We start from the raw sequence: 67,694 nt of genomic DNA, 5'->3' as shown, positions 1-67,694 counted from the left end.
AGAGCTGGAAGGTAATTTAATTTTTTAAAATTCAAATTAAAGATTGAAAACTCTTGGATGGTTTTGGCCTCCGGCTGCAAGGACGGCCTTTCCTTCCTCCATGCTCCCCCCCCCATTACAAAGAGGGACCCCCTCCTGCTGCCTTCCCGCTCCCTTCTTTCCCTGGCAACCTTTAGCCTAAAACAGGTGTGTCCAAACTTGGGAACTTTTAAGACTTGTGGACGTCAACTCCCAGAATTCCCCAGCCAGCCAAGGCTTCAACTTCCCCCATGGGGGCTCCGGGAGGGAATTAAAGCCCCTTCTGTCCCCCCCACCCCATCTTTTCCACCTGCACGGAACTGCCTGAAGCCTGGAACAATCTCCCGCAGCTTTACTCCAAGCTTGGGGGACAATAATTGCCCTCCAAATAAAGGCCGGCAAGGAAAGGACACTTCCGGTCCCCTCCCAGCCCCCAGCTGCCCCCCCCCCAGGGCCTGCCTGCTGCTGCGGCCTCTGTGCCCAGCGATGTCCATCTAGGGCAGTGTTTCTCAACCTTGGCGACTTTAAGTCCTGTGGACTTCAACTCCCAGAACCCCCCAGCCAGCAGAGCTGGCTGGGGAATTCTGGGAGTTGAAGTCCATAGGACTTAAAGTCGCTAAGGTCGAGAAACACTGATCTAGGGCAGCTTCGGAGGCGGCTGATGTCATCCAGCTCTCTGATCTAGGGCAGCTTCGGAGGTAGGATGATGTCATCCAGTTAATTGCAGGTTTTTCTCTCCTGGGAGGGGGGCGGGTGGGGGTAGCCACGGATGACCTCATGGGCAGCTGTTACATAAGGCAACTTGGCTCAGCGCATAAGATTCGGCCCTGGGGTTGCATTTTTCCCCGTTTTGATCACCGGAAAGGCAGGGCAAGGTGATGACGGCGGGGAAAGGAATCCGGACTCGGCTTGATCCATTTTGAGCAACTGGAGAAATTTGTTGGGATTTCTTCGGTTCTCAGGTGGGCATCCAAGGGCAGAGGGAGACCCCCCCTCCTGCCTTCAGCAGAAGGGAGGAAGCAGGAGGCGGGTCCCCCGCCCAACCGGTTCCTGCAGCCCCCCGAGGGAGCTCTGCCTTTTGCGCTCTGGGGAAGCCTCAGCGCCCCCCGAGGGGAGAGAGTCCTGCCACATGGGCTGGGGGTCCTCTGTTGTAAACCTTTGTAGACGGTCACGTGGCTGAAGGAGCTCCCTTCTCCTCCATGAGGTTCTCTCCCTGGATGGAAAAAGGAACACCAGCTATTTGACTTCAGTCCTTGGTGTGGATGCTGCCATGATAGCTTATAAACCAAGGATAATGGCTTCAGGTGATGCATGATGAGGCTTCTTCAATGCCCCGGGTTCAGAAGACAAATCCTGGCTTAGCGCGATGTGTGAATTCAGCCCGGACATGAGACGGGAAGACGCAGCTTCCACCCAACTTCCCTTGGCCGTATTCAGTGACTGCTTCCCCACAGTCAACGCAAAGAAGGACTTATCCAAAACAGCCAAGGTTCTGGGTTGGCATTGCAAGTGGAGCCTTAACTTGGTTGCACAAGTGGGTTTGCGCAGCACCCCAGGCTAAATCGTGGCTGTGGGTTGGCTTGCTTTCTGTGGGTCATCCGCAAGAGGCAAGGTGGGCTAATGCTCAGCTCCTGCTTCCCCCTGCAGAGCCGCTGCTGAATCCAGCCTCCACCAACAGCCTGGACAGCCTTAGCTATAAAAGGCAAACGGGGACATTTGTTTAGGAGTTGTGAAAAGTAGAGAATGTGCCAAGGGGGTGAAGAGGAGCTCCTAGGAGATGAGAATCCGCTCCCCTGTAGCCCTGAGCAGAGAGTGTGGAAGTCAATCAGAAGAGAGCTGGAAGGGACCTTGGAGGTCTTCTAGTCCATCCCCCGGCTCAAGAAGGAGACCCTAGACCATTTCAGACAAGCAGCTGTCCAGTCTCTTCTTGAAAACCTCCAATGATGGAACACCCACTTCGTCTGGAGGCAATTTCTGTTCCTCTGGGCAATTGTCCTCACTGTTAGGAAGAGAGTTAGGACGTTTCTCCTCCTAACTGTGAGTCCCAGGTGGGGAAGAGAAGCAACGGGGAGTGTTGTCCACCGCCGGCTCATCTCAGGTCTTACCTGTTGGGTCCCAGCCTCACCAACCTGTATCCCAGCTTTGGCTCCTTGGTGTTTGGTCAAACTGATGTGGTTAAACCTTCTCTAGCAAAGCAGGCTTGCTGTCAGCTTCTGCCTTGCTGTTGTTTCAGCTGCCATGAAACGGGGAGGGGGGGGCTGGTATTTGGGAGGGGTTAATTGATGTGCTGGAGGAATGTTCTAGGATGTACCAGACGTTGGGATTGCGCATGCGTGTGTGTTTCCTGCCTGCATCAACGGCCTCGACATTCCATCTTCGGCCTGTCTTTTTGAAGTTATCTCACACCTGACACTTGAAGGACTTATGATTGGCCTGGAGCTATGATCCTAAGGGGTGGGGAATGGGCTATTCTATATATCAATTGCTTTCGCGCCTAATTAAGCAGACTTTGCTTCGCAACTGCGTGCTTACCATTTATAATTAGTAAAAGTACTTTGGATTTCCTTCCCATGGAGTCTCTTAGTCTTTCTTTCCTAATTATGTAATGGAGTGATGCTGACACTTGCCTGGAAATAGCAATAGCAATAGCAGTTAGACTTATATACCGCTTCATGGGGCTTTCAGCCCTCTCTAAGCGGTTTACAGAGTCAGCATATTGCCCCCAACAACAATCCGGGTCCTCATTTCACCCACCTCGGAAGGATGGAAGGCTGAGTCAACCCTGAGCCAGTGAGATTAGAACCGCTGAACTGCAGATAGCAGTCAGCTGAAGTGGCCTGCAGTACTGCACTTTAACCACAGCGCCACCTCGGCTCTTAGCTGCAACCTAACCATGGTAGAGCACTAAGGACAGAGGGTGTAAAGGCATAGTGGGGACTATGGCGTGGCTGGGGAGCATGCCTTGTGCAAGAGTGTGTGGCTCCTATGGACCTCAGGGCGGCTGGGACACATGGTGGGGGGGGTCCCTTTGTGAGCCCAGGGAGGCCCGACCACAGGAAGATGCCAGAGCCCACTGCTTTCTGGGTCTTTGCCCAAAGAGGTGTGTTGGCACCCCACGCTGAGGGCTACCCTTTTGCTCCAGCAGAGGGCGCCCCTGACCCCAGAGTAGAGGCCTAAATGCAATTCAGTTTTCCTCCAAGGAGGAAGCCTTGAGGTGTGGTTGCACAGTCCTGTCTGGCCTTGGAGAAGACAAGGTGGCTCCTTGGATGGCCAGGCTCCGGCCGAAGGCCCGTGGACCCCAAAAGGGCTCCGTTCTGTTGAAGAGACGTCGTCCCCTGCATCACCTCTGGTTCCCAGCACAGGACAGCTGGGCTCTTGGAAGCCTTGACCTCCCCAGAGTAGCCCACCCTTCCAGCTCCTCTCCAGCTGGGCAGAGGGCTATTCCCCCACCTCCTGCTCCCTCTTGAGTGGAGGATCAAGCTCAGCTTCCCCAGCTGCCCCCCCCAAGGGGACAGATTAAACTCCCACCCACACAGAGGGCGTGAGACTCTTACACATCACCTTCAGCCTTGGTTTATTGAGTCAGCCATAAAGGAATAGGTTCACACATGCCATATTCTAGAGTGGCCCAATGGCTCGTATGTGCAGTCAGAACTAAAGCAAGAGAGCCAAGTGATGGCTTAGTGGAGCTGTGTCAACCAAGGGTGACAGCCCGGCAGATGTGGCGGGGGCCAGGCTGTCTTAGCGCAACTGCGGGGGCTGGGATGCGAGCACTGCCGGCCCGATCAGGCAGACTCCCCTCTTGTTCTGCTCCCCCAATGTGCTTCCTCCATTGGTTGCACCTCCACTTGAGCCGAGGTGGCACAGTGGTTAGGGTGCAGTACTGCAGGCCACTTCAGCTGACTGCTATCTGCAGTTCAGCGGTTCTAATCTCACCGGCTCAGGGTTGACTCAGCCTTCCATCCTTCCGAGGTGGGTGAAATGAGGACCCGGATTGTTGTTGGGGGCGATATGCTGACTCTGTAAACCGCTTAGAGAGGGCTGAAAGCCCTATGAAGCGGTATATAAGTCTAACTGCTATTGCTATTGCTATTGCTATTGCCCTGGCTCTTCCAACGTCAGCTCAGAGTTCCTTTCTAAACCGGAGCTCTTGACACAGACTTTATTTTGGGATGCTCTTGAAATCCTACCCAGCTGTGTGCATTCTAAGGAGTGAGTCCTGGCCAGAAGGCCTCTACGGAAGATCTCCATGGGCTGCTCCCCCTGGTCAGATGGGCTTTCGGGAGGCGCAGAGAGGAGCCGTGGGTGGCTGTCCTGAACTTTGGGGGCAAATGTGAACAATACATGTAAAGAATGCTCAACCTGGTTCCCTCCAGGTGTTAAGGACTCTTCTTCACAATCTCCAGTCCACACAGGCCTCTGGCTCATGTTGGCCACTTTCCGGGCCACCACTGAGGTTCTCCTACTTCAGAGGCCAGATGTGGGCTCAAGACTTTGCCGCTGGCCTTCGGCAGCCGAGGGCCTGGCGATCCGGTGCCTTCCCTGCAGTTCCTTCCCCTTTTCTCCTCTGCCTCTATAAAAGGGCTGTCTGTTCTCCAGCTGTAAACTATGACGGATGGTTTCATGCCTGTTGTGTCAAGTCATGTCCCAGGAGGGTTCGCACCACAGGCCTCCCAGGCCTTCTTGCCCAAGATAAAACCCGCCGCCTTCGATCCCACCGTTGTTTTGGGAACTCTTTCAAGCATACTTGAAGATTTCGGAAAGTCTCGTTCTCGGGAAACTTTTGGGGAGCCAAATAAGAGATTCCAAATGCAACTGAAAATATTCTGCACCAAGAGCTGCCTGATGGGTTGGGGAATTCTGGGAGTTGAAGTCCACACCTCTGAACTGGAGCTGCTGGCACGGACGGGGGCTGAGATGCTGCAGATCCTTGTCACTCCCGAGAGGAGCTTCGGAAGATGCTCCAGGCAGGGGGAGAAGCAGCGGAGGAGAGGAAGGGCTTGGAGGTGGCAGCTGCAGGAGGCTCCAAGGAGAACCGGCATCCCTGCTTGGTTGGGCCGGACCAAGAAACCAGAAGAGCTTGATAAAGAAAAACGCAAACGTTTTGTCATCAGAGGATCTGCAGCACTCTTGGATCTGACTGGAGGATCCCAAGTGCCCTGAGAATGAGGAAGGGTCCATGGCCCACCAGGTCTCCATGGGGCCTCCTGCCTTCCTTCCCTCCACCCTCCTGTGCTTCACCACTCCTGCCATGGCCACCGCCAGGCCCCTGATGCACCTCAGTCGGGCCCACCCCCACTCCCCCCGGTGGCCCCACCCGGCCAGCAGAGCCCCTTAATCCCTCCTCAGCCCTGAAGCTAAAGCTGCCTTCCCAAGATCCCAGTTTCCCAGCCAGCCCACTGAGGCTGCTGCTGCTGCCGGCGTGTGCCAAGGCGCTGGCATCCCAAGCATGCCGGGGAAAGGTGGGTGGCTCTGCCCCTTTTGGCTGGAGACCAACTGATGGTGGGATGGACGTCCAAACCGCAGCAGCCCACATCCACGTGTGGCTGCTGGTCGGAGGAGGAGGAGGAGGAGGAGGAGGGGGGGGGGAGGCTCCTTTCTCTACAGCAGCAAAAACTCCGGAGAAGCCGCAGGTTTTGCCAGGAGGGTTTCAAGAGCTGCCGGGGGTTTCCTCGGGGGGGGGGGATTCCGGCATCCCACGACGGGACCTGCGGCTCAGAGGATCTGATGCTTTTCAGTACATTTTATGAGCCAGAAAAGTGGCTTTTGGCGCCTCCTCCCATTCTTCCGCTTGCTGATGGATTTCCCGTCCCATGTTGGAGGTTTTGCAAGGCCTCTGAAGCCTGCTTGAAAGATGACGGGGGGGGAGGCCCAGCCCATTCTCGCTTGCCAGAGGAGCCCCCCCTGGCCTTCCTGGGGTGCAGCAGACCAGCTGCCCTGGCCCCCTCCTCCAAATGCTCCTTCTGTGGCTGAAAGGCTTCCCCTGCCCTTCCTCTAGGCTGCCCCAGAGGGTCCCCCCTCCTCCCCCCCCGCCTGCTGCCATAAATGAATCTCCCGAAGGAGGTTTTGGCCTCACTCCAGAAACAGCTGTTGACCCGGCCGGCTATTTATCCTGGCCCTTGGCTGAAGAGAGGGAGGGTCCCTGAGGGGCTGAAGCTGGGAACAGGACTAGGACAGCCCTCCCATCAGTGCCCCTCCCTTCTCACCTGTGCTCTCAGGTGATGTCACCTGGACCACCTTCTGGCTGGGGCTGCCCAGCACATCCCAAGGACCCCAGTTGGGTCTCTCTGCCTCCAGATGCGGCCCCGGGGGCCTTTGGGGAGCCTCCTCAATTAGCAGTGGGAATCTTCTGCTGTGACTTGGGGGAGCTGAATCCCTCATGGCCCTTTTCCAGCAGACGTCTCCCTGCTTTGTGGCACTGATGCCAGAGACGGGGGCTCAGGAGGAGACCCACTTCTGGAGGGCACTCAGGGAAACTGACCGGGCAGGGCCAAGGACTGCTGAGGCTGGTAGATGAGCGGGCGGGGGGCTTACAAGAACTGCACTGGGTGTCGTGTTCCCGGGGCAGGTGAGGAGAGGAGGCTTAAAGGATCAGCCCTTGGGGAGGATACCCACCAGCCAGCTTGAGAGGGGGGCATGCTGCCTTTCTGTGCCCGGCTGATGCCACTTGGCCTTCCCAAGAGAGTCCTGGCCCCAGGAGGACAGCCGGATGCCCTGCGTGCGCCAGACAAAACCCGAGGGCGCCAGAGAGGAGCTCCTGGCTGCCCCGCGTGTCTCTGATTGTGGGGAAGAGCGAGGGGGGCTTGTTTCTGTTAAGGAGGCCAGGAAAGGCTCAGGGCAGGTTGGCTGAGCCAGGAGAGAAGCTGTTCCAGGGGAAATTCCTTCCTAAGCCCGGTGCGATTGGAGTCTGTGGGAAGGGATGGCCACTTCTGCAGGGACTGACAGCTGACGGGGCCTCCCTGCAAGAGAGGCTGAGCCTCTGGATCTGCAGAGGAAGCAATCCCTCCGCCTACTCTTCCTGAGTGCGATGCTCGTAGAGAGAAAGGGAGTCTTCGTCCACTGCTTGAAACCATCGGCTGAAGTGCAGACCTTCAGTGGTTTTCAACCGCAGCAATTTTGCCCAGCATGGCTGGCTGGGGAATTCTGAAGGCAGCCAAAGTCCTCCCTTGGCTGAGGATGAGAAACGCTCTGAAGCTCCCCAGGCTGTTCCTGACCTGCTGGAGATCTTAAGCAAGGAACCTTTGCGAAAGCGGGGATTCCCACCCATCTCCCGCATGGCAGGACCAACTGAACGCAGGCGCCTGAAAGTTCACGGGAGGAAGTGAATAGGTCGCCCTTTTCGCTCCGCTTTCTGGTGAGTCAACCTGTGAGGGGCCAAACCCTCAGCACAGATGGAGGAAAGGCTGCATTGGATGGTGGCGGATTTGGCAACTGGGGTTTGAAGGAGAGAAGAGGTGAAATGCCTTCAAGCCAAGCCGTGGAGCAGACGTGGCCGCCAATCACTGAGCCTGCCAGTTGTGGGGCTCCTTGTGTGGGTGTCTTATTTGTCTGCTTGAAGTGAGGAAGACAATAGCAATAGCAATAGCAGTTAGACTTATATACCGCTTCATATGGCTTTCAGCCCTCTCTAAGCGGTTTACAGAGTCAGCATATCGCCCCCACAGTCTGGGTCCTCATTTCACCCACCTCGGAAGGATGGAAGGCTAAGTCAACCTTGAGCTGGTGAGATTTGAACCGCCGAACTGCAGAACTGCAGTCAGCTGAAGTAGCCTGCAGTGCTGCACCCTAACCACTGCGCCACCTTGGCTCAAGAGTAGCCCTGTTGGGTGAGGCAAGGCGTATCTTGTCCGAGAGCCTTCCGGGGCAATCCCAACACTCCTCGTGAAGAAGATGAGCCTGGGAGACCTGGGAGAGGGGGGGGGGCTCTCCTGCCTCCGAGGACTTGGGGGGAGCTGTCCCCAACTCAGAGGGTGGGTGGGCTGCTCCAACACACCTCAAGAGCCCCCACCTTCGTGAATGCGCCCAATCTCCTTTTAAAGGCATCGCCACGAGTCGGGTGGAAAAATTCCAAGGTCAATTATGCGTTCAGGAGATTTTGAACATTTGGGTCACAGCCAGCCATACTTCACATTTTTCTCCTGCCACCTTCCCTTTTTCTTTCTACTCATCAATTTCTCCCTGGGCCTTTTCCACGGGTGTCCTTGACCTTCTCCTTGGTTGTTCCCAGGCAGCTGGTTTTTTATCACTCCAAAAATGCTCCCTGTCTGCTAGGAAGGACAGAATTGTGAAAATAAGACCAGAAGCCAACAGCTGGACGGCTGACGTGAAAATGTTATGCATTCCTCAGCAAAGGATTTCTTGGCAACAAACGTGATTCCTCTGCATCTCTCAAACCATCATCTGACCTTCAGCCTCTTTTAAAAAGAGATCCTGGTCCTTCATGCATATTTTCTATCGGAGGGGGGATCTAAGGCCACTTCCTGGCTCTCCTCACTTTAATTTCAAGCGTTTGGGCCAATTCTTCACCTTTGGCTACGTCTCTTCTTTAACGGCAACACGGAGGTGGCTCCAATATAGATGGTGGGCTGGATTTTTAACTCCCAAGTGGGAAGCATCTATTGGCCTGGATGTGCCTAGGAGAACCAGGCTCCCTCTTTCAGTTCCAGGTTCTTTGGGAAGTTTGAGCAAAGGAGGCAGGAGAAGACACTTGGCGTTGAAGCCTTCCAACCTCCCAGCCTTCCTGCTTCTACTCTGGGGCAGAAATGCTGCGGACAGCCTGTTTTTGAATGAAAACTTGTCCGTCATCCTTCAAGCTGCTGTCTTGAAGCAGAAGCGGCTTCCATCAACTTGGGTGGTTCTCCAAAGTTGATCCTCACCACTTGCTGCTTTATTTTGTCCCCGCGGTTCTGGTTTCAGTTGAGTAGATGCTCCTTCTTGGATGCTCTCTGGAAATGCAAGAGTGTCGAGGCTGCTTGTACGCCTTTGCGTGACTCAACACACCTCCAGATAGTGAGAGGCCAACTCTCTCGCTTGAAAGTGGGCCTGATGGCCTCGACTGCCAAACCCACCGGTCGGGGTAGAAGAGGCCGCCTTCTCCGGCAGCCCAGCTTTGCCCTAGAAGGAAGAGACCATTTCTGAAGCCAGCACAAATATTCTGGCCTTGTGGAGAGGAAACTTTATTAATTGAAGGATTCTTTTAATTGCAGCCGGTCCTCCCACTCAGGGGCTCCTCTGCATGGCTGGATCAAAGCCAGGGAGCTCAGTGGACTTTCAGCCAAGACTCCAACCCTGGTGCCCTCAGGGGGTCTTTGCATCTTCTTCCATCTTCTTCCAAGGGTTCTTCCAGCTCTTCCATTTGGGGAGAAATCCATTTTGAAGGACATCCCTCAGGGCACCTGGAACCCCTTCCTCAGGATGGAGAAAGCAGCCTGATTCTAAGAGCTCCTACAGCTCTTTCGTCCTGGGATTCTTGTCCAGGATTCAGGGAAGGGGATGTGACCCCCGTTTTTTTTTCACCCTTGCTTGAGCAGCGGCTGGACTCGGCCTGACCTCCCCTCATCATAACCGGTCGTGACGCTTACAGACGGACACACCCAAGAGCGTAGCTTGATTCTTCAGGACACCTTGATCCTCTCACCCAGTTCAAGCCCCAGCAGGCAACTGGTTTTGTCTGGGCCTCCGGGAAACAATTAAAATCCGAGTTGCCCATCCTCTTCCTTCTGGCTTCCAGCTTCTTCAGCGACCTGCAGCCTGACATGAAGGGAAGTCAAGGGAAGCTGACATCACCCTTGTGAAACCAGCGGGCTCTGAGTCATGCCAGACAAAAGCTGTTGTGGAAGAGCCACTGTTGACTCGGCTCGTTGTCCTAGAGGGTCAATGGAGGCTGGAATCGATGGGGAGGTAATGGATCTGCTGTCTGGCTTCCAACAGGGCTGAAGCGATGTCCTCCCACCGCCAGATCCCTTTTTCCTTTGCAGATCCCCCGGGGGGGAGGGGTGGGAGAGGTGGCCTTGGTGTTAAGCCTTTGGACGCACAACAATGAAGCTCCCGGATGCCATGCCTGCTTGGCGAGCCACACAGCTGCTCTTTTGACGGCCGTGGTTAGACCCTCAATGGGGGGAGATGGCCACTCATTACTCAGAAAGTCACATTTGGAAACCTGAAATGTGTACCCCATTCTTTCCGTCACAAGCAAAACACTCTTTGGGGAGGGTGCATTCCCAAGGGTGATTAATATTCTATTAGTGGCCAAAAGTCAACTCCACAATGATCAGGGCAAAATCCTCAAAGTGGCTCTGCTGAGCCCAGCATTATTATTATTTATTACACTTATATACCGCTTCTTAGGGCTTTCAGCCCTCTCTAAGCGGTTTACAAATTTTTTATCAAATTGAGTCAGCAACTTGCCCCCCCAGTCCGGGTCCTCATTTCACCCACCTCGGAAGGATGGAAGGCTGAGTCGACCTTGAGCCGGTGAGATTTGAACCGTTGAGCTGCAGATCACAGTCAGCTAAAGTGGCCTGCAGTACTGCAGCATGGAAGAAACGCCGGCCTTCGTGTAGCAAGAAGCGAGGGGGCCCTTTCTCGTCTTCTCATAATGCCACAGGAGGAGGAGGACCCTGGGATGGGAACCTGGGAGAAACAGAGGCCAGGAGCTCCAGGGCAGGACTGGTTTATGGCATGCTTGGCCCCCCAGGAGCAATGACGGGCATTGTCTGGCACCACCACCACCGTAATGAAACCAGGCCAGGTTAGGCAACCTGCTGCCCTCCAGGCCTCCCGGGGGGCTCCATAAACCCGACTCCTTCACGGTTTCACGCTCACATCCCCTCGTCCTGCTTTAGGAAAGGGAGACAGGGACGCTCCAGGCTCAGAAGCCCCTTCCAGGTCTCCTCTGAGCAATGGAGGGAGAATGTTTGTCTGGGAGCAGATGGTTCCACTTGCCTCCCGCCTGTGAAATCTTGGCAGAGTTTAGAAACGGACCTGCCAGATACCAAAGCAGTGAAGCATCCTCACCCAGATGTGAAAATGGCAGGTGTGCTCCTTCGTTTTTCAACAAGGATGGGCCAAAAGCAGTGCAGGCAGCGGGAAGTCAGCACCAACCAAGCTGACTTCCCCCAGCCTGCCTGCCGCCGCCTCCTGGAGAGGAGGGCGAGGAAGGAGCCCTGGGCTGTCAGCCATTAATCTTCCAAGTGGAACATCTTTAGCTCCTGGCCATCTTTAGATGCTTGTAACGTAATCGCTTCCCCTGAGCTGGAGCCGCAAAGGCAGGAGAGGCTGAAGGGAAACCGTTCCAGGCCTCACGCGGAGACCCACCAGCACCGTCTCCCACCCCCACCCCCGGAAGCTTTCGTGCTGCAGGTAAAGTTCTGGGCGGAAGATCTGAGGAGGAGCCTGCAGCTCCCCTTCCTGGCCAAGGAGAAGGGCCTCCATGAGAAGGGCACCAGCCAAGCCCACCCGCTTCTCCTCCCTGCTGATTTCAGGGCCGGGCTTGGTGGCGTGCTGCTGCCCTGTCTTCGCCTTGGCATCCGAGCCACCCTCTTGGGTTACAGCCTTGGGCAGGTGCACCGAGCTGGGCTATAAATATCCCCAAGAAACCGACAGGCAAGGAGGAGGCGTCTTTTGGGAACTCGGCTGGCTGCAGGAGGCCAAACCGGCCAGTTTGCCCAGCACTTTGCCCAGCCTTAAGGCCAGAGCCTTGGCCATGTGCTTGGGGGCAGAGCAAGCAGCCCAGGTTTTTCACCCTCACCCACGTCATCCTCACCCACGAGGCCAGGAAAAGGTGGATGGGATTCCATGGGATTACTCCTTCCACGGATCTCGTGGAAGCAGCCCACCATCAAAGGTTTTGGGTTCTCAAAAGCAGTCACGGGCCGACACAAAAGGCTTAGTCAGTTGGAAGAACCTGGGCCCAGAACGGGTGGAATCTGCCCATCCTGGCGGCAGGAGGAGGATGTCTGCGCTGCACCGCCAGGGAGGATACGGGGCAGGCGAGGGGCAGAGCCACCTGGGCACAACTGGCTTCATGGTCTGGGCAGGTGTGGCTCTTCCCAAGTGAAGGGGGGGGTCAAAGGGCCTGTTAACCGGACTTGGGAATTTCCCACGCCACAAAGAAATGAACTGTGGGTCCCCATTCAGAAAGGGGGAACTGCCCAGCAAAGGGAGGGAGCAGGGGCCTGGGTCTCTGGGCAGAGCAGCCTTCGTCTCCTGGACCCTCGGCCGCAGTGGCCTCTCAGGGGGCTTGCAAAAAACCTAGGGGGTCTCCAAACTTGGGAACGTTTAAGACTCATGGAGTTCAGGACCCAGGAGTTGAAGCCCATAAGTCTTAAAAGTTCCCATGTTTGGAGAGCCCTGCTGTAATCTTTCTGCAAGCCCTTATTTTAACTTCCATGGACCAACAGCCACAAGCCTGAGATGCAGAAGAGGCTCCTCTGGAGGGCTGGAGCTGGTGGCCTTCGGAGCAGCCTCCCCCAGGCCCCGTCAAGTCCCAGTTTGTCCCCAGCTGCAGGATGGAAAGATGGAAGGGAGGCCAAACAGGATGCAGCTCCTGCAGGCTGCCAAAAGTGCCTTTTCGCCCAGAAGCGTTGAAGGGAGGTGGGGGGGGCTGCTCCCTGGCCTGGCTGGCTGCAGCAATTGTTGGCTTTGGAGGAGCTCTGAAGCCTCCCCCCCCCCAGCACTGGCGTTTGGAAGGGGCTGCTGAGCATCGGGTGGTGGAAGGAAGGCCCCGGGGGGGGGTAGGGGGGGGCAGAGGCTCCCTGTGCTGCTCTTGGGAGGCGCTGTGCACGTCTCCCGCTGAAGGACTTTTCCATGGAAGGTTTTCAAAAGAGCACGGAGGTTCCAGGGTTGGCCCGGCCACAGGAAGGGCTTCCTCCAGAGAAGCCGTGGATTGTGGCCACGGGAAGATGGGGTGGGGTGGGGTGGGTGGGGGGTGCTGGCCATCCTGGGTAGGCATCTGTTTCTTTTGGGAGGACGGATCCTGCCCTGCTGCTGCCCTGCTTTGGCTAATGCTTTTCTTTCTTTTCTTTTCTTTTTTAATTTTTTTTATTTTCCTTTTTTTAAAATTTATTTTATTTTATTTTATCAATTTCATATATACATTCACAATTATATGATCTCATAACTGTTATTAATAATATGTATTTATAACAATTTTTCCCTACTGTTGACAATATACTTGAAGATTGCTTTCTTACCATCCCATAGATCCATCTTATCTTACAACGGTCCTACTTCTTCTTCCCTCCCTCCCTCTTTCCTTCCCTCGTTTCTTCTCTCCTACTCTCCTTCCTTCCCTCCCTCCTTCCGCTTCCCTCCTTCTCTCCTTCCCTCCTTCCTTCCCTCCTTCCTTCCTTCCCTCCTTTCTTTTCTCCTTCTCTCCTTCCTTTCCCCCTTCCTTTCCTCCTTCCTTCCCCCCTTCCTTCTCTCCTACATTCCCTCCTTTCTTCTCTCCTTCCTTCCCTCCTTCCTTCCCTCCTTTCTTCTCTCCTTCTCTCCTTCCTTCCCTCCTTGCTTCCCTCCCTCCTTCCCTCCCTCCTTCCTACCCCCCTTTCTTCTCTTTCTTCTCTCCTTCCTTCCTTCCTCCTCTCCTTTCCCTCCTCTCCTTCCCCTTCCTCCCCTCTACCCTTCCCCTCTTCTTCCCATTCCTTCCCTCTTTCCTACTCTTACATTCCCTCCCATTCTTCCTCTGCCTTTCCCTTTCTCCTATTCCTCTCCTTTCTCCTCTCCTTCCTATCTTTCCTTCTACTCCTCCTGAATGTTTTTCAGGAGCAGAATTAGGCCTTGTGGACTGAATCACCCCTGGGATCAGCTTCTGTTTCCCCATCTTGAGTGACACACCCGTGGCTGCCTCTGGCACAGCTGGAATTGCGGGGGGGGGGCAGCAAAGGAAAACCCAACAAAGCTTGTTTTCTTCTGCCCCCTGGATCTCCCCCCCCCACCCTGGCCAGCTGCTTTGTGTCGCCATCACTTCCCTCTCCCGCCCCCCCCAAGGAGGACCCTCCGTTCCTCCATGGCGATCCCTCCAGGCAGACTGAGGCATGCTTGATTGTGCTGCCCGCCTTGCCAGTTGTACGTTGCATCACAACATACAATTTTGTAACCTCTAACAAACCCGAATTGCCCAGGATCCTTATGCAGATCCAGCCAATTGTTCTCGGAGGAGACTTCCTGTTGCAACCAAAAGATGAGTAAATGTTTTGGCCTTTTGGCCTTCCGGGCAGATAGGATGCCTGCAAAATCATTAGACGGAAAGATAATTAACTCCGCCGAGGGTGAATCTTAAACTTACAACAAACATTTTTCCGGGTTGAGAGCCGTTGGTGAAAGCTCCTCCTGAGTCTGCTGGGGAAAACATCTGGGCGCTGGGCAGAGGCTGCTGCGGCTCACGGAGCAGGTAGCCAGAAGGGCACCACTGCCAGGCAGGGGGAGCAGCAAGGAGAGAGGGGAGGGGTCCTGGAACTGCTGCTTCCCTGGAGTTCAGCCATGCTTCCCGGTGCCCAGGATCCGCACTCGTCCACCTCGCCCTGTGGCTGGCATAGAGCCTGGCTGGCTCCCTTAGCCAAGAGTCTGCGTTGGCCGAGAGGGGCTTGGGCTCCTTCTGGCCGGGGCGTCCTGGGAACCCGCCGTTGGGAGGGTGAGTGAGCAGCTGGCTCAGGGGGCATGGGGTCAGTTTCTCCAAGTGGGCTGCTTTAAGGCCTGTGGACTTCAACTCCCAGAATTCCCAGCCAGCATGCTGGGAGTTGAAGTCCACTCTCTTAAAGTTGCCACGTCCCAAAAGTCCTGGTTTAGAAAGACTCAATAGTGACTAAGTTTAACCTGTGGTGTGACACACACACAGAACCCCACCATGGCTGGCCGATCCAGAGATCTTGACAGACTAGCTCCCCACTCTGACTCTGGCACAGCAGGTTGTGCCAATGCAGCCAAGGCTGGTTTCTCAGAAACCCCTGGGTTTGGTGGGGAAAGGCAGCTGGGTAACCAGGGCCTCTCTTTCCCCTTTGGGGTACAGCGAAGGGAGCATCCCAGCACCCCGAACCCCTTGTGGGGGGAAGTGGGAAGCTTTGCCTCCTTGTTGTGGTTTCCTGCCTGGCGTCCGGAGTGCCCAGAAGGCCTGCAGAGCTGGCGCTGCCCCTCCTGCCTTGCCACTTTCTCCCGAGTAGAGCTGATCGGGCGGGGGGGGGGCTTCTTCAGACTTCAGCCTCTCCCGGAGAGGCAGTCCCCCCCCCGCCTACCTCCAGGACCCCCGTTGCAACGCCGGCGCGCCTCCCCCTCCTCCCCTCCCCCAAGCGAAGCTGCGGCCCCCGGGTGGTCGCCGGAGGAGGAAGCGGCTGGCGACGGGGATGCGGCCCCCGCCTTTGCCCCTCTCGTCGGGGTAGACTGCCTCTGGCCAAGGCGTCGCTCGCTCCCCACTTCGGCCATCGGGAGCGCCAGCCCTGCGAGGGAGGCCGCCGCCTCCGCCCTGCCCTTCTTTAGGCATCGGCCGGGGCAGGCGGGGCGGGCGCGGGGCGGGCGCGGGCGGAGGGGGCGGCGCGCGCGGGGCCCGTTCCCAAAAAAGCATTGGCTGCCCGGCGGAATGCGGCGCCCCCTCCCGCCCCCCGCCCCGCCAGGGTACTTAGCCGCCCGCGGCCGCCGCGGAGCCGCTTGCACTCCGACCAGCTCCACCGTCCCAGCGCAGCCTCTTCGCCGCCTCCTCGACGGACTTTCGCCAACTGCCCCGCAGCCTCCGCCGCCGCCGCCATGGACGCCATCAAGAAGAAGATGCAGATGCTGAAGCTGGACAAGGAGAACGCGCTGGACCGCGCCGAGCAAGCCGAGGCGGACAAGAAGGCCGCTGAGGAGCGCAGCAAGCAGGTGGGCCGCCCGCCCCCCCCCCGGGAAGGGGCCGCCGGGGGCGCGCCAGGGACCCCCCGCTCGCTACGGACGCCCCGAAAGAGAAGCCGGTGGCCGGGACGGGATGCCCGCTGCGCTTCCCCCACCGCCCGCCTCGGGAATTGGGGGGAGGGGGGACTCGGCATCTCCCTCGACGGGGATTTGGAAGAGCGCGCGGGGGGGAGGGTGCCCTCCCTGGGCTGGGTCCTTCTCCCTGTCGAGCCCCCCCCCCCGCTTTGAATTGGGGATGCTGGATCCCCGGTAGTTGGTTGAATAGACGTGGGTCGTTTCCGAGAAAAAGCAGCTAAGTGGGAAAGAGACCCCCCCCTCCTCCCCGTCACAGGCGGAGTTGGAGCCCCGCTCCACGGTTGGCTCCTGGAAGGTCAGATATGGAGCTAATGCAAGTCTCCTCCACTTGATGCCTCGCAGATGTGTTGGGACTACACCTCCAGTCATTCCCAGCTCAAACAGCTGGGATTTGAAGCCGCAGCTGGATGATGGGAGGTTGGGGAGGGGGAGAACCTGGCCTGGCTCTGGGGCTTCACCCAAAGTCCACGAAGGCAACTGACTCAACTGGGCATGGAACCCAGAGGCCTTAAGGCAGCCCAGCCCTCCTTTCCCAGCTGGCCTGCTCCCCCACAGGCTCGGGGACCTTCCACCTGGCCCTCAACCCGAGTGAACTTGCTTTCCCCTCCTCTGGGGTCCCAGTTCCCCTAGTCGTGAGCTAAGCACGCGGGTAGCTTCATTCAGACAACACTCTGGGTCCCAAACGCAGCCCCAGCATCCGCATTAGGCAGGCAGTGGTTGGGAAGGCAGCCCTGGGGAGGGGCAGGTGGCAGGGGAGGCCGGACCGGGGGAGATTAAAAGGGCTTCCTCCTCTTTTTGCCTCTGGCCTGCGGGGGGGCTAGATGGAGGAGGACATTGTGCAGTTGGAAAAGCAACTGCGGGTCTCGGAGGACGAGAGGGACCGCGTCCTGGAGGAGCTGCATAGCGCCGAGGACAGCCTCCTCACCGCGGATGAGAATGCCACCAAGGTAGCCTCTCCGGATGCTCTAACCGCCTCTCTCTCTCTCTCTCTCTCCTGTTTTCCTCCCTCTGTCCTTCTGCACCTCTTCTCCTTCACGCCATCGCGTTGCCTGCCGCACCCCCTTCCCCTCACTGCCCCTCATCACCCCCCTCCCCCGGTCCCCAACCTCCGGGCAGTTGGAAGATGATCTGGTGTCCCTGCAAAAGAAGCTGAAGACCACTGAAGATGAGCTGGACAAATATTCGGAGTCCCTGAAAGATGCCCAGGAGAAGCTGGAGGTGGCAGAGAAAAAAGCTGCAGATGTGAGTACTTCTCTAAACCCCCCTCCCTCCCCTCCCCCAAGGAGCATGTGCCCCCACCTTCCTGCCTCTGGGTCACTCAACCTCTCTGTCTGCTGGACTCGCCACCAGCTGTGGGGATCAGCCCGCCTGCCACCACCCAAGGTGGCACGAGATGTGCCATCCATCAGCCAAGAATCCTGGACACCTGGGTAGCTGGTCCAGATGCCCAGCCGGCATTGTTGCCAAGGAAGCAGCAGAGGCCTGTCCTGCTGTGGTCCTAGGAGCCGCACCTGAAGCTCTTTTGGGGAAGGTTGCTTGGACATCAGGCGGGAGCCCTGGGGGGGTTCAAAACAAAGAGCGCCTTCCTCCCAGAACCAAAGCCTTGGAAATGGACAGGGGTTCCGATGCGTGTAAGAGACCCTGCAGCACCCACAGGGGTGAGAGGGCTTGTCTGGGCTAGTGAGTCCTTGAGCCGAGATGCCCATGTGGGAAAAGGTACGCAGAGGACAACTGCAAATGGCTCCGAGGTGCAAAGATAGGCCGCTGAGGCTCGATGCCCAAGGCGTGCCAAGAGGTTTCTTGACGTGCCAAGGAGAGGATACTTGCTGGGTCGGCAATCACTCAAGGCTGGGGAGAGACCCGGTGGGTGGGGGTTATATATAGCTCAGCACTTTATATGGAAGAGGGAGCTCTCTCTCTCTCTCTCTCCCCCACCCACCTGTCTAAGTATTAAATCGTCCTATGGCTGCAGCCCTCAAGCATTCCCGGCCCCACAGCCTTCCCCGCAATTCATTCCAAATCTGGGCTGTCGGCCCCTTAAGGTTGGGGGCGGGGGAGTCAGACATCCCAAGCAGATGATGTCATATGGAGGACTACCATCACTCTCTTTAAGGGAAGGAAAGCAGCTCTCCCAGGCCTGGGAGAAAGTGCCATGGGGGGGGGGGTCACGTGGGGGTTTAAGGCCCATCAAGAGCAGCCAGGCCAGAGCGGAGGAAAGATAAACGGGGCAGAGCCGATGGGCGCTGCCTGGGAGCCTTTCGGGGGCTTGAACTGTTCTCCAACTCCTTGTGGTTCTGCCTGGCCCAACAGAAATCTGACTTCATTGCAACTTTGGGACCGCAGAGAGTCGCTCCTCCGTGAGACGCTGCTGTGCCTAATCTGGCTCAGATGGGCCTGCCTTCCTTTCGCTGTGGCTTTTCCGATAGATGGGAGTCAGCATTCCAGCCAGGCGTTTATTTAACTTGTTCAAAGGAACCGCAAATAGATCCCAGGGAAGATATTCCTTATAAGGAAGAGAATGCAGACTATTTTGAAATAGCTTGTCTCAGTTAAAGGCAGGAGAGAGGAGGAGGAGGAGGGAGGGAGGGAGGGAGGGAGGGAAGGAGGCCAGAGAAATGCTACCGAATTTCCAGAGAGGGGCCTCTGCTGTTTTTTAGCCCCTCCAGGGAAAAAGGTTTATTTCTTTGTAGGCAGGGAGGGGAACGTGGGGTGGATTTTTCTTCTAAGTACTGCCCAGGTCTTGCCTCTCCTCCTCCTGGCCCTTAAAAGGGTTATTTTGCAGAAAGAGAGAGAAGGCGACTGTAGGGTTGAGGGGTGCGGTAGGTGAGGAACAGCTGCTGGGACAGATGTGCAGGACGAGGGTGGGGGGGTTGCCAGGAAGAGCTCACCTTTGCTGGCGCGACCGGGCCGTGACTCATGGCTCTGCTCAGCCATGCATCACTTCCGTGGTGGATCCGGACTCTGCCTGTGGGGGGGAGGGGCAGCCAGCCTGAGCAACCGTTGAGCTGGCTGGGAAGGTGTGTCCCCAACTTCCTAACTGCACAGCTCCTCTTCCAAAAACACCTCCCCACACCCCTTTCAGGCTGTAATCTTGTAGATCAGAAGGTTTCAAACTTGGCTATTTTAAGACGTGCGGACTTCGCCTCTCGGAAGTCTCCAGCCAGATTTCTTTTAAGTCTGCAAGTCTTAAAGTTGTCAAGTTTGGGGGCTGTAGATCAAGGGACCCTGCCCCAACACGCTGCGTTTGGCAAAAGAAGTGGGCCGGGAGGCTGCCAAGAAGGGGCCACCGTGCTGCCTTCAAAGTCAAGATTCTCCAAGTGGTTTTCTCTCCTGGGGAAACTAGGAAGGGGGCAGGTCTGTTACGGCAAACCTTGGTTCAGTTTAATGGGGGGGAGGGGGTTTCCAGGTATAGACAGCTGTGTTCTGAAGCCCCCGGCCCAATTATAGCCCCGGTGTGGTCTGGTTCCCAAGGAGGTGGATGGACTCCCTCCAGGTGCCTGCATGAGAGGCCGGAGTCAGGCTGAGGAAAGTCATCCCTATCCCGTTGCCTGTAGTGGGTCCTGGCTGGGCTCCTTCTGCCCCGCCAGCTCTTCCTCGCCCTCCTGGCCAACCTTGTGGCTCATGGGACTGAAGCAGCCGAAGGGGCTGGGGTTGGGGTTGGGGTTCCCAGATTCTCATCCTTGGCTGGCTTTTAGCTGCAGTTCCTCCTGGCGGATAAAGCAGGAGGGAGAAATCTCTTTTTTTCTCACCCATTTCTACCGAGAGGAAAAGGGGAGGAAGAGATCAGCTGGCAGAGTTGGGCTGTGGGGGGCAGAGGTGACCTGGTTGAGGGCTGTTGGCTTTGTAGTCCTCACCATCTCAGCCCAGCCCCAGGTTGGGGCTCTTTGGGGGTAATGGATGAGCCTCCTGTGGGCTTCCTGCTGTTCCCATGAGCCGAGGTGGCGCAGTGGTTAGGGTGCAGTACTGCAGGCCGCTTCAGCTGACTGCTATCTGCAGTTCAGCGGTTCAAATCTCACCGGCTCAAGGTTGACTCAGCCTTCCATCCTTCCGAGGTGGGTAAAATGAGGACCCGGATTGTTGTTGGGGGCAATATGCTGACTCTGTAAACCGCTTAGAGAGGGCTGGAAGCCCTTTGAAGCGGTATATAAGTCTAACTGCTATTGCTATCTATCTATCTATCTATCTATCTATCTATCTATCTATCTATCTATCTATCTATCTATCTATCTATTCTATCTATATCTATCTCTCCCTCCCTCCCTCTGTCTATATCTATCTATCTATCATCTATCTATCTATCTATCTATCTATCTATCTATCTATCTATCTATCTATCTATCTATCTATCTATCATCTATCTATCTATCTGGGTGAAATGAGGACCCAGACTGTGGGGGCGATATGCTGACTCTGTAAACCACTTAGAGAGGGCTGAAAGCCCTATGAAGCGGTATATAAGTCTAACTGCTATTGCTATTCTCTGATTGTGTGGGGGGTGGAATCTTGAAATCTCAGCCCCCACATCCTTCCATATTGGGAAAGCCCTGAGGTCATCACCACTAGGCTCTGCTTTAATTGAGCCTTTCTTTGACCACTGGGAGGCGTCCCTGTCCTTGAAGGGGGTTGCAGTGGAGGAAGGTTTCCGGCCAGCTGTGCCCCCCCCCCCCCGGAGGTTGTAAACTGCCTTCTTCCCACTTCTCCCTCTGCACATTCGTTCCCTGCTGCTTTCACGCCCGTCCTGGGGATTTCCTCGGGAGTTGTGCTGGCTCACAAATCTTGGAAACAGTCTCCCAGGGAAAGCCCCCAGATTTCTTCCCAGGCTCTGCAGATCTCCTGGAAGTCGGGCGATTTTTCCATGGGGTTGTTGCAAGGCAGCTGGAGACACTGGGCGGAAATGGGGGGGTCTGCCAGGTGTGAGGAGGGGGTGGCCTTTCTCCAGCACAGGAACTGCTCCTAAGGCCTCTCTGGGGATGCCAAGAAACCTCTCAGACTGGCCCATTTTCCAGGCTCCCTCCTCATGGACTGCAGTGGCACCAGATGTGCCAGCAAATGTGATGCCCACTTAGGTCCCCCTGAGTGGGGGCGTCTGCACCTCCCCTCCCCTGGGCCTTTTCCCGCCCTCCCCCCTCTGGGCCCTCCATGGGGCGCTTGCCTTGGCCGAGGCTCCCCGTCCCAGGTTGCAGGGCGGCCTCCAGCTGTTGCCCAACCGCTGCTGGGACCGTTGGCTGGGACTGGCAGAGCAGCGGAGGGGGTGGGGGTGGGGGTGGGGATGCGGTTGTCCTGCGGGCGATTCGCCTCCTCTGGAATCGGGGTCAGCTGGGGGACGCCGCATCATCGCAGCCGGAGCAGTGCGGGCTCTGCGGGCGCCGCCGGGGGCGTCCAGGCGGGGCTGAGCCGGGCTGGGCTGGGGAGGCGGGCGCTGCGTTGCGCGGAGGCCGGGCATCCCGGCTGCGGCCTGCTGCTGCTCCTCCCTCCGTCCTCCTCCTCCCATCCTTCCTCCCTCCCTCCCCGGCCCTGCCCGCCCGCGCCTTCCTCTTCCTCCGCCCGCCTTCCTCCTGCGCTGCGGGCCCGATGGCGGCGGGGCTGAGCTCGCTCGAGGCGGTGCGCAGGAAGATCCGCAGCCTGCAGGAACAGGCGGACTCCGCCGAGGAGCAGGCGGGGCGGCTGCAGCGGGAGCTGGACGAGGAGCGGGCGCTGCGCGAGCAGGTGAGACGGGCGGGAGGGACAAAGGCGCCCCCTCCCCTCCCCTCCCCTCGGGCCGCAGCCCTCCGGCCACCTGGGCGCCTCCCCCCTCCGCCCACTCTGCGCGGCGGGCGACCCCCGGGGGGATGCCGTCGGGAGGCATCGGCTGCCCGCCCTGCCCTGGCCCCCGCAGGCAGCGCCCCTTCCCCGCCAGGTGCGACCTTCGGCCTCTGCGGGGGCTCCGGGCTCCCCCTTGCGGCCTTGGGGGCGATTCCCGCCGGGACTCCCCCCCCCACGCTTCTCTTCCCAACCGCCGCCCCTCCAGATGGGAGCTCCCCGTTCAGGGTCCCTCTGGTTCCAGGGACTCCCTGGATCCTTCCTCAGAGCCCCCCCCCCCCCCCGCCCCTGGGTGCTTTCTCAGACCTCCTACCCCCCCCTTTAATCTGGAGCCCTGAGCGCCCCCCCCCCACTCCCCAGGAAGGAGCACCTGGTGAGGGTGGGGTCCTTTGCTGACACCTGCAGGGCTCCTCCCAAGGGGGGAATGGTCCTGGGTGCAAAACCTCCACCCCGACTCTGTATATTCCAGACCCCGACTGGTTTTAGGGAAGCCCACCGTGGCCGGGAAGCCCTCAAGCCACTGGGACCAGCAGGGGCCTTTAACTGGGAGGCCCAGTCTGGCCCAGTTTTGTATTTCTGGCCGTAAAGCTGAAAGGCTCCCTTGGAGTCCAAAAAGACAGTTGTAAGGAGGGCTCTTGCTTTGAAATCAGTTGGCCTCTGGGTGAAGGAGGAGGCGGTGCAAGGGGGTTACAATATGGCCCCCCCTCTCTTTCTCTGGCTGCAGTTCAGACCAGGAGGGCTTGTTCGGCTGAACCCCTCTGGGGTCTGACTGCCTCCCCCCCCCACTTTAGCCAGGTAGCCTCGGGGGTTTGGAGGCTGACTTGAAGGGGCCCCTCCCACCTGCCCCCTTGGCCAGCCAGGGGCCTGGACCGAATCCGGACCTTCTTTCCAAAGACTGAGGACTGGGGGAGGGGGGAGTTCCTGTTGCAGGGAGAGGGGGCTGGGTTGAAAAAGGGAAATGGTTGCTTTCAAGGGGGGGGGAGCTGAAGATCTCAATCCCTCTTTGGGCCAAACTCTGCCAGAATCAGCCCCCCTGGTTCTCTGCTTGGCCTTGGACGGGTGTCCTTTGGAATAAGGGTATTTTTGTGACCATATAAGGAAACGGCTTTGCTTTGTGGGAAATGGAAAGGGATCATAATTGGCCCTGCTGGTTTCTCTTTGGGAACAGGAAGTAGGAAAGCAACCTTTTGGCCTCCAAGGGACGCAGCCAGATGCCTTTTGGGGTAATGATTAACCGGAGCGCCATCGTCCCTCTTTCCCTGGAGGGGAAAAGTATGCAAGAAAGGCCGATTCTGTTGTGTGCGTTGCGTTGGGATGTCCCCGTCCCCTTCCCACCCCCCATTCCCCAGATGTGCTTTGCTTGAATTAAAAGGGGCTGAAGCAGCCACTGGATAAACTTGGCTGGGAGTTGATCTGGATTAGCAAGGAGCATTCAAGAGGAGCGTTTCCTGTAAGAGAACGGGTCTCCAATCTTGGTCACCTTCAGCCTTGTGGACTTCAACTCCCAGAATTCCCCAGCCAGCATGCGCTGGCTGGGGAATTCTGGGAGTTGGAGTCCACAAGGCAGAAGGTGGCTAAGTTTGGAGCCCCCTGCTGTAAGAGAAGAGCGTTTGCAGCCGCTGGATGCCGCCCGGAGTCCTACGCGATTGGGCGGCATATAAATGTTATTAAACTTATAAACTTATGCTCTTCTGGTGGCTTCCTTCCTGTGTGGCCTGAGCCAAAAGGCGCAGACATGTGGCCCGGGGAGCGTGGCTGCTGGGTAGTTTTAGGAAGCAGAGAAGACGGTGGGCTTGACGCAAATCACAATGGCTGTGATCTGCTTCCATCCGTTGGTGTCCTTCTCTCTGTAGGAATAATACGGTGCGCAGCAAACGATTTTAAGTTAAATTGCAGTAATTGCATAGTCATTTTTCTTCTCCTTTTTTCCTTGGCTGTGAAATGGAGGGAATGGACCGGCAGTGGCAAAGCCAGGGATGTCGGGCCCTGGCTCTGGGGAGGGAGGTTGACCTCCCTCTTCGTGATTCAGTGCCGCCCTCCTGCCCACTTTTCAAACACGAGCCCCTTTCCTTCCTTCCTTCCTGCTCCCAGGCCGAGAGCGATGTGGCTTCTCTGAACAGGCGCATCCAGCTGGTGGAGGAGGAGCTGGATCGTGCCCAGGAGCGCCTGACAACAGCCCTTCAGAAGCTGGAGGAGGCCGAGAAGGCGGCCGATGAGAGCGAGAGGTGAGGCTGGCCACCCCCTTTGGCATGGCCGGTGCTTGGCTGGCACCAGAGTTACCTTCCTCTGGATAATAAAGAGTGTCCCGGTGTCCTTTGGGCTATGGAGAGGTCTGGCCTGTTGCCTTAAGGGGAACTAGGTGAAACAGAGAGATTCAGAATGGGAAGGGACCTCCGAGGCCATCAAGTCCAACCCCTGCACATTGCAGGACTCACTCTACCACCCCCAATGGGTGGGTCTCCAGCCTCTGTGTGAAGATTGGCAGGGAAGGGGAAGAAACCACGTAACAGGGCAGTCAGGGATTTTAGATCTGTGTCTCTCAATCTTTGCCATTTTAAGGCGTCTGGACTTCAACTCCCAGAATCCCCCAGCCAGCCTCAAGAGAAACACTGCTCTAGACCAGCGGTCTCCAACCTTGGCCGCTTGAAGACTTGTGGACTTCAACTCCCAGAATTCCTCAGCCAGCAAAGCTGGCTGAGGAATTCTGGGAATTGAAGTCCACAAGTCTTCAAATGGCCAAGGTTGGACATCCCTGCTCTAGACAAATGTTGATTAAGGAGAGAGACTCTCTGCCAGGATTTCTCTCCCATACGCACAAACGCAGGCACACACGCAGGGAGGGCGGGGAGAGCGACATCTGAGCACTTGCAGGGTGGGGCGTGTGGAGAGACGGGCGTTGGGTGCAGAAGACTTGCAGGGTGGGCATCTTCCCCGTGCCTTCTTCCCGGGGCAGCCCCTGTGGTTGAGCTAGGAAGGAAGGTGGCATCTGCAGCACTCGAGGGGCAGCAGGGGGGGTTGCACCCCAAACCGGGCGGGTGGCCCTGGGACGGCTGGGCTTCCTGGCTTTGCCCGTGACGGTGCCTTTCTCTCCCAGAGGCATGAAGGTCATTGAGAGCCGGGCCCTGAAGGATGAGGAGAAGATGGAGATCCAGGAGATCCAGCTGAAGGAGGCCAAGCACATCGCTGAGGACGCCGACCGGAAGTACGAGGAGGTGAGCCTCCGCTGACCCTGGCCTGGCATCCCCTCGGGTGTGGTGGGCGCCTCCATGGGAAGGAAAGGGCGGACCTCGGGCAGCCGAGCTCCAGGCATTGGGGCGGTCCCACCAGGAATGGGCAGAGGAGGGGTGGCAGCCGTTGGCCAGCTCCTGCCTGCTTCTCTGCCCCTCCGGCTGCGGTTTCAGGGCCACGTTTGAGCCATCGGGAGCAGCCTGCTAAGGGCCCCCACCTGCCAGGAGGGGGCTGACAGTGGAGCAGCCCCTCCTTGGAAAGTGCCTGAGCCCAAAGTCTGCACGGACTCTGGAAGCCGGGGAACCCGTGGCTCTTCCAGAGAGCTTTGGGGGACTGAGGCCTGCGGTGCCTCCTCTTCGCTGTGTAACTCCCCACTTTGCCTTTTGGGCCTAACATTCCACTTGTTTCTCTGAAAGCCTCCCGGAGGTTCAGGGATGCGTTTTAGGAGGAGGCAAAGCCATTCTGCCGGGCTCCGTTGCTGGGAATCCAGCCCCCCGGAAGGCACCTGTTGGCTGGGGTGGCCCCTCCCAGCTTCATCTCCCCCCCCCCTTTCTGTTTCCACGGCGGCTGTAGGTGGCCCGGAAGCTGGTGATCATTGAGAGCGACTTGGAGCGTGCAGAAGAGCGGGCCGAGCTCTCCGAAAGGTGAGTCTCCCTCTCGGGGCTGCTGCTGCTGCTGCTGATGGCCTTGCGCTGCTGTCCGTGGATGTGGTGGATGTTCTTTCGGCCCCCGCTGCAACCGTGCCCGGCTGTGCGCCCCAGTGGAAGGGGCTGCGGTGTGTGTCCGCCCGCCTGTGTGTTTGCCTGTGTGTGCTTACGGCCGTGTCGGCGTCCGGCGGGGGAGCTCTGGTGTGGTTTGGGTCACTGCATGCTGTGGTTGTCACTGGCTCACCGGTTTTTGTGAATGGCTCTTGTGCGTTTCCTGTGTCCACTAACAGCCAAGTCCGACAGCTGGAAGAACAGCTAAGAACCATGGATCAGACCCTGAAAGCGCTCATGGCGGCCGAGGAAAAGGTACTGGCACGCATCAGCGTCCGTCGGTGAATGCAAAGTCCGGGCTTAGCCGCAGCCCAAACCTGGCGGCTGAGGTGCCTCTCGCCTTCTTGCTGGCCTCCTCCTTTTCCTGGCCTCCTCCTGCTTCGCTTGCGTGGCTCTTCTTTGTCTCCAAAAGCTCCGATCGGACGCGTGTGTTCGTGGAAGCCTTGTGGCCGTGACTGAGCCCGAGGAAAGGAGCTGGCCTCTCTGGGACCCCTGGGCTGCAACCGAGGCTGGCCTCTGCCAGAGGGGCTTCCAAAATGCCCCAGGACAGCCAAACAGCCACCTGTTTGCCTGCCTTTGATTAGAGGAGAGGGGCTCTTAATTGGGAGACCCTGCCCCTCCTCCTTCCCTGCGCAGCCTCAGCTGCAGGCGAGAGCACGGAGGGGGTCTTCTCCCCGTGCCCCTTGAGCGCGGTGGCGGTCCCGATTTGGTGGTCCCAGAGGGGTGCAGCTGCTTCCGAGGCCCTTTCCTTCAGCTTTGAGATTCCGTTTTCATTTTTTCTCTATCTTTTCTCCCCCTCTCTCCCTGGGCTTGACTGGTCTTCCTCCTGCCCCCTTTCCTGGCTGCGTCCCCAAATAATAGCAAATGTGCTGAACTTGAAGAGGAATTGAAAACTGTGACCAACAACCTGAGGTCGCTGGAAGCTCAGGCGGAGAAGGTAGGACGGGCAGGGAGGAGCAAGGCCAGGTGGGGAAGGAAGCGGCTGCCCCCAGCAACACAGGTCTCGCCTTCCGAGTCCCACAGCCCTCTGGCCTTGTCCGCTTCGCTTTTCCGTCCCGAGTGGCCCCCGAGTGGATATGTGCAGCCTCGTTTGGAGCCAAGCAGCTGTGGCAACCGGCGGATGGGTGGGCTCCAACTCCCAGAATTCCCCAGCCAGCATAGATGGACTCCAGCCCTCCCTGGGTGGGGAATTCTGTGACTCGAAGTCCACAGGCGTTCAAGTGGTCAAGCTGGGAAAGGCTTCCCTTCTGGACCGCTCTGGGTTTCATCTCAGACTGTGGCGTCTGGGCAGCCCGAAATAGCCAGGAGGGCCAAGGATTAAAGGGAGGAGGTCTTTGACCTTTGGGCACTTAGGCTGCTGATCTGGCAGCGAAGCGAAAGGAAAAGAGCGACGTGGTTTCATGAATCTGCACAGCAAGCAAATTTCCAGGGTGGTTTTTTTAATCAGTGTTTATTCTTTGGCACCCAGCTCAGAGAGCGCCAAGGACTCCCCAGTTCAATCCAGGCTGCTCCTCTTGGGTCTCTACCCTGCTCCGCTTTCTCGGAGGAGAGAGAGTGCTTCTCCCCCCGTGAAATCGAGAGGAGGCTCAGGGGCACCTCTGCCAACGGGCTCCATCCTGCAGAGCCCCCAAGCCTGGTTCCCCCAAGCAGCAAAATCAGAAGTGAAAGAGGAGCTCTCAGCCTTGGAAGGGGGGGTGGGTCTCCGCAGGAGTGTTCCTGATTCCCCAGGGGCTCTTCCGGTGGTCCAAGAACGCCCTCGGACGCCCGATTTTGTTCCTGCTTGAGTCCCAAGAGGCCCACGTCTTCCTGCCCCACGGCCTTTGCACAACCGGCGTGCAAAAAAGGGAAGCCCGAGGGGCCGCTCCGCTTCGTGCTGACGTTGCCCTGGGCTGAGGGAGGGAAGGGGGCACTTGCAGCCCTCCAGCTGCCGCTTTCAGCGCTGGGCGGTTGTGCAGCCCGGATGGCAAGGTGGTGGGCAAGACGGGCTTCTCCTGGAGGAGGAGAAGCCATCCTTTTGTGGGGGGCTCAGGAGGCCTTTTGAGTTGGAAAGCTGGACTTTTGGAAGCGGTGGCAGGCCAGAATTCTTCAGTGGTGTGGAAAACATCGCCATGCCCGAAGGCCCCCTCCCCTGGTCTTCCACCTTGACCCCCTCCCCAGGAGATGGGAGTTGTAGTCCAGCATCCGTGGACGCGGCCTGCTCCTCTCTCAGCCCTGTCTGATCAAACCTCCTGCTCGATTCTGAGCCGGCCCCCCTGCAGGGCCCCCCTTGTGCAACCGGTGTGGAGAGGGCGGTTTGGAGAGGCCCGGCGTGGTTCCTCACCTTGGGCGTGTCGTGTTTTTGTCCTTTCCACTTGCAGTACTCTCAGAAGGAAGACAAATACGAAGAGGAAATCAAGATCCTGACTGACAAACTGAAAGAGGTAAACCGCCCCAAAACAAGGAAGCGGGTTTTCTGGAGGAGGAGGAGGAGGGTGGGGGGGAGGTCAACATTGCTGGGATTGTTCTTTGCCTCCTGGAATGCTGAGGTGGCCCAAGGGAGCGTCAGCCGCTCAGGGTGTGCAGGAGTGTGTTGTACTTTGCCCCAAAGCCACACTCCCTTCTTAATCCGCTCCCCTGCAGCCGAAGGAGAAAAATCTTCTTCATTGAGCGCAATGAAACTATGGCGTAGTTGCAGAGCTCTTGTGTTGGGAATGTTGCACGAATGGGTGTGTGTGTGTGTGTGTGTGTCAGGGGTGGGTTTCAACCGGTTTGCGGCGGTCCCCACGAACCAGTTGGTCGGCGAACCCGGAAGTAAGCAACCTCCGAGAACGGCGAAGGGCCCACCCGCCCGCCCGGTTTTGACGAGTTCTGCGCTTCCACGCATGCGCAGAACGCATACAGCGCCTGCGCGATCCTCCAGGAGCAGCTGGAGCATCGCACAGACGCTAGTACGCATGCGTGCGCTGCGCGCGTGCACGAGGACACCGCCGGCCCCGTTCCAGAAACCCACCCCTGGTGTGTGTGTGTGTGTGGATTCCCACTCAAGTCCCATCCGGAGGGCCTGCATCCAGTCCAGCTTCCCGGTGCTCTTTTGGGGCTGCCTCTGATGAGAGCCCGCTTCTTTTTCTGGTGGGAACAGCTGAGCACACCTTGGGCTGCTTCAGGTCCAGCGTTGGCCTTGGGGGCAGTTCTTTGTATCCAGTGAGCTTTTTCTGGGGGGGAAATGCCGTGTGTGTGTGTGGGGCCAAGCCGCCTCCTGACCCCCCCTGCGTGTGCTTTGACCCACAGGCTGAGACCCGAGCTGAATTTTCAGAGAGGTCAGTGACCAAGTTAGAGAAGAGCATCGACGACTTAGAAGGTACGTTTCTTTGCCTGCCTTTGTCCTTCTGCAGCTTCTGCCCTGAGGCCACCTGGGAAGCCGCTGCTTCACACGGGGTGGGGGTGGTTCTGGTCAGTCTCCCTCGACCAGGTGCTGACCGCTTGTCCCACCGGGCATTCCCCTCTTGAGCAAGAGACGAAGGTGCGGAGGGCTTGAGGGGGACTTTCAGCGATTCAGCCACCGCCCTTCGGCAGGTATCTTAGATCAGAGCATCAGTCCCCCCCCTCCTCAATTGGAGGGTCCTTGGGAGAGGAGAGAAGAAAGAAACGTTGCTTTAATGCAGTGTTTCTCAACCTTGGCAACTTGAAGATGTCCGGACTTCAACTCCCAGAATTCCCCAGCCAGCGAATGCTGGCTGGGGAATTCTGGGAGTTGAAGTCCGGACATCTTCAAGTTGCCAAGGTTGAGAAACGTTGCTTTAATGGAAATAAAGGGTGGGAGGTTTGACCATCTGAATGAACGTAAAAGTTGGGGTGAATATTGTGTCATCCAAACGTCTCCAGTTCATCGAGTGTCTCGTCCCGCCCTGAGTTTCCCCTCAATTAGGAATCTCAACAATGAGCTTAATTCCCAGATGCAAAGACGTGGTGGTCACGGTGGTTTTTGGGTGGCGACCTCTGACTTGTTTGTGTGGGGACAGAGTTTGGCTTTGCACACCTGGATGGATGGGTTCCCTTCGCCAACGGTTGGGATCTTTTTCCCGTGGAAGAATTTCATCCTTACTAGACTCACAGGATCTGCTGGAGAAGACCAGGATAGTTATTGGGTGGTGGCTGCAGTGCCACCCGGATCTCTCCTGCCAAGGGAGGGAGGAAAGGAGCCCTTGGGCAGATACCAAGTGGAGGCCTGCAAGAAGCCCAGCAGCCAGGGCTGCCCGCTGGGACCTCAGCTTTGGTGGATGCCAAGGAGGGAGGAGACAACATTTGGGACACCACACTTGGCCTGTAGCCTTGTCCTCATGGAGGACCTCAGTTGAGGAAGCTTTCTGGAGGAAGAGGCTCTTGGAAAAGGGGTCCAGAATTGGAGATTTAAGGAGGAAGTTGAGTGTTTGGTGGAGAAAATCGTCCAAACTCCTCTCCGGTCTGAGGTCCTCCAAAGATGGAGAAGTGGGGTGTCTTCCCCCCTTGAGCACCAAGCGGGTCCCCAGAGGAAGGACCCCCTCGGGGCCCTTTCCTTCTCCCTCTCCCAGTTCAGTTCAGTTCAGTTTATTGTATTTATATGCTGCCCTTTTCCCCCGAAGGGGACTCAGGGCGGCTCACAACTCGAACCGGGGAAGTGGGATACAGACAAAAATTTAAAAAACAAGCACAACAATATATAATTTAAAACTCACAACAGTCATACCATTCGAGACGGGGGCAACAGCTCTTTAGCCCCAGGCCTGTCGGAACAGCCAGGTTTTGAGGGCTTTGCGGAAGGCCTGGAGGGTGGTGAGGGTTCGAATCTCCACGGGGAGTTCGTTCCAGAGGGTCGGAGCAGCCACAGAGAAGGCTCTCTCCCAGTTCCCTGCCCTGCCTCCGTGCAGTTTGAGGTCTGGCTGCCAGGTGCTTCGAGCAAGCACCCCCGCCGAGGGCAGAGGGGCCTCCAGCTAGAGCCAGGCTTCTGGGCACCAGAAGCGCCTTTCCTGCTAGAATCCTCACTTTCCCGTCTGCCAGCTCGCCTTTTTCTCACTCTTGTTTTGTGAAAGCCCTTTTCAAATCCTCCTCCTGACCTCTCTTGTGTTTCATCCCACTCTCCCTCCTGCCGATGCCTGCACACCCTTCCTCCCTGCTCCTGGCCGGATTTCTGGACGGTGTTTCCTTTCACCACTGCCTCTGCACTCCTTCCACCTTCTCCTTGGCAACTCTTTAGACGAGTTGTATTCCCAGAAACTCAAGTACAAAGCCATCAGCGAGGAGCTGGATCACGCCCTCAACGACATGACCTCCATGTAAATGGCGCCCTGTTTTCTGCCTGCGCCTGGTGTCTCAAGTCAGCCTTGCGAAGTCAGGCGGTGCTTGCTCCTCCTGTCCTGTGCGTTGTACGTGTGAGCGTGCTCTTTAAGCACCCTCTGTTTTTGCAATTTTCCAGTCCTCAGTGGACTGGCACAGAATGCAAATGGCAGGCAGCGGGTGGCATGGCCCCCTATTCGTGCAAATACTGTTGAGTTTGCCCTGGGCTTCAGCAGCTTTTTGGAGTCATTTAGCAGACTCTCCAATGAGAGGGCCAGAGAGCAACAGTCATTAACGCTGTGAGATTATTCTGAATTAAGGATGGGGGAGCAAGCATTTGCAAGGGCAAGGCTGACTTGAACGTGTGTCCCTTCCTTTCCTTTCCCCTGCTTTCCTGCACTTGGTTCCACACTGTTTGCTTAATCTTTAGTTCCTCCTTTCAGTTCTCTTCCGTTTCAGCATTTCTCGGCTTCTGCACCAAAGCCCCCCTACTCTTCCGGTTGGCAAGCCAAGCCTTCTTATTAAGAAACTCCCCGTAAATAGAGGTATTTTTAAGCGTCAGGTCCAATCAGGCCCACAGTGCCTGGGTAAGCTTTTTTTGTGGAAAATGCCTGCTGCACAAGAGGAAATTCTTCAGCAGGAAGGCACGTAGTGTTTCTCCCTGGAGTGGGGTCTCTTGCCTCTGTGGACCCACACAATTTGCAGCAAGGGAGCCCCCTCGAAGTACAATTCACCTGAAAATCCCCTTTGCTTTTGATTTCAATTAGGCCGGTGTTTCTCAACCTTGGCAACTTGAAGATGTCCGGACTTCAACTCCCAGAATTCCCCAGCCAGCGAATGCTGGCTGGGGGATTCTGGGAGTTGAAGTCCGGACATCTTCAAGTTGCCAAGGTTGAGAAACACTGAAATAGGCAGTAGCGAAGGGTGAACGAGCACGTTTTTAGCAGAATAATATTGAGGCTACTTGTCAAGGGATTTTGAAAAAGTATAGTATTCATTCAAAAAGCATCCCACCTTTTATGTCTTAATATATTTACACATCTACACCTATTCATATCTGTTTGCCTTTCCGTGTTGATTGAGAAAGTTGTAATTATCCAGAAACTATTTAAAATGTATTTTGGGGGAACGTTTCACCAGATATGGTGGGGCACAACTCCCTGTGGCCATTTTAGTCTAGCACAAAAGTTTTAGTTTGTGTAGCCCAGCACAAGCAGAAGCCCTCAGGTTAAAAAGGGGTTTTTAAAGACTTTTTAAAGATCCGTCAGTCATTTCAAGTTTATACTATGTCAGAAATGCTAAACGGAAGTCAGTTGTACCTGACCCATAACCTTCCTACTAACCGGTGTGAAAACGGACTGTACTAACTTACTAAAGAGGGGGAAAAAATCCCTAAAGCTAAGTGCCTGCCTGCAGGAGACTCATTTACAGCTCGGCAGATGCTGAAGGTTGTTTCGGAGTGTGGAATCTAATCTGAAGAGCTGAATTATGCTGGAGTGATTTGCATTCTCCCGGCTTAATTGACAAGCAACAATTAACCCCCGAGTTTGCCATTCAGTGGTTTGTTTTTGTTGTTCCTTTGGATTCCCAAAGTTATAGTCTGAATCCTCTTTGTAGGTCTGGGTTCCCTGCATATTTGGGAAATTTTATATATGCGTGTTTAACATTCCCTGCTGGCTGTTTTCTTTTACAAATCACGGCATCGTGCAGTTGATGGGATGGGATGTGTGGCATGATTAAAATGCTGTTAAGAAAAAGTGGAATATTTAGCGTAAGTCAAATGCCGCTTGGAAGGTTCCCTGAAAGAGAGGGCAATCTCCCCCCTCCCTGCTTAAAATGGGGTTGGCCAAGGGGGGAGAGGGAAGCCTTGGCTGGAAAGTGGTCCCTTATACGGAGCTTGCAGGGGCCAGAGAGCGAAGGCTCACCTCGGACTCCTAACTCCCTCCAGACCTGGGCCATTTCCAAAGGATGGGGGGGGGGGGGACACAGCTCAGATTTGACCACTAAGCAGAGAGGGTGGGGTGGGGGGGTTAATATCCAAACCCACTGACTTTGGTTTCATGAAAAAGTCAGATCTTGGAGGTGAAGTTAAAAGGACGAAAGATTTGATGCCCATAGAGAGGGCTGCCTCCAGGCTGGCAAGGTTCCCCTTGGAGGGCTTGGCTCCCTCTCCCAGGGGTCCCATGGATGCTGACCGAAAGATGGGGTGAAGGGTTGTTGTAGGGTAGATGCTGTTTCCGTTATCCTGGTGCCTTTTTTCTCCTCTGCTCTCCCTTTTTTCCTTCCTTCCTTCCTTCCTTCCTTCCTTCCTTCCTTCCTTCCTTCCTTCCCTTCCCCTTCCTTCCTTCCTTCCTTCCTCCCTCCCTCCCTCCCAACCTTACTCCCTCCCTCCCTCCTTCCTTCCTTCCTTCCTTCTCCATCTGCTCTGCCATTTTTATTTCTTCTTTTTTATCTTCATACAGATAAGTGTCTTTGTTTCACTCCTCCCAAGACCTCTCTTTCGTCAGCCTGGGTGAACCATCTTTTCCAAGCTGCTGTCCGGTTCCTTGCCCTCCCCTCCCGCTCCCCCCTCCCCTCCTGGGGCTCCTCCCCCACCCCTCCCCTGCCCTCCCCTCTCCCCACTTTGGGCCTTTCAGCTGTACAGGAACTCTACAACTTTCACTGTAAAATAAATGAAAAATCCCGACGTCGTTATCTCTTTCGCTGCTCCTTTTGCCTTTTATTTATGTCCTCCATTTCAAGTATGAATAAAGTTAAAACATTTGCTTTCTTCTGTTAGGGATTCATTCTATTATTTTCCTTTTCCACCCGCCTTTCTTTTTTTCATCCTTTTTCTCCCCCTGCCCCTTTCGCAGCTCTTCTGGCAGGACGGATCCCGTGCAGGGAGGGGGGGTTAGCAGCTTTGAGGGGGTGGCAGGGGTCTCTGAAGGGAGGGGGCTTTGGGGACGGGGTGGGAGGGGGTGGGGCAAGAGCAGAGGCCGAGCGTGGATGGCTTGGGCTGAGTAGAAGGAGTTGCAGTGGGGAATGCACACCTGGAGGCCCCCTGCACATCCGGTGGGGGAATAGGCTGGGGAAGAGGGAAGGCCATTGGCTGAAGTGGGCTGGGCTTGGCCTAAGCCATTCTGGCTCCATCAGGAAGCCACGGTTGGGTTTTGACCAACCCTAAATCGTGTTAGTGTAGAGATGGTTGTGACCTAGTGAAATGCTAGTCAGTCCCTGCCCCAAAGACCTTTTCCACGCAGGGGTCATCGATCCCACCTCCTCCCTCCCCCCCCATGGCTCTTGAAGCCCAACCCGGAGGCTCCTTGAGTGGCTGTGTCTGGGGCCATTCCAGCAGCCGAGTCAGCCCAGAGAGGGAGCCCCAGGGAGCTCCCCCATCAGCAGGCCTGTCTGCTCCCACATAAGCTACACAAAAGAGCCCCCTCTTGGTCTTCTGCAAATTGAGGCTCTGGCTTCTCCAAGCCTCCCGTGAAGTTCTGGAGGCCTTGCTCGTCACATCCCCTAAAGCAGTGTTTCTCAACCTTGGCAACTTGAAGCTGTCCGGACTTCAACTCCCAGAATTCCCCAGCCAGCAAATGCTGGCTGGGGAATTCTGGGAGTTGAAGTCCGGACATCTTCAAGTTGCCAAGGTTGAGAAACACTGCCCTAAAGAATCCAGGAGAACCTGGGTGGGGGACTCGGGACTAGCCAGAGTCACCTGCACAGAACCCAGGCTCAGAGGTGTCTCACGCGAGAATTGCAAGCAAGGTCTTATGTAGGAGCTCACAGGGACGGGGAGGCAGAGATAGTTTGAAGACTGGGTGGGCAGAGGAGGTCTTGGGCCAGGACCTGTCTGTCTCCCTTGCTGGAACTGGCCAGTCCTGCCTTATGGCCACCACCAGCACCTGCCCAGCCCTCTCCCTCGTGGAAGCCAGTGGACATCTTCTGAGTGGGAGAGATGGGTTGTTCCCCACGGGGCTGAGCGATGCATGGCCCACCACTGAGGGTGGAACTGCCTTCCTTCCTTCCTTCCTTCCTTCCTGAGATGCTTCACCAAAGGAGGTACGGGGCTCCTGCCTCGGTGTGTCTGATCTGTCCTACTAAACCGACTACGGGGTGACGTTTCCCTCTAACCGTTTCTCTTCTCTCTGCCTTTTTCCTTCTTCCTCCTTCTCCTGTCCACTTGCTGACTTGCACAGACCAGCTCTACCAGCAGCTTGAGCAAAACCGGCGTCTCACTCATGAGCTAAAGTTGGCCCTGAATGAGGACTAAGCTTCCGTGCTTCCTAACCCAGGTCTCTCGACTCGCCTGCCGCCCAACCACGCGAGGGGCCTGTGTCTGCTGCCGCCGGTTGGGGCTGAAGCTGGGGGGGGGGGGGCTAGGAGGCTTTCAGGTTCTGTCTCAGCCTTAAGATGGGCTACGCTCTGGATCACGGTCTGATTAAAGGGAGGCCACCAAGGAGTCTCCTCCTTGGGAGGGGTGCTTTTACTAGCAATTCTGCTCTGGGGGGGTGGGGGATATGCTGAAATTGGAACCGTGGTGACGTTTGCTTCCTGTGGGGCCCAGGAATGAGGTCTCACCACTTACGTTTCTAGCCCAGGTCACCTTTTGTTGGTCACCTCCGCTTGTGGTACCTTTGCATCGTTGTGAAACAGCTGTTGCTGTGTTGATCGTATGTGGATCCCGAGCTTCTGTGCTTTTGTCTCCCATCACAGACGTGTATTTAATGCCTTTCCTACTCACAGACGTGTATTTAATGCCTTTCCTACACAGTATGCATGTGACTTTACCCTGTGAAAGACGCTCCACTTTTCCCCAGCAGCAGAAAAATCCCTGAAATTTCCCCAGCAGACAGATAGCTGCCTCTTTCCTCCACCCTTCTACCATTTCTGCAGTCCTGGTGGAGTAAAATTGCAAAATGCTTCGGTCAGCATTTTTAGTACATGGATTTTTCCTTTCTTTCTGCTGCAACTTAACTCTCCCCCCCCCACCTTTTTAAATTTGTGATAGAAAAAGAAGGGTGGATTTTCTTTCTTTTTAGAAGGAGGCAGGTTTAGTCAGCCAGTTGCCACAGCAATAACTGACAAAATCACCGACTCCTTCAGGTGTTTCAAGGTGCTCCGGTTCTGTCTTAAATACGCCAAAACGAGTTTGACTTTGGCCAGATCCGTTTGGGGCCGAGGCCTGGCTAGAAGGTGCTTTGTGCCTTTTCTGCTTCAAATACTTTGGCTGCCACAGGGAAGCTATGCATAGGGGTTTCACCGCAATCTTTGCCTTCCTGCCATTAAAGGGTGCCTCCAAATGACGCCTTTTCATTTTTTTTTTCGACCCAAAACAGAAAAAGTGGCTAATGCAAAAGAAGAAAACTTCAATATGCATCAGATGCTGGACCAAACTCTACTGGAGTTAAACAACATGTGATATAAGTCCCTTAGCTGGGATGATGCCAACATCAATTTCATTCCTAGTTTTGTTTTGTTTTTTTAAAAACACCACCTGCTTGCCATAAAACCTCTTGAAATGTGTCCTTATTTTATCATTCCCGCTTCCCACCCACCCCCCCACCCCCTTGTTGCCACAATCATCCCAGGCCTGTCCGCTCTATCCAGGCGTGGAGTTGGGGAAAAGATTAAGAGGGGAACAAGATGCAGGAGTTATTGGAGGGGGGGGGCATCTGCCAGCTATGGGGTGCCCTTCTTGGGACTCCTGTTGCCTACGCTTTGGATGGAGTCGGTTAATGCCAATTGTCTGCAGGCTCCAAAAAAATGGGGAATATTCTTTTGTTAGGGTTGCCAAGGTAGGTCTCCTTCGGTCCAACTGTCAGGGGCGCAGGGCGAAGGGGGGAGGGGATTTTAACCTGCTTATCTTGAAAGAAGAGTCAGCCACGCCGCCCTCCAGCCCCTCCCTGGATGACCCAGCCCTTCGCCCAGCCGGGAGCTCCTTTTTTTTTCCCCCTGGAGGGTCCTGAGGCTCAGCATGAAAAGAAACCTTGAGCATCGGGCGGCATTTTGGTCTGCGGAAGGTTTTGTGGCGGCTTCGAAGATCTGTTGCGCTTGGGAGCCCATCCTTAACCTTACAGGGAGAACTTCCCACGGCAGTTTTTGTGTTGTCCGAACCAAATACGTTTTGGTCTTTGCCGCCTGTTTGTTCGACACGCCTTTCCCTTGTCTTGTTCTGAGCAGTTTTGGAGAATCATTTCTGTATGTAAACATTGTATAATTGATGATCATGGAATAAAATACACACTCTAGAACATTTTTTTTTTAAAAAACCCAACGGTTGTGGCCTTGCGATCTTTATTCTGCTCCCTGAAGGATTCCATCATTGGAGGTTTCCAAGCCAAGGTTGGACGGTCATTTGCCTGGGATGGTTTGAGGATTCTGGTGGGTGGAGGAGAGCAGAAGTTTCCAACCTGGGCAGTGTCCAGATGGAGGGATTTGGCTGGGGAATTCTGGGAGATGAAGTCTACCCAGCTGAAAGTTGTCAAGTTTGAGAAACTCTATAGCAATAGCAATAGCAATAGCAGTTAGACTTATATACGGCTTCATAGAGCTTTCAGCCCTCTCTAAGCGGTTTACAAAGTCAGCATATTGCTCCCACAATCCGGGTCCTCATTTCACCCACCTCGGAAGGATGGAAGGCTGAGTCAACCTTGAGCCGGTGAGATGTGAATTGCAGCTAGCAGTCAGCTGAAGTGGCCTGCAGTACTGCACCCTAACCACTGCGCCACCTCGGCTCACTACTCTAATCTTCATGTTCCCCTTCTTGACCCCTACGAGTCTAGGGCAGCGGAGTCCAACCTTGGCCACTTTTTAAGGCCTGTGGCCTTCAGCTCCCAGAATTTCGCAGCCAGCTACAGGTCTTAAAAAGTGTCCATAGTTGGACACCCATTTCTTCTAGGGTTTACTTCTTGCAATGCGGTGCGATAGCCAGGCCCTTAGCTGTGGGACAAAGTTAAACTTTGCTAAATGAAGCCAGACTTTGTCTAAAGTGGAGATAATTTTGGCAAATGATAAATGACTCAGCTTCATGGGGAAAGCGGGAATGGAGAGTTAAAACAACAAGTGGTGCTGGGGGCCCCATCTGGTCTGCATTTTATGGCACGTTTGAAAATTGTTTGGCCTGGCCTGGTGCCGAAGTCGAAGGGTTTAAAACTTAATTGGAATTGGATTCCCCTTCATTTCCTGGATTCTGCGATTGTGAGTGGCCGAAATATCTGGCCGCCTGTGCTTTCCTCCTCTTTCCCCCAACAGGTCATCGCTCCTTCTGTTGTTGACTTTGGGGCTAAAAGGGCAGAAAAGCACATCCTTGGGACATTCCCCTTCGTTTTAACCGGCTGTTCAGTGAACTCAAGACAGCCCAGAAAGGACTCCAGAGACAATAAGCCTCCAGCTCTACTGTTGTCCTTGAGCACCATGGAGGATGGTCTGGCCAAGGGTGGGACACGTTGCTTCTGGCCCTGAAGCACTTAATGGAACTGAAGCCAGATTGTCTGGGGAGCCCTTTGCACTCACATTTTATCCACTCTTGCCCGAGGAGGGGCTTGTCTTCAGGAAATACACGAAGACTCCTGTATTTAGTAACCGCAATTGGGACTGGCTAGTTGGTTGTTAAATGAAGTGGTCAGTAAGTGAAGCGGACACTACTGATGATCTGACTTTCAGCATTCCTTTGATTCGTTGACCTGCCAAGATTGTACATAGCAATAGCAGTTAGACTTATATACCGCTTCATAGGGCTTTCAGCCCTCTCTAAGCGGTTTACAGAGTCAGCATATTGCCCCCAACAACAATCCGGGTCCTCATTTCATCCACCTCGGAAGGGTGGAAGGCTGAGTCAACCTTGAGCCGGTGAGATTAGAACCGCTGAACTGCAGATAACAGCCAGCTGAAGTGGCCTGCAGTACCACTGCGCCACCTCGGCTCTTGCAAGAACTGGTCGCAAAGTGACTTTCACCCACTGTCGTTAAGTGCAAACCGTCATTAAATAGCACCAGTGGCCTGCGAGGCATGAAGCCCTTCCGGCCAGTGGCCAGAGTCCCAATTCAAACCACTTCCACTTGGGTGGAGAAGCCACGTTCTTGGCTCCTGCTACGCCCAGGGTTGCCTTTCTCTGGAGCTCCGTGGGGGAAGGGATGGAGCAGTTCAGGGCTTCACATGAGCAGGTCTCCTGGGTACCCCCCAAGTCCAAAACGGAGCAGCCCCAGGAAAAACAACATTGAAGGCAGGTGGGACTCCGGCTCCTAAGATTCCCATTCTCCCACCCGCAGAGATGCCTCTTTGAGAGTGGGAATGATGCTCAATGTGCTTCCTCTCTGACGAGCAGCCCAAGATTGGCCTGGGAAGGCAAACTTCGCACCCTCCTGGCTTGTAGGCATCGTGGAGGTCAGCTCCCAGGATTCCCCAGCCAGCAAAGAGGGGGATTCTGGGAATTGAGATCCCCGTCCAGTGGTCTCCAACCTTGGTAACTTTAAGACTTGTGGACTTCAACTCCCAGAGTTCCTCAGCCCCCGCATTCCCAGGCGAACGTCTCTTGCCCTGCACCGATCGATGCCCTCGGCGCTCGATCGCGCTTCCTGGAAAGGGGGGGGAGCGCTTCACCCGGAAATAGGCAGCTGGCTTCGCTCGGGGAGCGGCTGCTCGCGCCTGGCACGCCTCCTAGCAACGCGGGCCTAGCCGGGCGCGGAGCCTGCGCCTAGAGTGAGCCCGCGGGCCGGGATGTGGCTGTTCCTGCGGGGCGTAGCGGCACGGCGACTCATCGGAGGCCCTTTCCATGGCGGCGGCGGTCGGTGGCCCTTGTGGCGGCTGGGCGTGGGGCTGGGCCTGGCGGCGACCGCCGTAGTCGTAGCCGGGCCGGAGGGGGACAGCGAGGAGCGGCCGCCCAGAGAAGCGGGCTTCCAGCGGGCCGTCGTTCGAAGCAGGGACCTCCTCCAGCGGCTAAAGGTCGGAGGGTAGAGAGCACGTACTCTGAGCATGAACAGAGTCCCCCAAAGTGGCCTGGCGACCCCCACCCCCACCCAATACGGTGTCCGGCTGTCCAGGCGCCGCTCATTCGCCCCGAAGCCTTTTGGGAGGGGCTGCTCGGGGCCCAGGGCCTCTGAGCATGTGCCGAGTGTCCCTCCTGGGCATGGGCTCTTGGCCTAAAGGGGCAGGGAGGGCCAGGTTTTCTTGAACAGGACGGGGAAGCCCTTTGCAGACCCCCCCCAATTCTCTACCCCCGTAGATGCCCCTCAGCTGCCCCCCCCCCCTTCACCAGGTCTGGTCATGGAGGGGCTAGTGGGGGGGGGTGTTTCTCGGACTGAATGAATCCTTTGCTCCCCAGGACCAAGTGGGGGTCCCCGGCGTGGTGGTCGGCGTGTCCGTGGACGGGAAAGAGGTCTGGTCCGAAGGTGAGTCGGTGGGTTCCCTTCACTGGCACAATGGGTAGCCCAGTCCGGATGGTGAGTCACCAGAAAACTCAATGGGAAGAAGGCTTAAGAATAAAACACCACCTAGAAAAATCCGTATAAAGCAGCCGTAAAGTGAGATTTGGACATTAAGTGTGAAACCTACTGAGTCAGGCTGGGCAGCCTCTTAGAACCCCTTTACTTCTATATTAAAAGTCACATAGACAAGAGTTGGGACTTGCAATAGAATAACAGGGACAGTTAGAAGTTGCTTAAAGGAAGTGTCCCCATTCACTAACCACAAGATGTTCTCGCCAACGTCCCTATGTCAAAACTTGTGTTAAAAGCCCAAACCACAAAGTTCAATTAAAGTTCGTTAATAACACGTAAGCCATACCTGAAACAAAAGGAGAAGTAAGACCCTCATCTCCTTATAAGGCTTTCTCCTCAAGGTAACCACTAAGAAATGTGTTAAGTGGTTCCGTGTTGCAATGCTTTTGAGAATGTATAAGAACGCCTGCTTCAATAACAAAGGTTGTTCAGAACTTGCAATGCTAAGCCATGGGCTCGCTTTCTCAACCTGGCTGCCAAATAAGCTTTTCCTGTGTCCTGAGAAGTCTAACGCCTGTCATTTTCTGCAACACGTAAACATCACAGACACCCTTAAATGAAACTGCTCTGAAATTAAACGGGTGCTGGAACAAAAGTGTTTTGCTTGCAGGTTATATTTATAAATTAAATATAATTAAGTGGAGTGTTTCCAGCCCTACTTGCCCCGCATAATGAGGAAACATTTGGCCAGTTGAGGCTGTTTGGCTTTCTAGCTTCCAGTCTTGTTTTCAGAGTTCAAGTTGCCTCTTCTATTAAATAACATGCATGCTTTTCCAAAGCAAAATTTAAATTATTGCTATATGCTAATTCTAAATTTTCTTGGTGCAATTAAGAAGTGTATTGATAATTGTTCAGCTTACATATGGTTGATCCTTGTATAATATTTATGAACTGAATTTAATGGATCTAATCAGGAGATTCCAGTCTGGTGAGGTCAAGCCGTTCCTGCTTTGCGATGCTTATTTTGGCTTGCCAGGCAGCTGGCATCCCTTAATTTTGCTTGAGGAAGTCTGGCTTGTACCACGGGTGACCTAGGATGAGATAATTCATTTGTCTTCAATTTTGTTTTTGTCTCCCCGCCCCCCCCCCACAAACAACACCCGGAGTTAATTGGTGTTTTTCTATATGTTCCTGTTGAACCAATAGAAACATCTGGGGCACATGTGTTCTTGCTTTAGAGTACTGTATATCAGTGTTTTTCAACCTTGGCAACTTGAAGATGTCTGGACTTCAACTCCCAGAATTCCCCAGCCAGCATTCGCTGGCTGGGGAATTCTGGGAGTTGAAGTCCAGACATCTTCAAGTTGCCAAGGTTGAAAAACACTGCTGTATATCATGCCTTTTTCTCATGCTAATTTTTTTTAAATATAGTGCTGATTCTCAGTGGATCAGAGAGCTGCTCTGCTTGTGCAAACTATTAGGCCAAGAAGATACGACCATTGCTGATCTTATTGGGTGGGTGGGGGGGAGATCCTTTGATATTTAAGCCATTGGGGGCTCGGGGACATCCTTAAATAATGGGCTCCCGATTCCTTTAAAGGCATAGGTTACGCTGACTTGGAAAACCGTGTGCTCTGCAGCCCAGAGACTGTCCTACGAATTGCCAGCATTAGCAAATCTCTGACCATGGTGGCTGTGGCAAAACTGTGGGAAGAAGGGAAGCTGGATTTAGATACTGCTGTGCAGAAGTATGTTCCGGAATTCCCTGAAAAAGAATATGAAGGTGAAAAGGTAAATTAAGGCTGGTTATTCACAGCATCATCAGCACCATCCAAAAATCTCCTTGGCCACGTTCCAGGGGTGGAAATACGTCTTTAACCTAATTTAATTATAACTCACATAGAGGACATCGAAATGAATTTGGGTCTTTTGAAAATTTAGGTCACCATTACCACAAGGCTGCTCGTGTCCCACTTAAGTGGCATCCGCCACTATGAGAAGGACATTTCTAAGGTCAAAGAAGAGAAAGAAAAGGCCAACAGAAAGGCCTCAAGAACGGCAGTTTCTGCTGCGAAGGAGAAGGAGGACGGAGAGCCTGGGAAGAAGAGGGACTCGGCTAAAGGCAGGACGGAAGAGGAAGGGAAGCCGGCAAAAAGTGGGAAGAAGAAAAGGGAGTTTGAGCACGAAGAGTATTACTTGAAGGACAGATTTGAGCATGTGGTTGATTCACTGAACATCTTTCAGAATGATCCTTTATTCTTTAAACCAGGTGAGTTGCTAGTCTTCATCCATCCAGACTGTAGGTGGTGGAGTCGGTTCACCCTTTGTGCTAAGCCATAGTTTGTTTGGTGCCCGCTTATTTAATAAACCATCATTAAGAAACCATTGTTGAGTGGGATTTGTGTAGCCCAGGGGTCCTCAAATCTTTTGAACAATGGACCAATTCATGGTCCCTCACACTGTTTTTTTTTGGGGGGGGGGCAGAGTGGGTGGGTGTGGCTAGGTGGTCATGTGACTGTGTGGGCGTGGCCAATTTAGCAGTACTTGCTCAACCCAAGGAATCTATTTCTTTTACTTCCCCTCCCTCCAAAGGGAAAAACACCACAAACTTTCTTGCCACTTGCCTATCTTCCTCACAACAGCAGCTTCAGGCTTCTTAAAATAGGCCATTAAAAAAGAATAAAACAAACAGGATTTCCTTCAAAATAACTCCTGATCACATGTTTCAGGTGACCACACAATAAACCAGGCTGAGAACTGCACCAATTAAGACAGCAACTAAAAACCGCCAAGATGGGCATTGAGAGACATTGGAAGCAGGCGGAAGAAGGCGAGAATCCACACACAAACACACCCAGCCTCCAATGGTGAATTAAGGAGGGATAATGGTCCCCCAGACTGTTGAGGGCCGGGCTATAGTTTGAAAGAAGCATGAACAAATTTATACGAACACTGCATATATCTTCATTTATAGCGCAAAAAACATGAAATAATACAATATTTAAAATGAAGAACTATTTTAACCAACATAAATATACTACTAACTCAATGGGAAGTGAATGGGCCTGTTTATTTGGGATTATAGGGCTAAAGGTCTTTTAAGCCTGGTGGAGAATTCACAAACTGATTTACTTTTTGCTGCACTTGTGCCTGTGTATATACACACATGAATTTCTATCAAAATTGTTCAGCAACCAATTTGGTGGATGTACTTTATATATGGGAAGAATCAAAGCAGTGGGTGAATTCTCCTTCAGGCATTATACTGAGGTTGCATTGGAATTAGTGTTAGCCAACTTCAGCTGATTTTGAAAGTATCCGGGGCGGATACTTTGCACTGGCGGGCCCTAGTTTGAGGATGCCTAGCTTAGCCGATTGGGGCTCAGCTAAACCATGATGTGGTGCCATATAAGTGTTTTGTTTTCTTATCAGAAATTACAAATAAAAATAATAGGCATTCAAGTAGCAAATTAAAGGTGGAAGATGGAGCAAGCAATTTATTTTTTACTTTTAATACATAGCCCTGTACTTTTAACTATTACAAAATTTAACCTCATAAACTTTATAAAGTATACAAAAATATGCTTTCTCTCCGAACAGGTAGATCCCTTCTGGAGCAGACTTAGAGTACAGACCGTGTCTGAGCTTCCATTAACCTAAACTCTTGTGTCTTCCCTTTTGCTTCCTTCAAGGTAGTCAGTTTTTGTACTCGACTCACGGGTTCACTCTCCTGAGCGCTGTGGTGGAGAGAGCTTCGGACCAGAAGTTCACCGACTACATGCTGAAGATCTTTAGTGACCTGGGCATGGGATCCACAGGGTTGGATGAGAATGAGCGTCTGATATACAACAGGGCCAGGTAAAGAGCCAGGCGTGTGTCCCCATCTTTGCTTCTTCCTTTCCACTGAATAGCGAGCCTCCTTCCGTTGCATGGCCAGGTGTGTGTAAAAAGAGGAAGGGTTTCTTTTGGCTCCCTGTATTGAACAGAGTTGCTTCAAAAGGACAGCTGCTCACATGTCAGGTGTTTGGTGATTTGGAATCAAACTGAGTCTCTAGGAGATTTCTTTGGAAAGCCTGACAATCACATCATGGGTATAAATCTCACCGTCGTCATAATTCTGTTTTAACGAAGGAATCCCGTATCACCAGAGAGCACTGCCATCTTGTGGCTCTCTGCCCACAGTCAACTCCAGGGGAAAAAGACAAATCCGCTCAGAGGGAGCTCTTGAGCTGCAGGATGGCTTTTCCCAGCTGCTGAGCTCAAGAGAAAGAGAGAGGGAAAGTGAAACCTGATAGATCGTCGAAGCCCTTGTCCTGAGGTTTTCATCTGAGATTTGTATTGCGTTGGTCCTCTGTTTAATTAATGAGGTTTACCTTCCTTCCAAACTGCTCGTTTTGCAATAGGACGGAGCACATCTGATACAGAGCTCATATTCCAGCATCCCCCTGGCTGGCATGCTGCCTCCTAAGTTCTTCGTTGTTTTGTTTTTCCTCCTTTTGATGAAGGCAGCCTTGGGGTGGGCTCCCTCCTTACTGTGGACCCGATGTCTGAAAGGACAGAATGCTGTTTTCCTTGTTCAGATAAGTGAGGTTGGGTGTATGAGGTTTTTCCAGATTGTTCGTATGGCTTTTCTCTGCCTGGCAGAGATTATCCAGAGCAGTGTTTCTCAACCTTGGCAACTTGAAGATGTCCGGACTTCAACTCCCAGAATTCCCCAGCCAGCGAATGCTGGCTGGGGAATTCTGGGAGTTGAAGTCCGGGCATCTTCAAGTTGCCAAGGTTGAGAAACACTGATCCAGAGCATTAGAATGCTGCTTATTAACTGCCCAGCGCTTCTCTGTTTCGTATGATTTATTGAGTCGCCAATTACAACTTGGGCAGGGAATTCTGTCAATCGCTACACATCAGAAACAATCCAATGGCAGAAAGCCGCTTTAGCCTAGCAAATATATGAATGGATTATTTACTTCATGCTGTGAATTCATCGAGCATCCTTCTTTCACTCCAGGTATTACATTCACAACAAAAAAGGCCATCTCGTCAACGCCCCCTACGTGGACAACTCTTACAAGTGGGCTGGTGGTGGCTTTGTGTCCACCGTGGGCGACCTTCTCAAGTTTGGAAATGCCATGCTTTACAGCTACCAGCTTGGGCGGGTGAAAAACCCGGCTGCTGGACTTCTTCCCGGCTATCTCAAGCCTGACACAATAGCAACGATGTGGACCACAGTCCCAAGCACGAGAGCCTCCCAGGAGAGCGATTACGCCTATGGAATGGCCTGGGTCGTCGTAGAGAAGAAGCAGGAATACGGCCACTGCAAAGAGCAGCGACGCTACACCTTCCACACCGGCGCGGCGGTAGGAGCAAGTAGCGTCCTACTCATCCTTCCTGAAGAAGGGACTGCCAGCGGTAGCTGCCTGGTCCCACCCCAGGGCGTGGTCGTCACAATTATTTGCAACATGCAGTCTGTTCACCTTGATGGCATTGCCTTAAAAATTGCAAAGGAATTTGAAAAGGACAGGTTGGGGAAGAAATGTGGAAGACTTGAGTGATTACAAGCATCTGCAGCGCAGGAGGCCCCCTCCCTCCCTCCCTCTCTCTCTCTGTCTCTCTCTCTCTTAAGTGGATAGTACAGCATTTGACCACTCATGGGATAAGCAGACCTTCACTGAGGGGACGGGAATGTAGAGTTTTTCTGATTCAAGTCGTGGAAGGCATTAGCCAAATACATGTGCCAATCGGACGGTCCACCTCCTCTTCTGCAAATTGTGAAGCACAGGCTGTATGCTTGGAATGGGAAGTTTTGCACTGCAGTGAAGACGGCTCTTGGAGAATTGCAGTCATGGACAGAGGGAGGGATCTCGCCTGCCAAGGTTTGGGTCTCCGTAGGCCTTTGCAAGGGGGATACCACCCAGAGGACATCTGAAAGCAAACCGTGAATGAAACTGCTTTCCCTCGTGGCTGAGGCCGTTACCGATGGAGGCCACTCTTCCAATGTGCAAAATCGATGCAGAATGTCACTGCCAATACCATGAATCGGTTGTCCAAGATTACTTCAAGCCTCAGAGCGGTGCTGGCCTTAGAATTCTGCTTGGTGGACTATTATTTTTGATAACTTGCTGCCAACCCGGGCATCAGATCGTGATTGCTCCATGTGATCTAATATTTGATTCCTTTTTTAAAAAGAAAACCAAGAAGATGAAAACGAGTGTCTTAAAACTTTTCAGGGCTGTTTACAAAGGCTGCAAATTCATGTGTGTTAAGCTCTGCTATGTAAACGGAGACTGCTGAGCAGACACGTAAATGCAAGCTGAAGACCTTTTTGTCTGGGAATTTTTTAAAACAAACTCTGCACTTTCATATTTGTATTCAAGCCGTACCTCTCATACAGGGGGTTCTTTCAGAAACTTTGCAATCACAGAATTTCCCTGGAAGTTTATTGCACTGTATAAGGCGTCCATTAGATGTTTTCTGTTTTATTAAAACTATCAATTCCCTTTATATTATTTTGGAGTTAGGAAAACCAATCAACATTTTGCTGATCTTGGCGGTGAATTTTACTCTGAAATTTGTCTCAGATTTTTAGCAAGGACCCAACCTTGGTCTTGATGCTAGATTTGGATTACAATTAAAGGGACTAGTTCAGGAACTAGTGCAGAGAAGGTAGATTTTGAAGAGGGTAATCTGTTTTCTTCCTTTTCTTCCATAATGGGCGGTTAATCAGAAACACATTCTATTCCATCTTAGAAATATGGAATGATCTATTAGTGTTATTGGTTTAAGTGCCAAATCATCATATTTTCCCCACATGTTGCTTTTAAAAAGTTGGACACGTGAATGAATGAATGGTAGTTAAACCCAAATTGGCTTGGGGGATCCACCAACCGCTTATGCTGGCTGCTGGTAATGTAAAGTTGTATTTAGATTTTTTAAAATCCGATTAGCTTCCCTTAATCAATAAATACTTCATAATGCTTGCACTGGTCAACTGGCTTTATCTGTTCCTTCCACTGAACAGGCTGCTTTTCTAGGGAGGGACCTAGAGCACGGAATCCGGGAGACCAAATTGCTCCTTGTATCAGAGTAACAAGACCAGATTACCTCTACAGGAAAAGGGGAAGTTGATCCTCTGGTGGCATTAAGGACCTGGCCGACGGATTCAGAAAAAAGAAATGTCATGTTGGATTCATGTTTTTCATTTCAAAACGCTGGTTTTCTTTGTTTTATCCGTGGCGCCACGGTCAGCCTGACATTCAGAAAACCAGCTCAGACCCCAGATGACAAAACAGCTGGATCCTAAGAGAGTTACAATTTAAGACGTGCCGAATTCATGCCCAGCAGGGGAAGAAGAAACCCATCCATCAGACTGTTTTGCGGTAGAAAGATCTGCTTCTCCAAAGGCGCCATTCTTTGGCCCGGGGTCTGCAGGCATTTCTTCTGTCCTTCGCTGAAATAAATGGGTCTTTACAATGAGCCAAACGGCCTTCCTTGCTGGTTACTCGTAGAAGTCTTCGAGCCCCCTGGAGTCGATGCCCTCCCTCCAGCATGGCTTAAAGCAGAGGTCCCCCAAAACTTGGCTACTTTTAGGACTTGGGGACTTCAACTCCCAGAATTCTCCAGCCAGCAGAGCTGGTTGAAGTCCACATGCAGAGCTGGCTGGAGAATTCTGGGAGTTGAAGTCCCCAAGTCTTAAAAGTAGCCAAGTTTGAGGACCCCCGGCTTAGAGCCTGCGACCGCTTCCCTTCGCTGCCAAAGCCGGCGAGGCTCCCCGTGCTCGGCTCAAAGGTCTTCCTTGGCAGGCGGGGATCGGGGCAGTTCGGGCTCGCGCGGCACAGCGGCGGACACCCCGCTCGTCCAGCAGCGAAGCCTGCGAATCAGCCCATCCCTTAGGGAGGCCCCGCCCTCTCGGCCTTGGCGCATGCGCAGCGCAGGGCTGGGGGGGGAGCCGCCTCGGACCACAACTCCCGTCATCCCGCGGGAGCCGCCGCGTCCCGGCGCGCGCGTCCCGGCCCCGCCCCGCGCTGGCGCCCTCCCGCCCCCGCCCCCCCTCCCCCCGCCCGTCAGTCGGCGGCGAAGATGGCGAAGACCTACGACTACCTCTTCAAGCTGCTGCTGATCGGCGACTCGGGCGTGGGCAAGACCTGCCTGCTCTTCCGCTTCAGCGAGGACGCCTTCAACACCACCTTCATCTCCACCATCGGTGAGGCCGCCCCCGCCCCCCCTCCTCTCCCCCCCTCCCTCCCTCCCTCAGGCGCCGCCCGCGGGGGACTCCAACTCCCATGGCGCGCGAGAAGAGGGGCAGGGCGCCCCCCCCCCTCCCGCTGGCCTGGAGCCTCCCCCCCCCAGCGACCCCGCCCTCCCCGCGGGGGTCGCTGCCGCCCCCGCCTCGCTCGCCGCCCCCCCCCCTTTGGCCTAGGACAGCCTGGGGAGGGGGCGCCTGTAACCCCCCCCGCTTCCTTTCCTCAGGGATGAAGAGCCCCTCCCCCCCTCGTGCCCAAAGGGGTCCCAGTCCTGGTGCTCCCCGTCGGAAAGGGAGGGACAGGTCGGGGGCGCCCTTCTCCCCCCCCCCCGTGGCCTCCCCGGAGAGACCCCTGCTCTGGTGGCCGGTCTGGGCCGGAGGGAGCCAGGTGGGGGGGCTGCCCCTCTTGGCAGGCTGTTCCCCCCCTTTGCCCCCCCCCCGCTGCTCTGCCAACTGAAAGACCCCCCCCTGGGGGTGTCTTTCGGGCAAGGGGGGCGTTGGGGAGGGGTGGCACAAACTAGTACCCCCATCCCTCTTTGGGGTGCCACTTGTGGACGGTTGTCTTTGCTAGGCAGGCCGTCCAGGAAATGCATCTGAGCAGGCCGGGGGTCCCTCTGGGTGGGCTTTGGGGGGGGGCTGGCCCCCCTCTTCTTTGGGGGGGAGTGTTTAGGGGGATGGGGTGAGAAGGCGGGGGAGAGAGAGGTCCGAGTCACTTTGGCCTTGACCCCATTCAGTTCCCAAAGCAGCTGTTTCCAAAGAGCCCTGGTTTCTTCATCTGGGCAGGCGGCCCCAGAAGTGCCCCCGTGTCACCTTTGGTGCGCAGCCCCAGAGCCCCCAAAGCCTTTGGAGACATTGCAACTGCAAATGGTAAAAGGGAGAGCATTTTCCCCAGCCAGGGGTAATGATTACTCCGTGTGATAAGAGAGGAGAAACTCCCTGGAGGAATCTTTGAACTGCCTGAACTGACTTAGTTGCAGTTTGTGCTGTTTGCTTAAAGTAGAATTATTTTCTTCTTCTTCTGCCGGATAGCTTTTATTCCTTGAGCTTTTTATGTACAGATTTTACACCTTGGGTGTTCGGTTCTTGCTTTTACTTATTTCCAATCATGGTATTGATCCACTTAGTAGTAAAAGCCATCGCCCTGCACATCTATTTTGCTGTGCTCTCAATGTATCACCGCTTTATGCCCACTTCGGGCCTACAGAGGCCAAGAAGCATTGAGGATTTGGGCTTGGTTGCTACACAGAAGCAGAGTCTTAGCAGGACCGTTCAGCTTCACTGATCCAGAATTTGGTTTTTGGAGAAAAGGTGCAAGACGTTCATTGTTTTGCTCCCAGGTTTTACTTGAGGGATTTCAGTCATTCGTTTCAGTCCAAATAGTGAAGAGTCGATGTTCGTCTTGAAAGGATAACGCAGCCAAAGCACCAACAGAGAGGAGCAAAACGTTCAACTGACAATAGGGAAAAGGTCCAACTGACCTGAGACCAGTGGTGAAATTCAGGTGTTTTACTACAGGTTCTGTGGGCGGGGCTTGGTGGGCGTGGCAGGGGAAGGATACTGCAAAATCCCCATTCCCTCCCCACTCTGGGGCCAACCCAGAGGTGGCATTTGACGGTTCTCCAAACTACTCAAAATTTCCGCTACCGGTTCTCCAGAACCTGCTGGATTTCTGCCTGAGACCTATTTTAGAAACCCCTGAAAGGGAACTTGATTGTTGTGCCAAGTAGTTCAGAGCCAAGGTGGCGCAGTGGTTAAATGCAGCACTGCAGGCTACTGCTAGATCAGCAGGTCAGCGGTTCAAATCTCACCGGCTCAGGGTTGACTCAGCCTTCCATCCTTCCGAGGTGGGTAAAATGAGGACCCAGATTGTTGGGGGCAATATGCTGACTCTCTGTAAACCGCTTAGAGAGGCCTGAAAGGCCTATGAAGCGGTATATAAGTCTACTGCTATTGCTATTGCTATAGTTCAGCTCCTCTATTGGCTTCTCATGTTGCACTTCTCATGGTCTGTATTTTGACTTCGCCTGTAGCAGGAAGACGGGGCTTCAGAGCAGAACCTTTCCCAGCCTTGCCCTGTTTGCTCTGATCTACACCACCGGATGGACCCCAAAAGAAGGTGTTGCCTCTGGGAGGGGGGTGTCTTCTCAGCAGACCCTTCAGGGAGGGAAGTCCCCAGCTGCCGTTTTAGCTTCCTCAGAGCATGGTGGCTTCCCAAAAGGCTGGCTTGAACTTCCCATCCAACATGAAAGAGAACAGTTGACTCAAGGAAAGGGTCTTCCTTTGGTTCTTGCTGAAATGTCACAGTGCTGAATGCTGAGTGTCCAGAAATTATCAGGAAATGAAAGGCGTTAGAAGAAAAATTTGCTCAGACTGGATGTTGGAGGGTGTTAAGCAAGCATGAATTCTTTTAGCAACCAGTCCTGATCAAATGGCTTCGTGTTCTCTGACATTTTGTGGGTTTTTTAGCTTTCCTGGCATAGTGTTGTGCTGGGGATATAGATAGAATATCAGCCTGTGAGCCTTCTAACCGTTGGGGCTGTTCCTGTGTGCCGTGGAAGAAAATGTTAATTACTCAGCTACGGCAAGTGGGGTTCCTGTGTGGTGAAGCCTTCTGTTCTAGCCTTTCTTCCTCTTGAATTAAACGTGTCCCCCATGCCACCAGCGCTCTCCATTCTTGTCTAAATTATCTTTAACAAAATGCGTCCCAAACCAATTAAGGTTGTGGTTGTTTTTAAATTTGGGGTGGCGGTGCATTGTCCAGATATATTTATTGTACTTGAAAATATCTCAGGCTGGTGGGGGAATTCTGGGGTTTAAATGGTCCTGGTCTAAAGTATTCCTTAGTCAACATAGGCTGCCATCAGGGGTGGAAACCCAGCATTACTGCCGGTTTGGTGCGCTCACGTTTTTGGTGCATGAGCACAGTTGCTTGTGAATAGGTCTGCGCGTGCACAGAACATTTTAAAAGGTCAAAAAAAGATGTTGCGGCGACTGGGGATCTGGATTGGAGGTGTGGTGAGCCTGCTGTCCCTACTGGTTTGGCGACCGAGTCGCCGTTTACTGGTTCCACCGAACCGGTGCGAACCGGTAGGAACCCACCTCTGGTTGCCATGCAGTTAAACTCTTGAGAAGTTTCCTTGAAGCCAGGTTCTTCCGAGGGGGCGCATAGATGGGATGTTGCATTTATTTTGTTTGCGAGAAGAGGAACCTTGAACAGAGAGAGAATGTGCGGGAAGAGCCCGTCTGCTGCAACCTTCTGGTCCTCCTCCCGAGGCAAAATCTATCGTTTGTTGCTGGGAGACATTTTGAGAAGCCTCGGCTGCTCTTGTCTCCAGGCGTGGTTTGGTTCTCGTTCTTCCTTCCAGGCTCCATTCTCCCGCCCTTGCCAACTTTGGTGGGCCGATGACCTGCAGATGTGCTGGACTACAGTTCCCATCCCCAGCCAGCATTCCATGAGCCCAGGCCCTGACGACGCAGCTCTGCACGTTGCGTGGAAGGGCTGTTCTCTGCAGGCAGGATTTCACCGCTTCCTCCAGGGGAAACTCTCGCTCTTCAGCTAATCTAAAGGGGAAGTGAAACTTGACAAGATGGCCTGCAGCTCGCTTCGGAAGCTGCTTTGCTCATTGCATCTGAAAGTTGCTTGTTCAGAGAAGTTGGAAGCCTCTCTTCTCTCCAGGGAGCAACAGGCGGTTCTGTGGCTGGCAGTGGTCACCTGGCTTGGGCTGCGTGCGGGGCCGGCCCGGCTCCCTTGTGATCTGGGAGGGGTTCAGATTCAGTGCAGGAAATTGCTGAGTGGGAAACAAATTTGTAATGTTTACATTCTTATCCAAGATGAAATCAGGATTCAGCAGAGTGTCCGTAATGTGGCCTGTGTGCTAAGAGGGCTTTTTCTTCTCTTGGAAATGGGGCGTCTGGATTTCATTTTTCCCAATTTAATTCTCGGTACTCTAGAGCAGGGAATGAAAGTTGTGTTTTATTGTTTTATTTTTATTTATGCACTGTCTTGTGTTTTTGTTTTGCACCCCCCTTCCCATGTATTGTAAGCCGCCCTGAGTCCCCTCAGGGAAAAGGGCGGCCTATAAATCATAATAAAAGAAAAAGAAAAGAAAGGGGTTCTTAAGCTTTGGTAACTGTAAGACACGGGGACTCCAACACCCAGATTTCCCCAGCCACAAGCAAGGGATGCTGGGAGTTGAAGTCCACTCATGGTAAAGTTGCCAAGGTTGGAAAAAAACACTGCTGTAGAAAATGTATGGAGATAACAGTCCCATCTTGAGAGAAAGCAAACAAAATCAGTAATTGAGGCCTTGCTTTAGAAACACAGGTTTAATATTCTTCATGGTTAATTTAAATTTTAACAGCCCTGAACTCTTAATAGTGAACGAATATACTTATAACACAATTGTGAGTTACAGGAAGAAAAACAGCCAGTCCAATTTAATTTTGCAGGAGGCTCTGATCCCACTCAAGAGAACTTGCATAAATGGAAGCATCTCAGCTTTTTCGCACGTGAGAGTAGATTTGGGGGGAATCTTCTGTGCCTGAGTTCAAACACCTCCTGCAGAAAACAGCGGGATGAAAAGCAAGTGGAGACCTGTCACCAAGTTTGGAAAATGTCCATCCCGCTGGTCCTTCTGGATCAAATATCTGTAGAGTTTACACCCCTCCCTCCCTCTGGGCCACACTATCGGAGTTGCTTGTGGTGCCTGAAATATCAAAAAAATACCCTATGGGAGGAGGGGGGGGGAAGAGGAGAAGGACTTGTTTGCAAGTGCCTATCTTGGTTTTTCAGCCTACTACGACTTAACGCGTTTTAAGAGATGCTCATCCCTTTCCTAAGAGGAGCATCCTATTAGTATATGTGTGCGTGGGGTGGATTCAGAATGATTCTGCTACCGTGGCAACTTTCCCCAAATTCTGTGAATGAAAGGCATTCCTCAGACAAAGTGCCCCCCTGCCCCCTGGGTTTTCCCTGCGAGGCCCGCCTGGCTTAGTCCGTGGCTGGCCTTGGGGACTCTGAGGCAGGAGTCCTGGAGGATTGTCGGCCTTCCTTTCTTCCCCGCCTTCTGGCTCTGCTTCCAGGGTGAAGCCCTGACCCCCTTTGCCTCCCCCCGTTTGACAGATGCCCAGCAGCTTCATCCCCTTTAATTGGCAGATGACGCTGCCTTTGATTCTTCTGCGGGTCTCCTTTGACTGAGACAAATGGCTTGTTTAAATACTCATTAACCTTTAAGAACATTAGGCCCCTGCCTTCCATTCCTAACATCTGCTGGGTGGAAATTACCAGGAGGGGCAAGGAAAGCGAGTGTGTTCCAAATAATAGGTGCAAAACGCCTGCTGTGATTCGAACACTAGGCGCTGTTTTATGGTTGTCTGGCATCTCTTAACAATTATATCCTTGTTTGATCCTAAACTCAAGTTCTGATCCTGTTTCTTGATAGGAAATACCTTCGGTTGTCTATTAACTTTGAACTACTACCGTAGGCCCTCATGCACAATAACAAGGCAGTTTTTAATCCTGCTTTTTGCCTAGAAGGTTTAAGTGCTTCAGGTAATCCGAGGTGGCCTCGCTTGAGGTGCTCCAGCTGGTGAGCTGGGACTCTTGCTTCAAGGAAGGGTCTCGAGCCCTTGTCAAGGCAGAGCTGACTGTGGCTCAAGGAGGAGCTCGGCATGGCCTCTCCTGGGAGTAAAAAAAGGCAGGTTTTGAACAGGACATGTTTCATTCTTCCAGTTTAATCACTGCTAATATGCCATTGCAAAACCACAAAATATAACTCCGTGTGTAACACTAAACTCACTTTTTGGTTGCCTGAGAAATCCGGGCAATTTCCTGCTGAGCCTCTGCTGTGATCAGCCTCTCGCTAGCCTTTCTCTATCCTGTTGATAAATTTGGGCAGCTGAAGTGTGTTGATATTTGCTCTGAACATAAAAATCATTGAGCCTTATCCTCTCGTTTCTGATGTGGTAGCAGACCAATTTATATTAACCATATTTAGGTAATGACCAGAGCACAGAACGATTTCTGTTTAAGCAGATCCATTTGAATTAGAGCCGTGGAATCTATTTTCAGAAATGGGCTGCAGTAGGCATACAGAATTCAACGTGTTGGTTTTACTAGGATATTCAGGTTCTCCGTTGTAAAACATGAAGTTTTCCAATCTACCTGTTAAAATGAAGAATGGGGTTTGCCCTTTTTTTTGCCCTGTTCTTGTTGGGCTTGAATGAGACTGGAGAGCTGTTTGGGAGATAACAGATGAACCAACTCATCTTATTCTGACTCAGGGCGGGGGGGTGCTGATCCTCCAGATCAGTGTTTCTCAACCTTGTCAACTTGAAGATGTCTGGACTTCAACTCCCAGAATTCCCCAGCCAGCGAATGCTGGCTGGGGAATTCTGGGAGTTGAAGTCCAGACATCTTCAAGTTGACAAGGTTGAGAAACACTGCTCCAGGTAGAAAGGATGGTGGGTCTGGCTTGCTCTTCGCATTTGACCTGGAGCCCCCTCTAAAGGGGGGAGAAGAATGCTCCATAGATGCCAAGCACAAAGGCGGCAGCAGCGTCTCTTGAAGGGAAAAGTCCTTCGCTCTGAGAAGAGAAATCATCGGCCGGCCCTACGAACTTCCTCTGCCTGCATTCCTCCCTGCTGATGTCAGAGTGGAATCCCGAGGCATCTGGATGGAAAGTTACTTCTTGCATGCCTGCATTTCTCTCTGAAGAACGTTCCGGCTGTTGAGAGGTCCCTGCTGCGCTGGGAGAGGGGCACCCACAATTGCGGGGCGCATCGTTTGAAGAAGAGCCTCGCAAGGCGATGGAGAACCCGTTGGTTCCTTCGATTGGACAGCGCTCCCGGGAAGTGTCCTGTCTGGATAGGGTTCCTGGGAATGTTCTCCCATCTTTAGGAATTTGCCTGCAATGCTGTTGCTTTGGATAGCGTGAAACACATGCCATGACTTCACCTCTGTATTCAGCAACATCGGATTACTTCTCTGTTCCTCTGGTCTAAGTTGACAAATTAGGGTGCACGAGGGGCACCAGGTAATCCAATGCGATGCCAGGGCTTTGCCAGCCTATGTCAACGTTAAGGGCAGAGAGATCCTAAGCTCTAAATAGGATCCCACTGCTTCCCTCTAGAAAAGTGATCCAATTCACCGTGCTCGTGCATCTGTGGCTAGCAATTGGGCCCTTCAGGCATAATCGAGAAGCGGAATTCTCAGTCTGGGACCCACAAGGATGGTCCCTCTGTCCGGAGCGCCTACTTCTGTGGTCCAGTTTAAAGGAAACACCAGGTTTTGGAGTGCCTTGACCACAGGGGGAGGGTCTGTGCAGTCAACCCAACTCCTACATTGGGACCGGTTTTGACGGCTACCTAGAAACCACAGATGGATCAAACATACCTCACCGGAGTAGCACCTATTCAGTGGGAGCTGCATTGGCTACCAGAGCTATTAGTTACTGTGGTTAATGGGGGCGTAAGGATACAAGAATAGAACATCTGTGCCTATTTTCCCCACCCTTTATGTGCGACAGGATTAATTATGCCTTACTAAGTTTAAAGAGTTCTTTCTTTTCCATTCTTCCGTCTTCAGGAATTTGTGGTTGAGAGCCCAGTAAAGAGATCATTTGCAACTTTGGACCATAATGAGATGGGTCCTTTCCTGGGTGGTCACCCAGTTCCCTGAAGCCGTGAAGACGGTCGCAGAGCTCATGTCAGAATAAACCTCCGTGGGACTTTCGTGCCTGGGGAATAAGAGGAAATGTGGGAATGGCCGTGTGGGGTGCATTGATGTATAGCAACAGGGATGGGAGCTGTGTGTCAGACTGCAGAGGGTGTGGGCTGCCTGTCTGGCCGGAGCCTCTAGAGCAGTGTTTCTCAACCTTGTCAACTTGAAGATGGGGAAGTGTCTAGGACAGTGTTTCTCAAACCTGGCAACTTGAAGATGTCCGGACTTCAACTCCCAGAATTCCCCAGCCAGCGAACGCTGGCTGGGGAATTCTGGGAGTTGAAGTCCGGACATCTTCAAGTTGCCACGGTTGAGAAACACTGGTCTATTGTTTGCAGTGAAGGCCTAAGCCAGAGACGAGCAACTATGGCGATTTTATAACCTGTGGAGGTCAACTCCCAGAATCCCTGAATCAGCAGAGCTGGCTCAGTAATTCTGGGAGTTGAAGTCCACAGGTCCTAAAGTTGCCGTAATTGCCCACTATGGGGCTAAGCGGAAAGCTGTGAGTGGGGAAAGTGGGCTTTCAGCCCCAGCCAGGACAGGGACTCCCTTCCCAGCCTGAAAGTGCTGCAGGGGGGAAGGTTGAGGCTTGGGAAGCATCGGGCTCTTCCTTGACCCGCATTCCTTCCCTCAAAGCCTCTCTTTGTTCTTGTTGCAAATTCCATGCCCGTGGAATCTATTCGGGTCAGCAGTGTTCCTTTCCAGGGCTGGGGGAGAGTCCTGGCTCCCCCCACTCTCCACCACCACCACCCGTTAACCTTGAGCTCTTTTCCAAAAAGCAGCCCTGGCACCAGAGGTGGTGGCGAGGGGGTCCGAGAGGAAGCCCACCCAGGTGGCTGCAGATTGGGCAGAGGAGGCTCAAGGCAGGCCAGCCCTTTCGTGCCCCCACAGCCGCAGGGAGGGTGATGCCCTTGGGGTCATTGGCAGCCCTAAAGCTGTAGACTTGGAAGTTCAAACGATTTTGGAAGGAGGCGAGGAAACCACTTCCGTCTTATTGCTAAGAAGGTTCATATCCTTGCCAGCAGCCCTCAAGCTCCCTTCTCTGAAAATTTCCCCTTTGCCCTCATTGCGAATGGACCTTCTGTCCCAGGAAAGCATCGAGAACAGGGCCGGCTGATTCAGGAGCCAGCGTGGAAGGCCAGCAGCTCTTCCCTTCTGGGCCTCCAAGCAGGGCCGGAGCCCAGGGGTGAAATTCAACAGGTTCTGGAGAACCAGTAGCGGAAATTTTGAGTAGTCCGGAGACCCAGCAAATGCCACCTCTGGCTGGCCCCAGAATGGGGATTTTGCAGTATCCTTCCGCTGCCCAGCAAGCCACACCCAGAGAACCGGTAGTAAACAATGTGAATTTCACCGCTGCCGAACCCCTTTGGCAGTGGGATCAGCACCGGTCAGTCACCCTCTCCCCCACTTTCCCCTGCCTTGGCCTAATTCTGCCCCTTTTGCCCAGGGCAGGTGGGGATCCTGTTTCTCGGCCCCTGGGCTGGGGAAGCCCTTGGCTCTTTGAGAGAGAGGACCCCCAACTTGGGGGGAGCCTCTGCTGTGTTTCCGTAGCGCCTGCTGTTCTGGAAGGCTTGGAAGCCATAGAGGAAACCCAGAGGCCCTTTCCATGCGTATGCATTCATTCCACTCCGTGTCTGCCTGTCGGATCCTTTGCGAGGACCTCAGAGTTTGGAATCGCTCCAGGAGAGGCGGCTGGCCCAGGTCTTTTAAGTCTTTCATTCCCCTTAAAACCAGGCCTTCTTTTGGTGCCGTGTTTCTCAGCCTTGGCAACCTGAAGACCGGTGGACTTCGACTCCCAGAATTCCCCAACCAGCCATGACGACGGGAATTCTGGGAGTTGGCATCCGCCTGACTTCATTGGTCGACATCAGTCCAGTGGGCCCAACAGGGCATTCGGGCAGATGCCCCAATTCCGCATCTTTCTGTGGCTCTTCTGCATTTGCTTGCAGAAGGAAACGGCCGAAAGGCTCAGAATTTCAGCTCTGCTCTTCGTTGGGCTGCTTCCTCTCCCCCAACGTGTGTCTTGCAACCTGCTCCTCCGGAAGCGGCCGCCAGTCAGCAGAGCTCTCCTGCTGATGGATGCAGCAGCGGCGCACCACTTCCTGTTGCCGAAGGGAGGAAGCGCCAGTGGGTGGCTCACGACAGCCCCTTGCAGAGAGCTCCAAGCGTTAGTAAGACTTTCCATTGTCGCCCTGGAAGAGAAAGCAAGAGGGCTCCTCCAGGCCCCACGCTGGAATCCGTTCCCCGGGTTAGGGAGATATTTAAACAAGCGGAGCTCTGGGGAATCGTCCAGAATTCCTTTTGCAGCTACAAAAGTGTAGCTTCTTCCCTGTGAGTGGACAGCAGCGTCTTTGTGGGGGCCACAGCTGCATCTCTGCTTAAAAGGGAAAAAAAATCCCGTTTGCAAAAAAGCAGGAATGTTAGGCAAGGTGGAACTGTGGTTTAATTTGAGTTCTTTACATGCCCAGCGGAACCAGGGTTACGGTTAATTTAAATAGTGACTTTTGTTTTGAAACAGTTCATCCAGAATTCACTTCATAAGGGTGGGTGGGAGATTTGAGTGGGTTTGATCCCGAGGGTGCCTCGCAGGTGGCGCAGTGGTTAAATGCAGCACTGCAGGCTACTGCTAGATCAGCAGTTCAGCGGTTCAAATCTCACCGGCTCAAGGTTGACTCAGCCTTCCATCCTTCCGAGGTGGGTAAAATGAGGACCCAGATTGTTGTTGGGGGCAATATGCTGACTCTCTGTAAACCGCTTAGAGAGGGCTGAAAGCCCTATGAAGCGGTATATAAGTCTACTGCTATTGCTATATTGATATTGCTATTGCTATTTGATCCCGAGGGGGCCTCGCTTGTTCTAAGTCCTCGGGTGCAGCAAGAGAGAACTCCTCTCCAACGTAACTCCCCCCTCCTTTTTTACTTTTTTAGGGATTGACTTTAAAATCAGAACCATAGAACTCGATGGGAAGAAAATCAAGCTGCAAATATGGTGAGTGTATCAGAAGAGAACTGGCTTCCGGATGCAGGTGGGAGCTTCTGAAACGGAGGCCTTCCTTTCTGAAACTCCACGCAAAAGTGGAGGCTTAAGAGCTGGGCAATGCTTGCAGGGCATCTGGGCTGGCATAGCGAAGCCTCCTCGGGCGTGGCAGCCGCTCGGCCTTCCTGGCTGTTTGGGACTTGGTCCAAGATATACCTGGGTTTAAGGCACCACTTAATCAGCATTTCATGGAAGTCAGAGCGAGGGAGGAGAAGGTGCAGGAGGCTATCTCTGGGGGGGAGGCCAAGGGATGGCTTGCAAGCTGCACTCGAGACGGGGATGTTGGCTTGTCAGACGCTCAGGTGGAGCCGGCCTTCGGTCTGCACCTGGGCTCCACGTTCTGCTCAGCCAGCTGGTGGGTAGAGTTGTGTGCCGGGGGTCCAGCTGACAATCCAGCTGTTTTGAGAAAGGCACGAAGCACTGATTTCCCCTCTGCCCCCCCCTCACCCCCCCCCTCGGTCTGACGATGCATCTTGGTTTCCAGGGACACTGCAGGCCAGGAGAGATTCCGCACCATCACAACAGCCTACTACCGAGGGGCCATGGTGAGTGTGTGCTTTCAGGCTGGCCTTTGGAACAAGGTCACCTCAGCTCACCCTGCCGCGCCCCTTTTTCCACGCCAAGCCAACCCCTCGTGGGCCTGCTCAGGAGGGGCCGAGTCTGGGGCCTTTCCCAGCCCTTCAGCCCCCCCCCCACAAGGCCAGAGAGCAAAGCGGAGGTTTCACAAGCAGCAGGATTGGCAGGACGGGAACTGCGAGGGACCTGTGACTGGGGAGGTTGCTGGGTGACTTTCCCTCTGGCCAAATAGGGGAAGTGGCAGAGGAGCACAGCAAAAGGAGCCAGAAGTGGCTGAGGCAGAAGTGGGGTCTCCAGAGGAGGCCATTGAAGTGGGTGGGTGGGCCTGGACGTATTTGGGAGGGGGAAAGAGGCCCTTCTGCCTTCTTTCTCCATCAGCCTGGCCTCCTCTTATTTCTGGAAAGCCGGGTGGGTTTTGGGGGGGAAGGCAGACCCCAAGCCATGGGCTGTGCCGATGGGCAGGGTGGGCTCTATGGAGGCCAGGCCTTTCCAGCTGCAGCTGAAGGAGCACCAGAGGAGGGGAAGCATTCTGCTGCTGCCCTTCTGGGGGTCTTGCCAGGGTCCCAGACTGAGACCGAGAGGCCAAACCAGGCCTTTGATGAAGAAGCTGCAACAGAAGGAAAGGAGGCGGTGGCTCCTCTGAAGGCTTCCCATTTGCCATGAACATCCCAGTTAAGAAGCACAGAGACCCCCAGTTGACCCAGGAGGGGGGGGGTGAAGGAGGAGCCCTGTTTTAATGGGCACAGGAAGACGTATTGTGGCCACTGCGGAATGATGACGGCTGCACTCTTTCCTTTCCCCCCAGGGGATAATGCTGGTTTATGATATCACCAACGAAAAGTCTTTTGACAATATTAAAAACTGGATCAGGAACATAGAAGAGGTAGGTGGGCCTGGAAGGGGAAGAGACGTGGGGGCGTTCTCGGGGGTCCCACGTAAAGAAGGCGCAGGAGGGCTGGGGGCAGAAACGGATGGAGAGACGAGCTGAGGACCCCCAGTGCAGAGCAAGCGCTTCTGTGGAGCAAAGCTAAAACAAGGCCAAAGGGGGACCCAGAGTTTGTGCCTGCAGCTTCTCCGCGCATCAATCAGCTCCCATTGTTCCATTTTTCCTCCTTGAGTCACGGCCCTCCAGATTTCCTCCCCTGTTGGCAGGAGTCCGTTTTGGGCTGGGGCCTCGCTGGTTTCCTCTGCTCCTCCGATGGCCGAAGCTTTGTTTAGCCCTCGGTGCAGTCGGAGAGCAGAGCAGACTTTTAAGAGGGTGGAGGGTTTGCAAAGTCCGGGGCTCCCTCCCTCCTTCCCTCTTCTTAACTCGCTTCCTCCTCCCTTCGCCCAGCACGCTTCTTCGGATGTGGAGAGGATGATTCTGGGCAACAAATCTGACATGAATGACAAAAGGCAAGTTTCGAAGGAGAAAGGAGAAAAGGTAAATCTTGTGAAAAGAGAGTTTCTGATATCGGAGCTGCCTTTTTCTTGGCGGGGGTGGGGGGTGGGGGGGGAATCAGGAGGGTTTCGGCACCACCTTTCCCAACTACCAAATGGGATGGACTTTCTTGAACTGCGGCCTTTTCATAAGCCTAGTTGGAGAGGGGCTGCCAGAGAGCAACACACGCGGCCCGGGTTTGTCTCCAGAGGTGGTTTGGCGGATGATAGGTTCCCCAGCTGAAGAACGCGAGAGCTTCAGGGGTCAAAACGTGCAACTCCCCATTTATGAAATTGCTGAATCTGACCCACTGCTTGTTGGGATCTTCCTATTGCAGTTAGCAATTGACTATGGCATCAAATTTCTGGAAACCAGTGCAAAGTCCAGCATCAACGTGGAAGAGGTGAGCATCACCTAGGTGCCAGCAGGGGTGGGACCTGCAGCCATGAAGCCTGATGTCTCAGAGAGGGAGGGGGGAACGGGGAACCCCCCCCCCCACTTCTCCCTCCCAAGCATTTCAAGGCCTCCTTGCTGCCGCTTGTTTGTGGAAAGTCTGTCGCTCTGTGGCAAGGACTCGATTCAGCCCCTCTTGGCCTCTTCAGGGAAAAGGGGGCAGTGCCCATGTCACCTGGTAGCCTCAAGGACTGGCACAAAGGTATTGCCCCCCCCCCCAAGGTTTTGCTTTGTCCTTTGAGGGCAGAAAGCAGATCCCCCAACTCTTCTGCAGCTCTTCTGCCCACTGGGGTAATTGTACATGTCCCCCTTGGCCCTCCTTCACAACCCCCTCCGTGGGTAAATCTTTGCCACCCCTTTCTGGGAAGGTTGGGGTGCCAGCCAGGGGTATTTGGCAAAAAAGAGGTTTGGATTCTGGATTGGAATTCATAGCTCAAAATGTGAGAAAGGCCCTTGAAGCATAATAGCTGCCTTCCCCTAAAGGGCTTCATTCCCCACTCCGAAGGAATTGTCTGAAGTCCGCTGGAGTTAGGCAGCGGCCGGTTTAAATTTAATAAACAATTTCATGCATCATTTGGATCTGCTGGATCTCATCAGGTCTCTCCTCTTCCTTCCAGGCTTTCTTCACCCTCGCACGGGACATTATGACAAAGCTCAACAAAAAAATGGTTGGTTTCTCTTGGTACTAAGCTATCCTGGTTAGCTTCTGCCCTTTGTGGGGGCTGAGGGGGGTTGCTGGCCTAGGCAGCTCAAGGGTGGCTTCCCAGCCAGCGGAGGTTTCCCCCAAAGGGGCGGCTGGGGAGGGACTGAGAGCATCGAATGGGCCGATCACAGCCTCCCCTCCCGCTGCCTAGTAAGGAAAGAGGACACGAGTGCAAAACGCACATCGCAGGGTGCAGCCCAGCCACAGGCAAAATTAACAGGCAAAAGCTAAGAGCAGTTGGGAAGGCAAAGGTTTGTTTGATCAACGATCGGGACGATAAAATGCCAGACCACAAAATGGCATTACAGTAATAAAGCATAATAAACAAGTATTTCAAGCTACGTAAAATTCTAATGGGAATTAAAATTACACAGAAGCCATAAAATCACTGGACGCCGTGACATGTTTACATGAAAGAAACCCCATTGTCCTCTATTATGTATCTGTAGGCTGTAAACTGGTCAAGGTGATATCCCAGCTGCCGAAGGCGGCTGCAGAGGTTTACAGCCCATCATCCCCTTTCAGCACCTACGTCCGCTTTATTTATTCAACGGGCGTATTTGAAGCACTTTGCAGGGGTGTCCGAGGGAGGTCAGAGAGTCCCCTGAGGCAGCCCAGGATTGCCAGCCGGGGAATCCAAACTCGGGGCCTTTGGAGGCTCTTAGCAGCCCTTTCGCTCTTCTGATCCGCCTGTGGAAATGGCGGCTTTCCTTCCTCTTTGCCCAGAACATCCTTTAGAGTTTGAAGGGGAGGATCAGGGCGAAGCTCTTGCAGAGTCCCTGGGCGAGATCTCCTGCACGGCCCTCCTTCAAACGGGGCAAGCCTGGCTGCCTGAGCTCTGCCTTCCTCCTCCCGCTTCAGGCCAAGGATTGTGTCCTTTGGATCTCCCCAAGTGTCCCAGGCTGACCGGTGAACAAACACAAACCCGTCGCTTTTCCCCTGCTCTGTTGAACTAAAGCGCGTAAATTTGTTTTCCTGGCTGTTCCCCGACCTGCCAGAGAATCCCAACGGCCACGTCCAGAATCCCCGTGCAGGAAGCCTAATTAAGCGGCGTTTCCTCCTGCCCAGCTGAGACTTACATAAGCATTTTCCATGCCTGTTTTCCTCCTAATGCTATCCGACGTCTGCTTCGGTGCTTTCGGAACCCCTGGCGCTTTTCACGATTTCATTTGAGTTATAGGAAAAGGGGAAAGTTTAGAGTTTAAAAAGAAGCCTACAAGTGATCCCTTGCATTCCCCGTTTCCCCTGAGCCCCCTCCTCTTGGTAACCCTGCCTCCTTTCTGTCCCTGCCTCTCTCCCCAGAACGACAGCATTTCGGCAGGTGCGAGCGGGCCAGTGAAGATCACGGAGAACCGGTCGAAGAAGAGCAGCTTCTTCCGATGCTCGCTGCTTTGATGAACTCCCCCTAAGAGACTGCAGCATACCTAGAACGAAAAAAAATACCTTTTCCTGCTTCTCTGACAGCACAGGCCCCCCCAGCCTCAGAGCTGTCACCGCCCGGCTGCTGCTGAGGGCTCTGCTTGGACCACTTTGGACGGGCTGAACCGAGAGAAGGGATGGGACTCTCTCTCTCTCTCCCCCGTTGGCCGCCATCGCCAGCCTCCTCCCTGCCCCTCCGAGACATGGAAGCTGAGAGACTCCCACCTGCCGGAGCTCCCTTTTCCTTCCTTCCTTCCTTCCTTCCTTCCTTCCTTCCTTCCTTCCTTCCTTCCTTCCTTCCTTCCTTCCTCCCTTCCTTCCTTCCTTCCTTCCTTCCTCCCTTCCTCCCTTCCTCCCTTCCTTCCTTCCTCTTTCTTTCGTTCACTGCCTGCTTCAAAAACTGCTGAGTATTTTCTCTGCACATCCCTGTCAGTCCTTGGCTGAGGGTTAAGGCCGGGTTGTTAGAGGCCCAGGGAAGTTGGTTGGGGGCTGGTCTTGGAGCCCTCCTTGCAGGCTTGGGCCGTTCCTTTTTTCCCTTTCCAGCGACCGCAGGCCTCTTGGTTCATGAAGGGCTGATCCTGCCCACCCCGGGGACAGCTGGGGGGGGGGGCTCTAGGGCTGGGCTGGGGGGCTCTGCTGTCTAAGACGGCAGCCATCCTCCTGCCCTCCGTTGCCTGCAGATTGTTGACCTGTAGTCCAGGAGGGAGGCTGGCTGGAAGACACACACACACACACACACACACACGGCTCCCTGGCCTTGGAAGGGGAACTGCTCCTGGCGGGAAAGGGGGGTACACGCAGGGTGGGCACTTGTTCTGGATCTTTTCCCCCAGGGGTGCCAATACACAATGCCCCCATAAGGTGGAGGTGGAAAACCCCAAAGGCTTGAAAGCTCCTGTGGGGCTCGGAGGGTTTAACAAATGCAGAGTCCCGTGCAGGTCAAGACGCGTGTGCTTCTCTGACGGCAGGATGCCCCCTTCCCGGGTCCTGAGTGTCCCCCTCGCCCTTCCCCGCAGGTCCCTCCTTCCTTCACCTGGCTCTGCCAAAGCCCAGGGGTCTCTTTCTTGTGGCATCCAGTTGAACCCAGGACCCGGTTTTCCTCCCTTCATGAAGGGGGGGGGGCTCTGAGGGCCGAGAGAGGACGCCCGCCTGGCAGGTGTGGAAGGAAGCGAGGACTCGGCGAGGACTTTCCTGGGTCCCAAAGACCCCCGTCTCTGAAGCCGCGACCACGGAAGCTGGGCTGCCTTTTCCTTTCAGGGCAACCGGACTCCTCTCTAACAGGTGGTGCTTTTCTTTTATTGACGTGCCAAACCAACACTCTGCGTGGAGCGACTCCTGGTTCCTCCCCTGAGAAGCGCCACTCTCTCCACCTGACAGTATTTCATTCCTGAGCACTGAGTCTTATTTGAGCCGTCTGGGCGGTCCTTGCTGTCTTCAGCTCCTCCGTTGGGCCGTCCGGAAACAAGATCCTTGCGTGGTTCAGCACGCGGGCAGGGTCCAGCCTCCTCCCCACTTCATCCCGAGGGGTGCAAAGCGCTTTGAGGAGGTGGGCTGCACCCCCAGGGCATTCCCTCCCTCCCCCCCAGTCCCTCCTGATTGTAGACACCCCCCTCGGCATTGTGAAACCCAGACAGTCGTGCCCGTTGCGTGTTTCCTTCCCTCGGCTTTCCTCTTGGTCTCCTTTTCTTCCCTATCTCGGGTTCTGCCAACCAACGCTTCGTCTCTGAGGACGTTCCCTCGGGAGAGCCTGCAACTAAGTCGAAATGTTATAAAGTGCTTTTTGAAGCAGCAGCATATTGGGGTATCTACTCTGTTTTATTAAAAAAAAATGCTATTTTCTTACTTCTAGCTGTGCTACAGTGTACATAATTTGAGTTAAGACCATAGGAAATCCACTTTTAAGCTTGGTGTTGTAAAGTTAACACACATTTAACTTACCTTTCTAATGTTAAAAGTTTAGGTTTTGTTCCTGTCGGTTGTTTAACGACAGAATTATTTCTTCCCTGCTGGATTTTTTTTTATTATTTTTATTTTTGGAAGAGGCCGCCACCTGAAAACCGCCTCCGTCTTCAGGGAAAAGGGCGGCCTCTGCAGCCACAGGAGGCCCAGGGTGCCTGCCGACTTTCCTTCCCCAGGGCTCCAGGGCAGGGGGGGCTTGTGGAGAGAGGCCTCTCACGTTGCCCTTCTCCCCTCTGGCTGCTCCAGATGTGCTGGGCTGCTCTTCCCATCACTCGGGGTCGGCTGCAGCAAAGCAGGCCTGATGGGCGGCCAGTGCAAAGGCCTTGGGGTAGAGTGAGCGGTTGCGAAGGCTCTTGCCAGGCGGCCAAGAGTGGTGGTGGGGTCGCCCTCCCCTCCTTGGCTTGAGCAGAGCAGGCCCTTTGCAAAGCGGGGGCCCTCAGAAGCCAGACCTCCCTCGTTTTGAGCACTGAAGACCCCCCTGGAGTGACTCCCTGCCTGTTGGACTGGGGCCTGGACTTTGGGGGTGGGGGGAGGCCCTTGGACCTTGCTCCCCATAAGATCCAAATGTGACGTTCCCTTCCCCTGTTCCTGGCTTCCTGTCCTGGGGAGAGAAGGCGGCCTGTCCTTTCACCACCACCCCCTTCTTCTCCCACATTTTAGGGTTTTTTAAGTATTACCTGCCCAGTTCCACCTTCAGGCTCCTGTGCTGCATGTGAGATCAGAAGAAGCCTCTGTATAATACTTGTATAATACTTGCCAGCTTTTTTTTAAAATAAATGGGGTATGTACATGTACCAAGTGCTTTCACCACGTCTTATTTTCAGATGGGAAAGAATAAAAACATTATGATGGGCAGCCGCCTCGGTATGCTGCCCTGGGTGTGTCTGTCACTCATTCGGTTAGCGCTGTGCGAGGCTTTTAACGGCAATTAAAATGGACAAAGGGTTTGGTAATTAGAGATGCTCCGAAATGAAAATGTCCTAAGGTCCATTATACTTTGCATTGGTACTGCCCTATTCTAACATTAACCGTTTAATTAATTTTTTTAGTCAAAATAAATTACGTTCTAGAAATAAATCACAATTAGAGAGAAAGTTGTATGGCTTCTGGAAAACGTGAGTGCGTTCCTCAGGCCTTACGGGTGGTTTTATGTGCAGATGAAATTTAATGCAATATTCTAAATTTGTATGATCCCCAAACAGGCTTAATGTTTACCTAGAGTTATTCCACCGTGTGAAGCGTCCAAAAGGCTTAACTCCTCCTGTATTTCCCAAAATTCCCCCCCCCCCCATTCCTTTCCCTCGGTAGCAGGAAGAGGGGAAGAAAGGCTGGGATTCCCTCCGCGAAGGGATGAGGATGGAGCAGAATAGCATCTCGGGAGCCCTGGTCCCTTCCCTTGACCCACACCCCAATAGGCTCTTTGCAGCCAAAGCCCAGAACGTCTGGGCAGCACCGTGTGGCCTGGCCTTCTGCGGGGTCTCCTGGGGGTCCCTGGGGGGCTGAAGAATGGGGGGAGTTGAAGTCCCAAGACACCGCTACTGCATGGATAGGCTGACCGGCCTCTGGTGCCCACCAGGGGGCAGCAGAGCACTGATCCAAGCCATTCAGCTGATTTGGGACTAGTCTACAATCCAGGCACTCTGCTAAGTCACGGTGAAGTTCCCTTCCTTTAAATCATAATGTGGTTCGTTTGTGGTTTAGGGCGAT

At 54.1% G+C, this 67,694-nt stretch overlaps 3 protein-coding genes across 23 annotated transcripts; all 3 read left to right on the top strand.

Annotated features, from left to right (window-relative positions):
• Nucleotides 1-15,648: 15,648 nt before the first annotated feature.
• Nucleotides 15,649-36,516, top strand: TPM1 (tropomyosin 1). Of its 21 annotated transcripts, none has more exons than XM_087703939.1 (10): nucleotides 15,651-15,867; nucleotides 16,794-16,919; nucleotides 23,863-23,996; nucleotides 24,866-24,983; nucleotides 25,573-25,643; nucleotides 25,937-26,012; nucleotides 28,115-28,177; nucleotides 29,025-29,094; nucleotides 30,967-31,045; nucleotides 33,509-33,744. In XM_087703939.1, exons 1-10 carry the CDS (start codon nucleotides 15,754-15,756, stop codon nucleotides 33,510-33,512), a joined length of 855 nt encoding a protein of 284 aa, XP_087560065.1. In that variant the 5' UTR covers nucleotides 15,651-15,753; the 3' UTR covers nucleotides 33,513-33,744. The 21 variants fall into 21 exon arrangements, with proteins under 21 accessions (XP_087560070.1, XP_087560068.1, XP_087560065.1 ...); XM_087703952.1 differs by lacking the exon at nucleotides 33,509-33,744 and adding an exon at nucleotides 17,089-17,214 and having other exon boundaries at nucleotides 30,967-31,049; XM_087703951.1 differs by lacking the exons at nucleotides 25,937-26,012; nucleotides 30,967-31,045; nucleotides 33,509-33,744 and adding exons at nucleotides 17,089-17,214; nucleotides 26,619-26,694; nucleotides 36,365-36,516 and having other exon boundaries at nucleotides 15,652-15,867.
• Nucleotides 36,517-39,670: 3,154 nt separating this feature from the next.
• Nucleotides 39,671-47,436, top strand: LACTB (lactamase beta). Its single transcript, XM_087703931.1, has 6 exons — nucleotides 39,671-39,968; nucleotides 40,348-40,414; nucleotides 42,063-42,253; nucleotides 42,404-42,731; nucleotides 44,155-44,320; nucleotides 45,471-47,436. The coding sequence occupies exons 1-6, from the start codon at nucleotides 39,744-39,746 to the stop codon at nucleotides 46,012-46,014; spliced, it is 1,521 nt and encodes a 506-aa protein (XP_087560057.1). The 5' UTR covers nucleotides 39,671-39,743; the 3' UTR covers nucleotides 46,015-47,436.
• Nucleotides 47,437-48,502: 1,066 nt separating this feature from the next.
• Nucleotides 48,503-66,781, top strand: RAB8B (RAB8B, member RAS oncogene family). The gene is made up of 8 exons (XM_087703930.1): nucleotides 48,503-48,662; nucleotides 59,349-59,409; nucleotides 59,942-60,002; nucleotides 60,839-60,916; nucleotides 61,367-61,456; nucleotides 61,791-61,856; nucleotides 62,524-62,574; nucleotides 63,912-66,781. The coding sequence occupies exons 1-8, from the start codon at nucleotides 48,539-48,541 to the stop codon at nucleotides 64,002-64,004; spliced, it is 624 nt and encodes a 207-aa protein (XP_087560056.1). The 5' UTR covers nucleotides 48,503-48,538; the 3' UTR covers nucleotides 64,005-66,781.
• Nucleotides 66,782-67,694: the final 913 nt, after the last annotated feature.

The sequence above is a fragment of the Thamnophis sirtalis genome, unplaced genomic scaffold, assembly GCF_051295495.1.
Source record: "Thamnophis sirtalis isolate CommonGarterSnake01/CBP01778 unplaced genomic scaffold, rThaSir2_p1.2 scaffold_2, whole genome shotgun sequence".
In the NCBI taxonomy this organism is placed as follows: domain Eukaryota; kingdom Metazoa; phylum Chordata; class Lepidosauria; order Squamata; family Natricidae; genus Thamnophis; species Thamnophis sirtalis.
Note: the sequence above shows the minus strand (reverse complement) of the source record. Positions and strands in the feature narration are given on the sequence as shown.

Bases quoted from the DNA above. Each gene is read 5' to 3' on its own strand.
- RAB8B (XM_087703930.1), top strand. From the start codon at position 48,539: ATGGCGAAGACCTACGACTACCTCTTCAAGCTGCTGCTGATCGGCGAC. The intron at 59,410-59,941 runs GTGAGTGTATCA...CTTGGTTTCCAG, and splicing joins AAAATCAAGCTGCAAATATG to GGACACTGCAGGCCAGGAGA. The intron at 61,857-62,523 runs GTGAGCATCACC...TCTTCCTTCCAG, and splicing joins CCAGCATCAACGTGGAAGAG to GCTTTCTTCACCCTCGCACG.
- TPM1 (XM_087703951.1), top strand. From the start codon at position 15,754: ATGGACGCCATCAAGAAGAAGATGCAGATGCTGAAGCTGGACAAGGAG. The intron at 24,984-25,572 runs GTGAGCCTCCGC...CGGCGGCTGTAG, and splicing joins CCGACCGGAAGTACGAGGAG to GTGGCCCGGAAGCTGGTGAT. The intron at 28,178-29,024 runs GTAAACCGCCCC...TTTGACCCACAG, and splicing joins TGACTGACAAACTGAAAGAG to GCTGAGACCCGAGCTGAATT.
- LACTB (XM_087703931.1), top strand. From the start codon at position 39,744: ATGTGGCTGTTCCTGCGGGGCGTAGCGGCACGGCGACTCATCGGAGGC. The intron at 42,254-42,403 runs GTAAATTAAGGC...TTGAAAATTTAG, and splicing joins AAGAATATGAAGGTGAAAAG to GTCACCATTACCACAAGGCT. The intron at 44,321-45,470 runs GTAAAGAGCCAG...CTTTCACTCCAG, and splicing joins CTGATATACAACAGGGCCAG to GTATTACATTCACAACAAAA.